At 31.0% G+C, this 72,089-nt stretch overlaps 4 protein-coding genes and 1 long non-coding RNA gene across 5 annotated transcripts; 3 read left to right on the top strand and 2 right to left on the bottom strand.

Annotated features, from left to right (window-relative positions):
- Positions 1-14,073: 14,073 nt before the first annotated feature.
- LOC112789713 (uncharacterized) lies at positions 14,074-17,128 on the top strand. The gene is made up of 4 exons (XM_025831739.3): positions 14,074-14,503; positions 15,088-15,296; positions 15,655-15,762; positions 16,115-17,128. Exons 1-4 carry the CDS (start codon positions 14,212-14,214, stop codon positions 16,841-16,843), a joined length of 1,338 nt encoding a protein of 445 aa, XP_025687524.1. The 5' UTR covers positions 14,074-14,211; the 3' UTR covers positions 16,844-17,128.
- Positions 17,129-18,262: 1,134 nt separating this feature from the next.
- Positions 18,263-21,020, top strand: LOC112789714 (G-type lectin S-receptor-like serine/threonine-protein kinase At2g19130). The gene has a single exon (XM_025831740.3). The coding sequence runs from the start codon at positions 18,429-18,431 to the stop codon at positions 20,904-20,906; it is 2,478 nt and encodes an 825-aa protein (XP_025687525.1). The 5' UTR covers positions 18,263-18,428; the 3' UTR covers positions 20,907-21,020.
- Positions 21,021-24,354: 3,334 nt separating this feature from the next.
- LOC112789715 (G-type lectin S-receptor-like serine/threonine-protein kinase At2g19130) lies at positions 24,355-27,704 on the top strand. The gene has a single exon (XM_072232484.1). The coding sequence runs from the start codon at positions 24,622-24,624 to the stop codon at positions 27,097-27,099; it is 2,478 nt and encodes an 825-aa protein (XP_072088585.1). The 5' UTR covers positions 24,355-24,621; the 3' UTR covers positions 27,100-27,704.
- A 15,253-nt stretch (positions 27,705-42,957) lies between these two features.
- Positions 42,958-44,001, bottom strand: LOC140183299 (ATP-dependent DNA helicase RRM3-like). The gene has a single exon (XM_072231353.1). It carries the CDS (start codon positions 43,999-44,001, stop codon positions 42,958-42,960), a length of 1,044 nt encoding a protein of 347 aa, XP_072087454.1.
- Positions 44,002-47,582: 3,581 nt separating this feature from the next.
- LOC112789716 (uncharacterized) lies at positions 47,583-48,841 on the bottom strand. Its single transcript, XR_011878298.1, has 2 exons — positions 48,476-48,841; positions 47,583-48,387 (listed from the first exon to the last, which is right to left on the bottom strand). It is a non-coding gene; the product is annotated as an uncharacterized lncRNA (long non-coding RNA).
- Positions 48,842-72,089: the final 23,248 nt, after the last annotated feature.

The following is a 72,089-nucleotide window of genomic DNA, read 5'->3' on the forward strand; positions in this document are numbered from 1 at the left end:
AAGGCCATATGGGTATGTAAGCTAAGTGAAACAAGGCCTCAATCATAAGTATATTCATACATTAAACCATGGAAATATAGAATCAAGCAAGATATAGATCACAATTTTAGAGAGAGCAACACACATAAAAAAATAAAATATTGGTTGATAAAATGCAACCAATCAAATAGACTCAAAATCTCACAGGTTTTGTGTGTTCGAGCTCTAAACCATGTTCCAAAATAATATTTCTTCAAACAAGGTTTTCAAAAAGTTTATAATTTAAATTAGTGAAATTTTCAAAAATAGGGTCCTAGAAAGAAACTCATGATTTTTCAACCAAGTCGTACTTAAATGCAAACAACCAACTACACATGCAGTATATTATGCAATGCAACAATGAACTAATAAAGAAAATAAGACATTGGTGTTGAGAAGAGAATAACTAACCCATGGAGATCGATATCGACCTTTTCACACTTAAAGATTACACCGTCCTCGGTGCATGCTAAGATGTACAAGTGGATGGGTGGCTCCAACTGACGCTTTTCTCCGAGGACTGTGCAGATGGACTTGTTTGTCTCTCTATTTAGACGTCTTCCGTTTCTCTTTCCGGTGGCCATCCTGAAAGAAGAGAAAAGGAAAGAAAAGTAACCCAAAAACAAAGATAGGAAACAAATAAAATATGGTTGGATTAATGCCAAATAATGAGGATCTCAAATACATGGTAGCTACAACATGCAATTGAGAAAACAATAGAAGCAAACGGCATATCAGTAGTGCAAACATTGCAACAAAGAGGAAGAGTGTGGGTAATGAAAGATAGTGTAAGTTCATGTAAATGCAAAAGGAATACAGGTGTTGTAAAAGATTGACATTGACAGAAAAATAATATCACCCAATATTGGAAAATAAGTCACTAAGCACCAAAATAATACCAGAAAAGATATAACAGTTGAATATGAACAAGTAACACCAATAGAAAAATAATAAATTTAGAAAAGAAAATATAAACATGCATAAAGTTAAAATGCAATGAATAAAAATATGCAAATAAATTAAGTAAAATAGAATGAAAGATAATAAGTAAGTAAGAAAAGAGGAAGGAAAATTAGGATTGGGGAAGAAAAGATAGGAATTCTGGCGTTGATATGGATAAACTGTGCGTCGCATGCGACGCAGACGCGTGGGTCACGCGTTCGCGTGAGTTGCGACATTTTCAAGTGACGCGGAGGCGTTAGTCATGCGGACGCGTGACTTGATTTGCACTAGTAGCGCGAGAGCAGCCTCGCGTTCGTGCAACTTTCTGTTTTGTTGGCACATTGCCAAAATTTAGGGTGGCGTGCGCGTGGGTGACGCGGATGTGTGAGGTACGCGTTCACGCGATGGGGCTTTGTGCTTCTAGCATCATTCCAGCCCCACTCCATCCTAACTATCTGCCATGCACCAATTTACATCGATTTCGTGGGCTCACGTGTGCGCGTGGGTGACGCGCATGCGTGGTGGGCTGGATTTGCAAACGACGCGGACGCGTCAGGGACGCGTTCGCGTGCATGTGTTGGTGCCAAAGGCACGCTTCCAGACACGCTCCCACGTGACTTTCTGTTCAAATCCCCTTTTTCGCTAATTCTCATACCAATACTTGGACTTCCAATAAGCTCTGTCCATTCCAAGTTCTCAAGATTTGATGGAGTTCTTCACAAGCTTTGAGCTCCCAAATTTGATCTTCTTGTATACCGGGATCCCAAATCTTGATTCCACATTGATCATCATGGTTCCATCTGGGTGGCAAGCACTCTGAATTCTCTACGGAGTACCAAACTCTTCTTTTAGATCTAACCAAATTATCACCAGTTGAGCCCTTACATCTAGCCCTTGAAATATCAACTTTGATGAGCCTTGATTTGCAACTCCAACCACTAAACAGTCTCCTCTTACGCTTTATGCCACAAAGCTTTTTGAGTTGGCCGTCCGTTTCAAGAATACCATATTCAAGTGGGATAGGAAGACGAACAGAGATAGGTTTTACCCACTCAAGTGAAGGAGTAGACGACAACCTAGGTGGAGAAGTCTCCAACGTTCTTGACAAAGCGTACTCAACTCCCGTCTGCCCTTTTCTAAGGATTTCCGCTTCCACATTATTCTCAGACTCAATCAGAGAAGAGTTTTCATATTCAAGGAGTTCATTTGCCGATGTAGATTTATCACTAGGAAGACTTGATGCATGATCTTTATCACCAAGGGAACTTACTTCTTGATCTATCACATCCAAGTCTTCATAAGGAATATGCCATGGAGGTTGTGCACTGGCCTTCTTGACATCAATTTCAATCTTATTGGAGGAGTACTCTACAATTCTAGATTCCCATGGAGGTTCAGCATCTCCTAAATCTTCAACTACTTCTTCCTCTGCAACTATTATGGCTTCCTCCACTTGTTCCAATACAAAGCCATATTCCTCATTATCCATTGGAGTTTCTAGTGTCTCCTTCATGCTACGCTCTTCTTTTGATTCTCCATATGTAGCTATGGGAGTACTTTGAGTGCTCAGATGTTGGGAAGCTAATTGATTTACTACCTCGGTCAAGGCAGTCGCGAATTCTAATACTCCCCATTTCATCTCTCTTTGCCCTTGAAGAAGAACACCAAGAGTGTCATGCATTGAAGGTTGAGGTGGATATGAGGGCTCATTAATTGAGAGGAAAGATTCATGATAAGAGGGTGGTTCATCATAATAAGAATGTAGTGATTCATCACTCTCCATCTTTTCCACTTGTTGCACAGCAGGCTTTAATTCCTTGTTCTCAATTTGAGATTCTTTATCCATGAAAGCTTCGGATGCTATTCGGTTTACCGCTCGGTCCAATTGACGCAGGGTTGCTTGAAATTGATCCATTGTTTCCTTGAGACGATCCCTTGACTCTTGTTCTGCTTGGATATCATAAGTAGGATCATAAGGCTCTTGGATTGATGGATATGGATGTGGTGTATATGGAGGTGGTGGTCCTTGGGAGTAACTGGGTTGGAATTGGAGTGGATCTATGTATGTCTCATATGGCTCATAGGGTGATTGATATGGTGGATAAGGGTTAGGATTATATGAGGTTTTTTGGTAGTAGGGGACTTGTGAGTATAGTGGTTCAAAGGTGTGTTGGGAAGGTGATTCATAAACATATGGTGGGGCTTGCTGGTAATTACAAGGGGGTCCACCATATTCATCATCTTGGTACGCTCCCTGGAATAGCTCTTGACCATAGTAATTTGGTGGAGGTTGGTTGTCACGAAGAGTTCCACCATAACTATTGTCTTGGCATGCATTGTAGAATGGTCGTTGTCCATGGTATCTTGGAAGGTGTTGTTTCCGAAAGGGTTGATCAGATCCTCGTGGCTTCGTCCATCTCTGATTGTTTTGACCTTGATGCATGTTCCTGTTATAGCTTCCATTCCTTTCAACAACATTAGAACCAAACTCAAAGCGACAGGGGTGAGAACTCATAGTAGCTAATAAAAATTAAAAACAAAAATGAAAACAAATAAACAAGCAAAATAAAATATTTACAATAACCAATAATAAGGCACACGTTTGCAATTTTCCGTCAACGGCGCCATTTTTTACGAGCGGATTTCTGCTAGTAAAGAATTTCACAAAGATATAATCGCGTTGTAAGTATAGTTTCTAAACCAACAGAGAATCCTTTCGTACAAAAGTTTGGTTGTCACAAGTAACAAAACCAATAAAATTTATAAACCGAAATATTCAAACCTCGGGTCGTCTTCTCAAGGAATTGCAGGGAGGTGTGTTATTATTGGTTATGGAAAACATTATTTTTGGGTTTTTGAAAGGTTTGAACAAGAGAAATAAATTGCAGGAATTAATAAATCAATAGCTAAGAAAACTCTTGGCAAGGTATGAAAATTAGAAGTCCTATCCTAGTTATCCTTATCAATTGTGATGAGAACTGCTCGTTGCTCCCACTTAGTCAACCTCTAACTATGAAGGTAAGTCAAGTGGATAAATCAATATGAATCCTCAAGTCCTAGTCAATTTCCAAAGAAAGACTAGAGTTAGTGGAATTCAAGTCAATTAGCAACTTCCAATTATCAATCAACAAAAGAGTTTGATAACTCAAGAGTCTCTAATTACTCAACCAAAGCCAAGAGTATAGAAAGCTAAATAAAAATCATATATCTGAAATACCTCAAATTGCATTAATAAAAGAAATCAAATCTAACATGGAAAAGTTCATAAATTAAATTGAAAAAATAAATAAAAGGGACATTGAATCTGGAAATTGAGAAGTAGAAATCCTAATCCTAAAAGAAATCCTAAATCCTAAAACCTAAGAGAGAGGAGAGAGGCTTTCTCTCTAAAAACTACATCTCAACCTAAAATTATGTATTGTGAATGTTGTGTCCTGTATGTCTTGAGTCTCTGTATGTTTCCTGGCTTTATTCTGTGTTTCTGGGCCGAAAACTGGGTCAAAACGCAGCCCAAAATCGCCCCCAGCGATTTTTGTTAATTCTGCAGATCGCGCTTGTCATGCGTACGCGTCGGTCACGCGTACGCATCGTTTGACGATTTTCCTCTCCACGCGTGCGCGTCAGGCACGCGCTCGCGTCATTTGCGCGAACTTCAATCCACGCGTACGCGTCAAGCACGCGCACGCGTTGCTGTGATTTTGTCCAAATCGCGCGCACGCGTCAGCCATTCGTTCGCGTCGCTGTTCGCTGGTTGTCTCTTTTATTTCTTGTGCTCCTTCCCTTTTTGCAAGCTTCCTCTCCATTCTCTAAGTCATTCCTGCCCTATAAAGCCTGAAACACTTAACACACGGATCACGGTATCGAATAGTATAAAGGAGAATTAAAATACACAATAAAAAGATCTCTAGTAAGCAAGTTTTTAACCATAGAACAACTTTGGGAAGGAATTGTAATATCATGCTAATCATATGAATAAGTGGGTGAAAAGTTAATAAAAACCACTCAAATTAGCACAATATAAACCATAAAATAGTAGTTTATCAACCGTCCTTGGATATAGACTGTAGACTACCCTCTTTTAGAATTTAAAATTAATTTTCAAAAGTTGGTGATTATTAATAAATATAAGAAAGTGAATTGGGTCAATCTTGTAATTATCTTTTGTAGTTCCATCAAATGGAACTCTCATATGCTACTCCATCGAATACTTTGCCTTAAAAGAAAATAACGCACGTAAAAGGAAGAATTATTTGTCTTATATATATATATATATATATATATATATATATATATATATATAAAAGAACAAAGAGACAGAGATAAAAGATGAATTTTCCCCAAATCTTTAATGCTTTCTAAATTATTGATGCAGAGTTGTGGACACATTTCAAACATAATACGATACTCGTTCGACATGTGTATTTATTATATTTAATCGCGTATCTTAATAAAGAAAATAAAAAAATTTTCTTCACACACTCTAAATATTATCACGTGTCATCGTGTTTAATTTTAATTTTAATATATATTATTAAAATAAATTTAGAAATAGTATATATTATTATTTATTAAAATAAAAAATAATTTAAATACTTTATATAATTAAAATAAGATATTAAAATAATTAAAAAATTAATTTATATTTTAATATTAATAAAATATCAACATATCATTATAATTTATATAAAAAAATAATTTATATTTTATATATATGCATATCCTTCTGTCTTATCAAAATTTTAAAATTTGTCCGTCTAACATCCCATGTCATATCATTTCTATATAATATCCATGCATCATAATATATAAGAAACCAATAAACTCTAGATAAAATACAGAATTGACGAAACGGAACAAAGAGTTGCAAAAAATATATTTTATTTTATTCTTATTTAATGTAATTTTTATTTCATCAATTTCTTTCTTTGTTTTTAGGTATACTAATGCAAAAAGTCACTAAAAAGCAGCAGCATTAATAACAACACATTCCACCATTATGCTCTATCTACCAGCTCATTTTATTATAGTCTATTCTCCACTAAAAAATTTATTATTTTTTCAATCGGCTTATTTTTAAAATACCTTTTTATTAAAAATAGAAAGAATGACAATCAAGTAAGAATAGAATTTCATAATCATATTTTACTCATTTTGGTATAAAAGAGTCACAAAAAGAAAAAGAAAAAGAAGAAAGGGAGAGAAGTGAGGAACCAAAGAAAAACACAGAATGTTAGAAAATTGATTTAGAATCTTTAAAAGCAATGAAGTATCAGAATAGCAACTTAAAACCTAATTCTTATTAACTACAGTCATGTATTTTTTTTTCTCAATTTTAATTATAATTTTTATTTCACTTTATTTTGTTATGAACTAAAATTATTGACTAAAATATTGATATAACTTATTATATGAATTGATATGTGATGAAATGATGTTATTTAATTATTTATGTTATGATTTATATGTATTTATAATTGATTTTAATACTTTCAGATGTATGTTGATTTACAGTTTACTTGAAAAAGAAATTGTAGACGAAACTACTAATAATAAATACCATAAAATGGACGAAAACTAGACATAAACAAATGGGATTTATATGGTTAATTATACAAGTTCTAAAAAAATATAGTCCTTTATTCACATAAGTTGTATCTAAGAGATTAGTACATTTATATGAGTTTAAGGAAGTTTTAATCTTGAGAAAAACTAGAAGCTACATTAGAAAGAAAACTTGATCAATTTGAATTTACACACAAATAAACTACTGAAAGCATTAAATCCAACATATTTAAGTCTATAATGTAGTGAAATCAAACGTTCTAGCAATTATGATTTATTACATGCAAAAAGTTTTTCAAATGCTCTTGTTATTGTTTTATATTTTGTATTTTATTGTATTTTACAACTACTAAAATTTATCAATCAAAATAATAATGAAAAAAACAATTTTAATATTTGATAATGGGAAAGTTTAGGGGACCAGCAATTCTATTGAATTTTGGCCAACATGTAACCAGCAGAAAAATGTGAGTTATTGGATGAAATCTTATACCAATCTCACACCATCAAATCATCATTGATGGTTAGTTGATGGCTAACAATTACAAAAGTTGCTGTCCCCTAGCATTGCTCTTTGATAATTTCTCGTGAGAATAATATTTTACTCATCATTTTTATAATTTAAAACCGCTAATACACTTATTATTTAGTATTATATTTACAACACGTCATCTAATTAACAAGCTAAACCCTTTCAATGTAGTTGTTCTCTCACCTAATACAAGTGTAATACAAAAACTACCTTAAAAGAAAATAAATAATACAATTATAAGCAAAAGTCATTTGTCTTTTATATTCATTTTTAGGAATAAAGAGATGGAGAGAAAAGATTATTTTTCAATAGATCTTCAATGCTCTCTCGCTATAGAAAAACGAATAAACCTTAAAAGTAATACAAAGAATTAACGAATTGAAATAAGGTGCTGCAAATTTTTTTTAAGCTTTCTTCTAACTCCTTATTATTCTCTTCTATAACTTTTCTATCTTAACAGAGATTTTAAGATTGTAATCTATATATGAAATTTTATCATTATATCTTAGTTCAAAATACATTTTTATAAATCTAAGAATAATTCGTATCCATTAGATGATATTTTTAAACTACTTTTAAAATAAAGATAGGTTTTAAACTGAAGTTTTTAAGTTTTTAAACTTCTTCATGTTCGTATGTATATATTGTGTGTCTTTATACATTATAGATTTTTCTGCAGACTGATCTAATAGTAATATTTAACATTAAAAATAGCTATAAAAAAATATCTAAAGTTTTTAAATTAAGGAGTATCTAATATGAATTTGCACAAAAGGATCGGTAAAATATAAAAAAAAATTATATTGGTGAAATATTCGATATGAATTATTATTTTATTTTGAAAAGACTTGAGAAAAAAATATATAAAGTTCTTAAGTTAATAAAGAATCAATTTAAAAGTTAATTTTTTTTAAATAAAAATAATTATGGTGTAATGCAATGTAATAAACGTGTATCAAGTATTTGCACTGCTACAGGTGTAAGCCAAAATGTAGGCTACGTTTTGTTTTTATCACATTTTCAATTTTTTGCCATTATGAAACCCAACCAATACGCATGTTGCATTTTTTACCTGTTGTCATTTTAAAAATTTTTTGTCTTTGTTTTTAGCTCAAAACACAGGTTGCGTTTATGAAAATAGGCTTTATTATTTTTTTGTTTGAAACAATAAAATGCAAGTTGCGTTTTAAGTGGGTTAGAAAATATTTTCAAAAGCTGCAAAACGCACTTTGCGTTTTGTATAAAAAAGAATATTTTAATCAAGAGCCTTACCTATAAATACGAAGCACAATTCAATTGAAGTTGTACCTCACTTAGAGTCGCTTCTATTCTCATTCCTTTTTCTTTCATATATCACATACTTATGAGTTTTTTTGGCAATTAGTTATGTCAAAAAAGTCGGGTTAGGTGAGGTTGAGGTTATGGAAGGTATTGCAAATTTGTGAGTGTATTATAACGGTGAGATTATAGCAAATACACACAAAGGAATTTTGTTTGTGAATGTCCGTTTTCATTTTTTATTCCATACACCATGAGTTTTGTAGAGTTGCAAAATGGTCTTTGTGAGAACATACAAAGTCACATTTCGAAAAATGTAAGCAATATTTTGTACAGAAACCCTGTACAAATATTTGGTGGGTTGATACAGTTTCAAATAATGTTCATCACTGACGATGCAAGTATGCAGCATATGTTCTATATTTATCAACAAACCCAGTCTCACGTGCCCCTGATAGAATTGTATGTTGAGTTCAAACAGCTACGGGGATGGATGCGGTTGGCGAGGAGGTCAATGTTGATGAGCTCAGGGATATAGATTGGGAAGAAGATAACAACGACAGTGAAGAGGAGTTTGAAGCCAACTATGAAGTCGATGACACAAACGAGGACAGAGACCTGACAGAAAATCCGGCAGTGCAAAATAAAGCGGATGCGATTGTAAGCCAGCAAGCCTTTGGTGTTCCGTCTTTTATGCAGACTCTGGATCTCGAAGCCATGCATGTCCCGAAATTTCCCGAGTATGCGAATATGGGTATGTTATGGTTTTTAATTAAAGTTACCACTACCATTTATTTTATTTGCCTTGTCCGAATATCGGTGGTTTGCATGTCATAGGCGAAGGCAATGTTGCGGCTGAAGATGGTGAGTTTAGTGTCAGAATAGAATTTGATTCTAGAGAGTCGGTGATATCTGCAATCAAAAGTTACACTATCTCTAGAGGAGTTGATTACACTGTGTATGAGTATGAGCCGTAGACATTCTATGTGAAATGCAAGGGTTATGGTGCAGGGTGCGATTGGCTTATAAGAGCTGGCATGATTTGAAAGAAAGGTTGTTGGGAGATCAAGAGATACAATGGCAAATACACGTGCACTATGGGGATGATTTCACAAGATCATGCCAAGTTGGACTCAGATACAATTGCAGATGCTATTAGGTCGTTGGTTGAAGTTGACCCGTCGATAAAGGTGAAGTCTATTATTGTAGAAGTTCAGTCTAGGTTCAACTACACTGTAAGTTACTGCAAGGCTTGGTTGGCAAAGAAGAAATCTGTCACAAAAGTTTTTGGTGATTGGAAAGTTTCTTACCAGATTCTGCCAGTATGGTTGAAAGCAATGACTGCGAAGATGCCAAGGTCTCGTGTTCAAATAAAAACGCTCCCTGTTTTACCGTGAGAGTGAGAATACTCAAGGTGTAAGAGTTTTCCATCGCGTTTTTTGCAGTTTCTATCCGTGTATTGTAGCATTCAGACACTACAAGTCATTGGTGCCGGTTGATGGCACACACCTGTACGAAAAATATAAAGATGCACTTCTAGTTGCGTTTGCACAAGATAGGAACTAAAACATTGTGCCTATTGTATTTGCGATAGTCAAAAGTGAGACGGCAGACACGTGGGAGTTTTTCCTAACCAATTTGTGGAGATATGTTGTTACCGTTGATGGCGTGGGCATTATTTCTGACCGCCATAACTCCATCGACGCAGCAATAGCTCGCAGTAACAGTGCATGGTCACCACCAAAAGCGTGGCACATGTTCTGCATCAGGCACATTGGGTCCAACTTCTTAAGGAGGTTCAAGACTCCGTATTTGCATAAACTCGTGGTTAACATAGGTATTTGAATTTGCTGTTATGGTCTTATTCATAGTAATTTTGTGGCATCTACTTATGATTACATGGTTTGTTCAACATGCTATTCTAGGACGGAACAGGAGTACAAAAACTACCAAAGGCTTAAAGAAAGGGGTGAGACATATACTCAATGGTGCGATGAGATCGGTGTTCAGAGATGGGCGTTGGCATTTGACGGGGGTCATTGTTGGGAACATATGACGACAAACTTGATAGAGTGCATAAATTCTGTCCTGAAGGGTGCACGCAACCTTTCTGTGACTGCCATTGTTAGGCATACTTTCTATCGACTAAACAAATTGTTTACTCGTAAGAGCGTCGAGGCTCATAAGCATGTCCGCAACAGATTCACGTATTCAGAATGAGTGGAAAATAGGCGCCAGAAACGGCATACACTCCCACGCCCAAACAAAAAGTAGAATGAGTGACCCATCCATCTCTTTACAGTTGTATCGTTATGCACGACACAACAATCTGTATAGATGTGCCAGACTGGCTACCCTCAAACTGTATAGTGGAATCTGGTGAAAATCTCGAAGTAGAGGCAAAAAACTTCGAGTTCAATGAAGTAGTAGACTTATCTGGAAACACAACAGTTCCAATCATGCAGAAAATGTGAGCCCGAACGTACGGCGTAATGGACTCCTGCGTGACACAGGTTCGGTGTCTCTACACCGCCAGACCCATGCAAGATTTACTTTACTCAAGATGTGATAGTGCAGACTGGGCTCCCAACCAAAACAAGCGAAGCAGTTCTCCACCAAAAACTGGTGATTGCTGTCCATTCTACCCATGACAGGCTCCTCATTAATCGGGAGGCCGAGTATATGTGTCACGTCTTTCAGCGTCACAGTCACTTCGCCGACTAGAAGGTAAAACGTGTGGGTTTTCGATCTCCATTGTTCCACCAAGAAACTTAGAAGTGCAGAATGACCTCTTATTTCGCCTACTCACAAAACGTGTTGAAATCCAATAACTACTAGTGCCGCTACAACTATATCGTTAAACGTCTCTGGTAGATCAAATTTTTTGGACAATAAATTCCTAATCGTCTGCAAAAAAAAATAACAATTAATAATAATAATTCCTTAAAAGCTAGCAACAACAATAAATATATTTCTTAATAATAATAGTTAATAATATATTCAAAATAATAATAATAATAATAATAATAATAATAATAGTTTCTAACAAACAGTATTATAAAAAAATATTATTGTTATAAAAAACATTATTATTACACAAATTTAATAATATACTAATTATAACATTAACCACTCATATACGACGCCGACGTTACTACTATTACGAATAATAATAATAATTATTATTAAAACATAATAATAATAATAATAATAAATTATTATTGTTATTATAAACAGTATCATAAAAATTATTTATATAATACTTTTCATGTTTTTATTAATATATTAACAATAGTAAATTATTATTATTATTATTATTGTTATTATTATTATAAACAGTATTATTAAAAATTAACAATATATTAATCATAATAATAATTTTTTTGGAGACTTAATTATAATAATAATTATTCAAGTATAACGAAAACAACAACAATAATAAAGTCAACAATAAAATTATCAGTTAAAATATAAATAAATAAAGTAAAAAAATATATATTTATTCATCATATAAAAAAAACACTTTTTTATTGAGGATGATCCAGATATTTAATATTGTGTTTATCAGGTAAGGTAAAATTATGAATAATTTTTTCTTCCTCTCTCATTAAAACCCTAAACCTTCACTGTATTCTTCTTCCTCCCACACTTACCCCATTCACCCCTCAACGCACAACCTGATAGGAATAAAACACAATTCCTTACTTGCAAGAATTAGAGGAGCAACAATATCCACTCACAACAAGTATTAACACCAGCACAATAATACCCAATAGCAGCGAAAAAATCACATAAACAAGAAATTAGAAACAAGCTAACACACCAAGATTTTTAACGTGGAAAACCTCCTCAATGAGAGAAATAAAACCCACAAGTCACCATGACCAGGATATAACTTCACTATGATGAAAAATAGGGTACAAAAGAGTCACAAATTACTACACAAAATGTGCATACAACAAGCCAAACAACCCAAGTTTCAAAGCTTACAAAACAAGAACAAGAAAATGAAAATACCAGAAAAATAGAGATACTGTGAGTGACCAATATCTCCAGCTACAGACATTGAATCGAAGATCCGAACGGTGAAATTAAAGAACCAGATGTGTAAAACATACTGTTCAAATTTGAGCTTGATCCAACGGTTAACGAATCTGCAGCAACCAATTTATAGAGACAGCTTTGTATATGTGCGAAAATAACTTTCTCTCTTCTCTTTTCTCTAGTGTTTGGTTTTCTCCTTGCAATTGACACTTCTCTCACTCAACCCCCACTTCAACTATTGATGGGTTTGGATATTAGCATTTGGACTTTTTTTTTTCAGATAGGAAGGGAGCCCAAAAAACCCAACACAACCCTCATCCAATGTTTCACTGTAACACACCCTCACTGTACAAGTGAAACTGTTGTTTCTTCTTAGCTTGCGTTTTGCATTTAAAGACTGACTTCATCATTCTCCTCAACATGTGTCGTCCATGCAGCGAGGGATCCTGTCAATCACAACCTGTGTTTGGAGGAATTCTAAGCTGATTAAAATGTTAGTCATGCCTGCATGCAGGAGACAAGGGATACATTTTGAGACGTGGAGATCCCTGCTTGTCAATGCAATCTGTGTTTTGCAGCTGTTTGCATGTTTTTTTTTTGTTTCACACAATACATTATCTGTATTTTGCACGTGACTGAGCATGACAAATCCACGTATGTGGATAACACATTATGTACCAATATGCTTAAATATCACTATTTTTTATCCATTAATAAATTAGTCTTTGCAATTTAAATCACTTTGTAGATTTTAAAAATTTTAAAAAAATAATATTAAAAGTTTTTATGTTGATGAGAAGTGAATTTAAATTACTTCATAAATTAAAAAAAGAATTTAAAGGAAAAAAATTATAAAGTATTTAAATAAAAACATTAATCTTCATTAAAATTTATAACTTTTATAATAAGTGAGTTCCAAAATTTTGATTTTAAGGAGAATTAGATTCTTCAATTTTTTATTTAACCAAAATTTTCACTGCTTTAAAAAAAGTTATCCAAGAAATATATACTTAGTGGTAATACTAAAAAGAAATGTAATATAGCTTTTTGTTTTTGCTTTGGTTTTTAGACACCATTTAGATAAAGATATTAAAAATATTTTTTTTTTTGTTTAAAGATGTTTACATGTGTTATAATATTATTAGATATTTTTATTAAATTAGTTAATAATTTATTTTTTAATAAATCAGAACAAAAATTTAATTTATTATAGTAATAATAATAAACCCAATTATCCGCATTATAATTATTAGACTCGATTTAATTCGATCAATTTACACAATCTAAACCGAATTATGTTTAAATTTTTTGATAAAAAGATAAATATATCTCTGATTTTTGTTTTAAAAAAATTTATGATCCCGTAGGTTATGTAAATTGGTCAGTTCTACCGGATCTAATAACAATTGGGTTTATTGTTATTATTATTATTATAAAAAATCGGTTTTATTCTACTTTATTAAAAAATTAAAAAATAACCAATTCATTAATACGTCCAATAATGATGCGACATATAAGTGTCTTTACAAAAAAAAATTTCAACCAACAAATAAAATTAAGATAGAATATAACTATTAGATGATAGTTTAATCAAATCTATTAAAATATTTAACAATATTCAACTATTAATCTTACATGAAATTAACTCTGCATTATACTCTCCCTTAATATAATTTTGATTTCTCATTAGAAGACTAGGGCGGAAAATCAAATAGTTCCCGCCAAAAAAGCCAAGCATTAAAAAGTAGAACCAAAGGCGAAGATAAATAAAACGCAAAACTGTTGGTTTTGCATCCCCACCACCACCACCACCTTCTCCTTGGGCCATTTCTGCAATGGATGAAGCTCTGATATCGGTGGACCGTTGGGTGAAAGGAAGCCAGGCGTACTTCCTGACCCACCTCCACGCCGATCACACCAAAGGCCTCTCTTCCATGTGGTCCCACGGTCCTCTCTACTGCTCCTCTTTCACCGCTGACCTCATTCCCTTAAAGTTCTCCGACTTCGACCTCTCTCTCCTCCACGTCTTCGAAATCGGCACCTGGCAAACCCTCAACCTCATCTCCCGTTCCTCCGGCGCTCCCACCGCCGTCGAATTCATCGCAATCGATGCCTGTCACTGTCCCGGTAACCATATCTTTTCCCGTCTCGCTTCTTTCGCTGTTGCACTCTAACTGTTTGATTTATGTTCTGAGTGAGATCGAACTCTTCCGTTTCTTTTCTATTATTAGAGTAGTTAAGCTCATGTCAGACAATCTGCATTTTAGTTGTTAGCTATGAAACATTTTGTATAAATTCACAGATAAGTGAAAGAAACAACGACTTTCACATTCTTAATTTTACTTTGTAACACCTGTTTTACTGTTTGGAATTTGACACGTAAACATAATTTGTGGATCTTTAAGTTGGTGAAATTGGTTGGGTGCAAAATTTTGTCTAGGGTTATGTTTATGGGGTAGGATTAGGAACTCCTTATGGATGAGTTTGATGTGTAGATTTACACATGGAGCTCTTCCATGAAAATCCCTATTCCATTTTTACTTCTGAACCAACTATACCCTAGCTGTGAAATTTTCAACGTGGAACATGGAAGGGAACAGAAAATCAGGGCAGCGGACTAGAATTTGTATCGAATGGACCCTTTGTGAAGACTGTTTTAATTCTCGTGTTTGAGGATAATGTATGGGTTTGGTTTGGTTGTTTGTGTTAAGGTTCGGTTATGTTGCTGTTTCGTGGCGAGTTTGGGTGCATGCTGTACACGGGGGATTTTCGATGGGAGGTGGGTTGTGAGAGGGCTGCGAAGGCAAAGGAGATGCTTGCGGGTGCTATCAAGGATGATAAGGTGGATGTGGTTTACCTTGACAACACGTACTGTAATCCTATCTATGATTTTCCAAATCGCCAAGTTGCAGCTCAGCAGGTATGGCAGACTCCACTTCCATGCATAACAATTGAAAATGATAACTAAAATGATATTTGCTGAACACAAACAAAAAAATGAAGAGAACTGGAACCAATGAATGATATAAGAGATACTTGAGAAAACCGAAATGGATTAAATGGATGAACATGTTACATATTCTTGGTTATATATGTATACATTTTGGTATCGGTTATTTCAGTGGTCGGAAATAATGTGAAAATGATGTTCAGGATTAACATAGGTCAGACAAGTGTTGCTCATAATAGATTTCAGTGAAATTCATGCATAGTTGCATACTCTCAAGTTTTTATTGCTGCTCAATATATCTTGGTTGTTATTTGATTTCTTATTTCAGATTATTGATATCATTGCTTCTCATCCTGACCATGATGTTATTATTGGGATTAACACTCTGGGAAAAGAAGATCTTTTGGTTCAAATTTCAGAGGCGCTTAAGATTAAGGTCTCTTCCTCACAGTCATTCTTAGAGCAAGTTTCAATCAATGATTTTACTCGTGTTAGTGCAGTTAGTGTGGCTCTTTCATACACATGGAAGTTGCCGATTTGTGCAGCATTTTATGATTTGTTACAATATGATGTCTCTTGCACCCTTGCTCTGAATATTTATCTACATGTCTACAACCAAAGCATATATGTTAGCAACATGCTTGCTTCTGTTTTTGTTGTATCTATGCATTATCAATTTATTATGCTTATCTCATACAAAGTTTTTGCAGTTTTTGGTTGCTACAGTTTGGAGTTAGCATTCTATTTTAGTTTCCTCTTGATTGGTTTGGTTTCATTTTCAATTGCAGATTTGGGTGTGGCCAGAGCGAATGTGGACTATGGATCTTCTTGGTTTCTATGATAACTTTACAATCAACACAAGTATTACTAGAGTGAGAGCTGTTCCTCAGTATAGCTTTAATGTTGAAACTTTAGAGGAACTGAACAGAATTAAGTGCCCAACCATAGGTATTATGCCATCAGGTCTTCCATGGGTAAAGAAATCCCCTCCAAAGACCAAGTCTATTTCACGTGCACATTTGACAGCTCGTTGTAAGAAAGCAGAATGGAGTGAAGACGACGATGAGTACGAGCCAATGGGGGATATAGGACCTCCCGAGAAGCTTCACAAGTACATATTTACTGTTCCATACTCTGATCATTCAAATTTTGCAGAGATAATGGATTTTGTGAAGCTTATCAGGCCAAAAAACCTGAAGGGCATTGTGTCTTCTTCATCGTGTTATATTGAACCTATGTACTACCTCCGTCTACTTTGTCAAGGCAACCGTCCTTCAGAAGTGTTGAATAGCAAGCTTAAAAGGAAAGCTAGAGCTACAGTAGCTGGGAGCAACAAAAAACCATCAGGTTCTTATAATGCTGAGTTGGTGAGAAAGAGAAGCATGACTTTGAAGGCCAGGCTTAAGCGAATTCGTTTGAGCAAGCATAGTATACTGAGAAAAGTGCGCAAGGGTGCGAAAATTCCGGATATAAGTGCTGATCTAAAGACTGACAGTGATGGAAATCAAGTGGAATAGACGACAAAGGAAACTGGATATGCATGGTCAGTGCCACAGCTGAAGTTAACGGTGCAAGGTATGGTCAACATGCTCCTTAACACAGCTTGGTAAATTTTCGTTGTACATTTTGAAAGGTCTGTCAATAGCAAGTTTATTCATCAGTATACGGTTCTCGATAATCTGTGCACTCCTTTTGGATGTAGCCTTATTCTCTCTAGATGCACAAGAAATTGTGGTAAAAATGTTAAGATGAGGTTGTCAATTGATTTAATGGACAATGTTATATATAATTTTGAGGTGCTACTGCCTACTGCTACACAAATCTGAAATCACGCATAATTATGAATGAAATATTTGTTAAATAAAACCTGAATACTGAAAACTATTTAAGCGCAACCCTCCTATAAATCTTATCTCTGTCAAGCCGAGTCTTTAGTTTAAGAAATCTGATGAACGCAAAACTATTCTTTAGAAGAGTTGTAAATAGTTCTAAATACTAAATAGTTCTAATCCCCATGTTTTTGTTATACGTTAGCTTTTACTGTTAATTTGAACTCTTTTTGTGTTCTATTTAATCCTATTTTTTAATTAATAATAAAGTAAAAATTGTTTAAATCATGTACTTATTTTGAAGTGGAGTTTTGATTTGATCAACCTTGAAAAACAAAAATGGTATTTGTTGTGATAAGAAAAGTGGATTCCCATTCATAAATTGGATGGCTGAACTTTCGTATATTAAAGGATTCATTTTTTAAGATATTTAAAATTAATGAAAGTTGAAAACGAAGGCTTGTCACTTATATAAATAGGAGAAGTCACTTGAAATAACATAACAATGATAATAAAATTATTATTTTTTTCTTTTTTATACTGTTCCTCTTTTTTTCTTTTACAAATAAATTGATACATTATTTATAAATATATATAAATTATCTCTATTATATTAAAATAATTATATCAATAAATATTAATATTAAAGTTATCTATTTATGTTTTTTTTTATTTATATCTATTTTATTTTCCTTCTTTATTTTACAACGGTATTGACCACAAGTTGTGGTTGTCATGCTTTGTTGTAAGCAATAAATTAAACCATAATAATAATAATAATAATAATAATAATAATAATAATAATAATAATAATAATAATAATAATAATAATAAATCCAGTGTGTGCACTGTGCAGGACTCCACGGTTTCGGTGACGGTCAAAGCACGCTGCCTTATCATGATTGTTTTTATGAGAATTTTATTATATTATTTTTAATATTCAAAAAAAAAATCTTGTAATTATGTAATTTCTTCGTTTTTTTACTTTCCTTTCAACCTTAACAAAATTTTATCAGGAACTGTCTCATGTAACAGAAAAATGCATAACATCTTTTTCATCATGAACGTAATTTAAATATTTAATCAATATGTCCACTAGTCCACACATGAACTCCGCGAGAAATTGAATACCCAGCCAGAAGTGTTGACTTAATGACCAGAGAATGTTCAATTTTCCACACTCGGGACATAATACAAGTCATTGCTCTGACCCATTCAACTCTTCATAGTTCAAACCCTCTAACCATAATAATCTGAAATTAGCGTCTTCTCCATGGTAACTTGTGACATGCCATATTGTTTCAACAACATGATGGAGCCATGCTTCTTGCTTTCTCTTTTCATCATCATATGCTTCTCTTTTCACCCTTACAATTCCCATGCAGCTTTGATTTCAATCACTGCAAACCAATCTCTCAGTGGTGATCAAACACTTGTCTCCAAAGATGAAAAATTTGAATTGGGTTTCTTCAAATCAGGTAACACCTCTAACTACTACATAGGAATGTGGTACAAAAAAAGAGTCTCACAAAGAACCTATGTTTGGGTAGCAAATAGAGATAACCCAGTTTCTGATAAAAATTCTGCAAAGTTGACAATATCTAAGGGTAATTTAGTACTCTTGGATCAGTCTCAAAATCAAGTTTGGTCAACAAATTTGAATTCTCCAAACTTAGATTCTATAGTAGCTGTGCTTCTAGATAATGGGAATCTTATACTGAGTGATAGGCCTAATCCATCAGAATCAAATTCTCTATGGCAAAGTTTTGATCATCCAACAGATACATTCCTTCCTGGAGCCAAACTTAAGCTTGACAAAAAAACTGGTAAACCTCAGTACCTAACTTCTTGGAAGAACACTCAAGATCCTGGAACAGGATTGTTCTCTTTGGAACTAGACCCTAAAGAAAGCAAAGCTTACTTGATCCTTTGGAACAAAACTGAAGAATATTGGACTAGTGGACCTTGGAATGGTCAAATTTTCAGCGGGGTGCCTGAAATGAGGTTGAATTATATCTACAATTTCTCCTTCCATGATGAACCTGATGAGGCTTACTTCACTTACACGGTATATAACTCTTCGATTCTTTCGCGGTTTGTGATGGATGTCTCTGGGCAGATCAAGCAGCTTTCATGGCTGGACAGTACACAGAATTGGAACTTGTTTTGGTCTGAGCCAAGAACGCAGTGTGAGGTTTACTCGTTCTGTGGCGTGTATGGGAGTTGTACTGAGAACTCTATGCCATTCTGCAGTTGCTTGACTGGTTATGAGCCAGGTAATCCATCTGACTGGTACCTAGAGGATTACTCAAGTGGATGCAAGAGAAGAACAAAGTTCCAATGCGAGACGGCGAATCCTAATGGTGGTGCAAAGGACAGGTTTATGGCATTTCCAAACATGGCATTGCCTTCACCTGCACAACATGTAAGTGCTGGGGATGCAGAGGAATGCGCTTCAACTTGCTTAGAGGACTGTTCTTGCACAGCATATGCATATGGTAATAAAGGTTGTGTAATTTGGAATGGTGACCTCTTGAATTTGCAGCAGCTTTCTCAAGATGATAGTAATGGAGAAACCATGTTTCTCAAGCTTGCAGCATCTGAATTTGATGATCCTAAGAGCAGCAAGAGGAGAACCATTGGTGCTGTTGCAGGTGCTGTTGGTGGCATGGTGATTGTCCTAGCACTTACTCTATTTGCCTTGGTGAGGAGAAGGAGACAAGTTCAATCAGGAACGTTGGTTGAAGGCTCATTGAAGACATTTGGATACAGAGATTTGCAAATTGCTACAATGAATTTCTCGGATAAATTGGGAGGAGGAAGTTTTGGTTCTGTCTTCAAGGGGACACTGCCAGATTCAAGTGTCATAGCAGTGAAGATGCTCGAAAACATTAGCCAAAGTGAGAAACAGTTCCGGACAGAAGTGAGCACAATTGGGATAGTCCAGCATATCAATCTGGTTAGGCTCCGTGGATTCTGTTCCGAAGGTACTAGAAAACTTCTAGTCTATGATTACATGCCAAATGGCTCCTTGGATTCAAACTTGTTTCATGAGAAGGGATTCAAGTCCAAGGTGTTGGAATGGAAAGAAAGGTACCAAATTGCTCTTGGGACAGCTAGAGGACTGGCTTATCTCCATGAGAAGTGTAGAGACTGCATCATACACTGCGATGTGAAGCCGGAAAACATTCTTTTAGATGCTGATTTTTGTCCAAAAGTGGCACATTTTGGCCTTGCAAAGCTGGTCGGAAGGGAAGTTGGCCAGGTCCTAACAACCATGAGAGGAACAAGGGGATACCTCGCGCCAGAATGGAATTCTGGGGTGCCTGTAACTGCCAAAACCGATGTCTATAGCTATGGAATGATGCTGTTCGAGTTTGTGTCCGGTAAGAGGAACTCAGATCCCCCAGAAGATGGACAAGTTAGGTTCTTCCCTGCATGGGCTGCAAAAACAGCGAGCGAAGGCGGCAATGTGCTTAGCCTTTTGGATCCAAAGTTGAAGGGAAATGCTAACATCGAAGAGGTCATTCGAGTCATCAAAATCGCTTCTTGGTGTGTCCAAGACGATGAGACTCATAGGCCATCCATGAGTCAGGTAGTTCACATCCTAGATGGTGTGTTGGATGTGGCTTTTCCTCCTGTGCCAATATTCCTACAAGCCTTTCTTGAGAACCAAGAAACTACGGTTTTCTTCATTGAATCAGGCTCTAATCAGAGTTCACATATGAAAAGCTCCACAACCTCCTCTTAGGCCAAGGGAAATGCTATGAAACATGAACTTTTCAGTTGTAATATGAATATGAATGTAAACTTTGCCATTGGAATGAATGTTATATCATATATGAATGCCTGTGAATCTCTGATATTTTGCAATCTCTTTACCATGTATCAATATTTTCTCAATTTTCTTGCCGAAAAATTACTCTCTTCCCTCTCACATAACTTAACTACTATTGGTATCAAAGAACTAAAACAAACATAAGTTGCACCCTGGTCATGGAAAATAGTTTGAAAAGTTTGGTTGGATTTAGCTATTGGAATCGAAGAATTAAATGCAACAGCATTTAAAACACCATCAGACTACGAAAGAATACCAAGTCAAGAAAAAGTTAAGTCATAAGTATTTAATTTTAAATGTATATTTAGAGAAACATTCACTTGCTCATGAGTCATGTGCTAGGAAAATTTATCAGTGGAATAGAATCTAAATCAGCTGATACAATATAATTCACATATCAACTCATTAAGAATCATTTTGAACTTGATATAAGCATAAAGCTCATTTTTCACTTGCTCTAAGATTGTTTCCACTTGTCTATTTTGCAGGTACTTGCATCAAGAAAATTTCTAGCATTCTTGAAAATTTAAAATCTTAGTTATTGCACCTTTCGTGCATTCTTAACTCTATTATACTTTTAACTGTTGTTGTGTTTTATGTTAGTTGCATTAAATTAAAGTTATTATATAATAACATTTTTTTGCATGAAAAAAACCATAATTATTATAATGAAATAATGAATTCTACAAATAAAATACAAAAATATATATATTCATTTAAGTATCAATTTAACATATATTTTTTTAGTAATTTTCAAACAAAGAGTTTTTTTCAAATATTAAACTTTTATTATTATATAAATTTATATAGTTTTGTTAGATAAACAATATGGCTACGAAAGACATAAACAATGGGTTGCACTCTAGACCCACTAAAACAAAAAACATTTTACTCCATTTATCCATCACAACTTAGCCTCTCACCTTCTATCTTTCTCTCCTATTACCGCAACCGCTTTGCTCCTCTATTTCTGTCACGTCGTCATCAACACACCTCACCGCCGCCACTCCACTGTCTGATTCTTCTCCCATATGTCGCACCGTGCTCCCTACAACTGACGTCGCCGCTGCACCTTCTTCTCCTATATGTCGTGCCACCCCTATTCTCCTTGCAAGTGACGCTGCCGCTGCACGACTTCTTCTCCCCTCCGTGACGTCGCACAGTCGCCAAGTCAGAGGCCTTGTTCCGCCACTGCTCCAACGTTGCACCTCTCTCCTTACTTCCATGGCCGTTGCATCGTGTCTTCGCCATTTTCCATCGCGTGCTGCTTTGCTTCGTTAAATGGTATGACCTAAATAAACATCTACATCTTAGTAAAAAGAATCATCTCCATACATAATAAAATAAACATCTTGCGAAGTATGTGCATGTAGAATCAAAAATTAAGTAAAATACTAATGATATACCTAAATATGCATCTACTTTAGAATAAAAAGAACTATTCGCATATATAATAAATGAACATTTGACTTAGTTAATAAGAAACAAGTAACAATATAGCAGCTAGGGGCACTGGGCCGCAATGCAGCAGCAACACAGTGATATAGGATTGCGAAAGAGCGGTTGTAACAAAAATAAAAAATATTCAAAATTATAATTAAATTTAATTAATTTAAAATTTAATTTTTAAAATTAAAATTAATTTTTTAACCTATTATTTAAGTTGTTTAAAAAAAATATGATTCCTGTACTTTCTCAAATTATATTGAGTATACATCCAAATTTTTTTATAAATTAAGTTTAATTAAATTAAATAATAAAATTTAGAATAATATTACTTATAATTATTTTTTATTAATGTTAGGCAATTTAGTTGAACTTGTTAATAAAATTATTTGAATGTGCAGTATTATTCATTATATTATACAGTCTAATCTGTTTGATAGCGTGTTAGTCTAGTCTAGTTAGACTATTAAATGGGAAAGACCTTGTAGGATGCTACACCAGACACAGGATCTTGTGGGATTATTTGTTGAAATAAAACCCAATAAATATTTTATTAAGCAGACTTGCTTTGATTACCAGGTAATTAATCCAACGGAGAGCAATGACGGTGTGAACTGTGAACATAACTACATAAGTATTGTATATTACGTTGGAAGAAAAAAAATTATCAATTAAAATACTTAAATTTGTATTTGTATGACGTAATATCTAATTTGTATCGACACCAAAAGAAAAAAAAAAAAACATCTAATTTGTATTTAAAAACGAAAATGAAATAGGCTGCCATTCCATGTCTCCATCCTTTCCAATTTTTCATTTACCAAGTCTCGTCAAACATAGTTGCATAACCAGAATAAATAAATATATGAAACGTATTAATCGGAAAAAAATTTCATCACTTTTTTTCTTTAGAAATGATATATACTACATTAGTTTTAATATTCAAACAGACAGATGTATAAATTTTATTCGCCTAATTTTATATTCATGAGGAATTTTTTGTAACTCAACTTTGATATTTAATAATAAACCAAAGAACATTGTAATGCATACATATGTGTTTTGATAATTAATTCTTAAATATAATTTGAATTAATAATCATTTCTAAAATCTAGTTAAAATAATAAAGTATTTATACGTCTACCTAAGGGTTCTTTTTTATTTTAAAAAATCATCTTTTGTCTTACTTGTAAGTTATATCAACTGAATTAGTGGAAGAATCTTTTTTTTTTATATCAACAAATAAATAGTCATTTCCACATTAAAATGAACTTTCGAATAAGCTTTGTAATTCTAAGAAAGTGACGTTTTACTGACAGTATGCAAACACATTTGGATAATAAACGAATAGTTGAATAATTATTTGGTAATAAATATTAAGAGAGTCATTTAATCACGTTGTCAACATAAAGATTATTTAATATGTTCATGTTATAAAAACAACCCATGGAACTTTAATTAATATATTATTTAATCTTTAGTAATATACTTCAAGTTATGTATGATCTGATATTCTTATGTGTTATATATTTTTTTCCCCTGTTTAAAATTTTTGGATTGGTCATGGAATTTTTTTTACTTATGAATAATAGTTTGAGACAATAATTATCCTTTACTAAAAATTTAAACAATTACTAAAAAAAGATAAAGGCATCTCTATTATTCCTTTTTTCCATTTTCTCTTGCTCATTTAATAATAAAGGATATAATATAAAAAATTAATTAATATTTTTTTTAAAATTTAAAAATAACATTTACTTTATGATAAAAACAAATATAAGAAGAGACAAAATGAATATATATAATATATAAATATTATATATTATGCATAAACAAGGTTCAAAGTTCAAAATAATCACCACAACATTCACGGCATAAAGTCTGCTAGAAATAAAATGCAATATTTTCTAGGCCAGAAGTGGCAGAATGGTCAATTCCACAAGTGAAGTCTTTGTTGACTTGAAGAGAACACAAACAAAATCAAATACAGAAGCTATTCACTTTCACACACACACACACAAAACGAAGACCAAGTCCAAGTCCATTTCTCTCTCAGACCCATTCCACACAATCAATAATTCTAACCTTCTTTTCTCCTCTAAATCCTCCCAATAAAACTCTTCAATGGCAGTAGCAAATTCTCCAACAAGCTTGTGAAAAGCCATTGTTTCAAAAAACAACATGAAGAGCCCATGGCTCAGGCTTTCTCTTTTAACCACCATAACCATATGCTTCTTTTTTCACCCTCACAATTCCCATGCAGCTTTAACCTCAATCACTTCAAACCAATCTCTCTCCGGTGACCAAACTCTTGTCTCCAAAGATGAAAGCTTTGAACTGGGTTTCTTCAAACCAGGTAACACCTCTATCTACTACATAGGCATGTGGTACAAAAAAAGAGTCTCACAAAGAACCTATGTTTGGGTAGCAAATAGAGATAACCCAGTTTCTGATAAAAATTCTGCCAAATTAACAATATCTGAGGGGAATCTAGTACTCTTAGATGAATCCCAAAAACAAGTTTGGTCAACAAATTTAAGTCCTTCCAACTCAGATTCTAGAGCAGCTGTGCTCTTAGATTCTGGGAATCTTGTATTGAGTGATAAGCCTAATCCTTCAGAATCAGAATCTCTATGGCAAAGTTTTGATCATCCCACAGATACATGGCTTCCTGGTGGCAAAATTAAGCTTGACAAAAAAACTGGTAAACCTCAGTACCTAACTTCTTGGAAGAACACTCAAGATCCTGGAACAGGATTGTTCTCTTTGGAACTAGACCCTAAAGGAAGCAAAGCTTACTTGATCCTTTGGAACAAAACTAAAGAATATTGGACTAGTGGAGCTTGGAATGGTCAAATTTTCAGCGGGGTGCCTGAAATGAGGTTGAATTATATCTACAATTTCTCCTTCCATGATGATGAACCTGATGAGGCTTACTTCACTTACACGGTGTATAACTCTTCGATTCTTTCGCGGTTCGTGATGGATGTCTCCGGGCAGATCAAGCAGCTTTCATGGCTGGACAATACACAGAATTGGAACTTGTTTTGGTCTCAACCAAGGCAGCAGTGTGAGGTTTACACCTTCTGCGGCGCGTTTGGGAGCTGTACTGAGAATTCTATGCCTTACTGTAGTTGTTTGACAGGCTATGAGCCAAGTAATTCATCTAACTGGAACTTAGAGGATTACTCAAGTGGATGCAAGAGAAGAGCAAAGTTCCAATGCGAGACGGCGAATCCTAATGGTGGGGCAAAGGACAGGTTTATGGCGTTTCCAAACATGGCAGTGCCTAATAATTCTAAATCTTTGAGTGCAGGGAATGCAGAGGAATGTGCTTCATCCTGCTTGAACCAATGTTCTTGCACTGCTTATGCCTTTAACACTAAAGGTTGTTCGGTTTTCAAGGGTGATCTCTTGAATCTTCAGCAGCTTACTCAAGGAGATAGCAGTGGACAAACCTTGTTTTTAAGGCTTGCTGCTTCTGAATTTCATGATAGTAAGAGCAACAAGGGGACAATAATCGGCGCGGTCGCGGGTGGTGTTGGCGCCATTGTCGTACTCCTTGCAGCTCTTATCTGTTTCTTGGTGAGGAGAAGGAGGCGAATTCAAACCGGGACAACCATGGAGGGTTCTTTGGTGGCTTTTGCATACAGAGATTTGCAAAATGCGACAAAGAACTTCTCTGAGAAACTTGGAGGAGGAGGATTTGGTTCTGTTTTCAAAGGAACACTGTCTGATTCCAGTGTCATAGCAGTGAAGAAGCTTGAGAGCATCAGCCAAGGCGAGAAGCAGTTCCGGACGGAAGTTAGCACAATTGGGACAGTCCAGCATGTGAATCTTGTTAGGCTCCGTGGCTTCTGCTCCGAAGGCACAAGGAAGCTTCTAGTCTATGATTTCATGCCTAATGGCTCTTTAGATTCAAGTTTGTTTCATGAGAAGGACTCCAATGGGTTGGATTGGAAAACAAGGTACCAAATCGCACTTGGGACAGCCAGGGGACTAACTTATCTCCACGAGAAGTGCAGAGATTGCATCATACACTGCGATGTGAAGCCGGAAAACATACTCTTAGACGCCGAATTTTGTCCGAAAGTGGCAGATTTCGGCCTAGCAAAGCTTGTGGGAAGGGACTTCAGCAGAGTCCTTACAACAATGAGAGGAACAAGGGGATACCTTGCGCCGGAGTGGATTTCCGGAGTGCCTATAACGGCGAAAGCAGATGTATACAGCTATGGAATGATGCTATTTGAATTGGTGTCAGGTAGGAGGAACTCCGAGCCGTCCGAAGACGGACAAGTCCGATTCTTCCCTACAACGGCGGCCTACACGGTGAACCAAGGTGGCAATGTTCTTGACCTATTGGACCCAAAGTTGGAGGGAAATGCTGAGATTGATGAGGTGGTTAGAGTGATCAAAGTTGCTTCTTGGTGCGTACAAGATGATGAGGCTCAAAGGCCTTCCATGGGTCAAGTTGTTCAAATTCTTGAAGGGCTTTTGGATGCTTCTTTTCCTCCAGTTCCAAGGTCACTACAGGCATTTGTTGAGAACCAAGAACACATTGTTTTCTTCACTGATTCAAGCTCTACACAGAGTTCACAAGCCAAAAGCAATGTCTCCACAACTTCTTCTCAAGCCAAAAGCAATGTGTCGCAAGATTAGGAGTACTAAGTTTATTGGTTACAATAGCTATGCTTTGATTTTGTGGTGTCAATGTATTTAACTATTAAGTGGTTCGGTTAGTAGTTTGTACACTGAGGAACTTTTACCCAACATTATGCTTGTATATGAAAAAATAATGTCACCTTAAAAGTATTCCTGGTTATATATGTTTTGGTATGAAAAAATAATGTCTTGGTATGGTTTATTTCAGTGGCTAGGAATAATGTGAAAGTGATCTTCAGGATTAACATAGATCAGCAAAAGTTTTGCTCATAATTGATTTCAGTGAAAATTCATGCATAGTTGCATACTCATAAACTTTTATTGCTGCTCATCGGTTGTTATTTGATTTCTCATTTCAGGTTATTGATATCATTGCTTCCCATCCTAAGCATGATATTATTATTGGGATCATTTGGTTCAAATTTCAGAGGCGCTTAAGATTAAGGTCTCATCCTCACAACCATTCTTTTTAGAGCAAAGTCCAATTAACGATTCTAGTCTCATCTTAGTGTAGCTAGTGTGTCTCGTTCATACACGAGTCTTATTGATCTTTGTCAGCATTTTATGACTTCTCATAATATGATGTGTCTTTTTTTTTTTTAGTTGCCCACGATATTCTCTAATCCGACAGGTCGACGAATAAGCTGACCGCTCAACCAACTCAAATTGGTTAATATGATGTGTCTTTTACTCTTATTTATAGATGAAAAAAGTTGGCCGGCTTTCCAAAAGCTGCAGCCAGTGGCGGAGCTCTTGAATGAAACTTTTTGGAGGGCCCAAAAAATTTTAACAAAAAAATTATTTATATTAAAATAAAATTTGTAAATATAATTATTTTTAAAATTTGTTATTAATATGTAAGATTGCATATAATTAAAGTTAATTAAAAAACTAAATTTGATTTTGATTAACAAAAAATTTAGTTTAGGTTAATAAACTAAACTAATTTTAAATAATAAAATTAACGATTAATTGATTTTAAAAATAAAAATTAATTTTAAAAAGTAACCGAATTTTGTATGAAAAAATCGATTTTTCACATAAAAGTCATTGTTTTAATCTAAAATTTTTTTTTTCTTTTTAAAAAGCAAGTTTTTTTTAAAATTATACAAAATTAATTATAATTTATAAGTTAATTTTTGACATTTTGAACAATTAATTTTATCTTTGATTGTATCTATTTCTCAAAAGTCTCAAGACTATTTAAGTATTTATCTTTATTGTTATTTTTATTATAATCAAATATAATATATTGCAACAAAATAAAATTTTAACTTTTCAGCAAATAAAATATTCAAATTCATTAATAAATGCTAATACTTCAATGACATTTAAGTAACAATGTTGATTTAAAAATAAAATAATAAATTTTATTAACAACGGATATTTTTACTAGTTATGTTATCATTGGCCTAAAATTAAAATAATACATAAAATAAAAATGTATAAAAAAATTAGAGAAAATCTTTTAATTTCAATTTTAACACACAAAAATAAGTGAATAATAAAAGTGAATATTGAATATGAATAAATAAAATGAAAAACATCAATTTAACCAAATAAATTAACTTTATTTTTTTTAGACAAAAACTACTAAATTTTTACAAAGTCTTTGGGAGCCATAACCCGCATTGTTTATGCTCTACACAAAGTTTGGCTTCTGTCTGCAACTTGATCTGTATTTAGCACACATGACCTGTCAAAAAATGAAAAATAATTTGAACTTAATTTAAAAATCTAATAAATTTATTAATAGATTAGACTCAAATTCATAAATTAATCTAATAGATTTATTAATTAGGTTTGATTGAGTCGGTTAAAATATAAATAAATATATAAATACCTATAGGGTATTTGTTAAAACACTACAATTTTATTTTTATTAGATTTTTTTAGAGTAAAATAAAATAATTTTTTTTAATTAATTTATATCATATACACTAAAATAATTTTGTTATAAATATTTATTAATAACTTGTTATTTAATTAATATATGAGGGTAAGAATTATAATTTGCATTCAAAGTATCTAATAATTTTTCTTTTATACACTATAATGAATTAATGACTGTACTACAGGTGACGAATTAATAACATTCACCTACACCATCATATATGCATCACATGCATTATGTAGAACAAGCACGTTCAGAGGCACCATTTGCAATTACCTCCAATTTGTCTTTGCATGTTTACTTGAGTTGACAATTTATTAAAATACTAAAATACACTTTTAAAATTAAAATTGTTTAATTATATTAAAAATTATAAATTGGAATATTCAAAATAACCAAAACATATCTATAGTTTATTCTTAAAAAACGAAACCATATTTTTGGATTAACTTTAAAAAGATTAAAATATTTTTATAGGACTAACTAATAGTATTTGATTGTATTAGAAAATAAAATGAGTTTGGTCCTTAAAAGAGACAAATACTTTTTAGTTCATTTTAAAATAGCTAAGTACTTTTTTAGGATTTATTTTAAAAAGACAAAAATACCTTCTTAGAATTAAAATTTTTAATTGTATTAAGTATTAGATACTTTAAAATTATTTTAAAAATTTAATTTTGATATATTACCAGTATAAAATAGTTTTACATATTTAATTACGTAACAACATATCATAAAAAATAACTACCTCTTATGATCACATGAATGATCATAAAAAAAATGGACGATTGTAAAAAATATTTTATATTGTCAGTACATTAAAATTAAACTCTTTTAAAAAGGTGAAAGCACCTTTTTAAAACTAAAATTTTTTAATTGTAATAGAAGTTAGAATTTGATTTTAAAAAACTTAAATATCCTTTTAATTAATTTTAAAATAACCGAAATATTCCTTTATAGTCAATTTTAAAAAGACTAAAATATGTTTTTAGGGTTAAAGTAATATATAACTCCTTAGAGATTAAAATATTTTTATGCAAGAATATACTATCACATGCAAATTCAATTTTAACATATTTGCACAAAATTGTAAAAAAATATTGGGAGCAAATTTATTAATAATTATTATTAATAGTTTCCATCAAATCATTCAGTTGATACGAAAAGCATATAAATAAACAGCTTTAATTCTAAAGAGATATTTTAGTTTTTTAAAATTAACTATAAGAGTATTTTAATCTCTTAAATATAAAATTAAAATTCTTATTTTATAAAACAATAAAAATATTTATTAATTAGCTAGATAAATATATTTAGTATTTTAAAGTTAACATTAAAAAGATATTTCACTATGTCTTTTAAAAGTAAAGTAGAAGGATATTTAATTAATTCTAAAAGATTAATTTTGTCGAAATATTAAAAATGATACTTTAATTTTTTTGCAATATTACTCAAAAAAGTATTTTAGTAGTTAGTTAGAAAAAAATTTAATATGAGATAATTAATATATGATATATTTTTTAAATTTAGTTAATATTTAGAGTAGAAGTATAAGAAGGTATAAATTGTTGGTTTTTAAAAAAAGTAATTTATTTATTTATTAATGATATGATATTAAATTAACACATGTTTAATCTTAAATGATACTAACTAAAAAGTGTATTTTTTACTTTTAATTAATTGTGATATGGGATAAACCACTATATATTATTCATAAATATACATAAATATATAAGAATATTTTTTGTGTGTCTTAAATATATAAAATTATTTATACGTACATGAGTATTTTTTACTTTTAATTGAGTCTTTATACTAAATTTTTTTTTTAATTGAGTCCCTAGTCTTTTTTTTTCTTTTATTTGGGTCTTTGTATCATTTTTTTTAATTAGGTCTCTATAAAATTAAGTCAATTACTATTAACAGAGACCTAATTAAAAAAAAATAGTACAAAAATCCAATTAAAAAAATATATAAGAATCTAATTAAAAATTTCGCAAAACTATAACCAACAAAATAATTAAACCTATCTTTTATTTATATACATATGTATATTTTAACAATTTACGTAATTATTGCACGTGGATTTGAGGCAGAGTACACTTAGATTTTAAACAATATGGCTCAGCTTGACCAAAGATTATTCATTTATTCCCAATGGACATCAACTAAATTCGTATATGGCAAAACTTTTCAATCTGCTTGATGTTCACATTCACCATCAATACGTCTATCTGAACCGTTAAAATAATTTAATTTATATCTCATGCTACATACGCTTGGAATACTCACAGACTTGCTAAACTCGACAACTGGACAAGTGTCCTGTGTTATTAAAAAGCATGGTTTTTCTCAAAAGAAGAATGAGACTTTGTTCATAAGTTTTTGGTCCTGTAGTGGATAAGACGGCTCCCTTGTTTGTATAGCTAAGAGAAGTACTTTTAAAGAATAAAGGTAATTTTTTAACAAATCTAATTAAATTATATGTTTAGATACCCCTCAGGATTTTTAATAGGAGAAAATTCTCTCTCAATAGGAGAGCTTTTTTAGAACACCAGATTCTTCTCTCATAGAGAATTATCATCAATTTTTATTTACACCAATATTCTAATTAATTTAATAATCATCTATCTTTAGTATTATTAATAATTTAATTAGTCTTATAATCTAAAAAAAAAACAACAGTAAGTAAAGATGTTAAATATGGATTAGAATAAAAAGAAAAGTTATCAGTATCAACAAATCAAAGAAATTAAAATTTAAAATCGATTGTCTCAACATAATAAAAAAAGTTATTTATGATAAAGTGATAAGTTATAAGATATACAAAAATATTATATTGGGAATGTAAGACAATTTACTAGATATAGCTGTTATTGAGATAAAATAAAAGAAGATACTTTTCAACTTTAAAGACAGAAAAAAAGATATGCAAATACTTTAAAATGGACTGTGAAATGTGAGAGACAATCTGATTAATCTTCGACTTTAGACAGAAGATGAATCTGTGTTTGAAGTTGATCGTGATTTTATAAAATTCTGGGTTCAAGTTCATGGTATTCCTGTTTACTACATAACCAAAGAAACATCCATTCACATTGGGAACACGTTAGGAGTTGTTGTTGAAGTAGAAAATCCACCAAAGGTGAATGAAATTCTTAGGAGATCTTTCTTAAGAATCAGAGTAGGCATCAATATAACAAAGACTCTTCCAACAGACTTTTAGTTAGCAAGAGAAAAATTGTCAAATCTATGGGTATATTTTTAATATAAAAGATTACCAGAGTGTTATTGACAATTGTGGCATCATTAGACATGAAAAGAAAAACTGCAAAAACACAATAGCAATGACGAGTTTAGGATCCAACAAAGCCTAGATACTCAGCAAGTATGGGAGTTAGTCAGATTCGATCTACTACATCCATGGTGCTAGTAGCTAAGACAAGGTGGATGGAAAGAATAAGGACAGTCTATATAATGGAAAAAACACAAAATATCCCAGATTTTCAGGAAATGAATAATGACTTAGAGAAATTAAGGACAGTCTATATAATGGATAGTTCATCAAGAGAGATTAAAAAAATAATAAGAAGGGAATAGAAAGACCAGCTCAACAAAAAAAAAAAGCTAAAGGAGAGTTTTAAGAGAGGGCAAAGTTTGGGTTAAATATTGATATAAGGCTCAATAGAAAAATAACTCATGTTCAACATTGAAGTTCCAACTAATTGGATAAGGAAAGAGTTAACTCAAAGAAAAAGAAAGAGTCTAAATCAAAAGAAAAATCATATATTTAAATCAAGTTATGAAGCCCACATTCCAAGGATAACAAAATATGAAGTATTGATTCACAACAACCAAACAAATGGCAGCAATGAAAAAGTGCAGGCTCAAAAACAACTCCAGCGTTATATAATAATTCTGAGCTGATACACACACGCTGGAGTTATAGAAAAAACAAGGAGAAACTGAGTGAGAACAAGAAAGGAAGCAAAGAAGAGAAGTACAAACAAGAGTACAAAGCAAAAAGTGGAGACATGTACTATGTTGAATTAACAAGTGACGGTGAAGAGGAAAGAGAGAAGATAGTAGAGAATAACATAAGGTCATCAGAGTGAGAAATTGAGCTAGCTAATTGTATGCAACAAAATTTGAAACTTAAAAGAAAGAGAAAGAATAGACGCATATTGCAGATAATTGGAGTAGCTTAGGAGGATGATAATGAGAAAGATCCAGCGAAAATCAGCAAGAAAATCAAGAATTATGAGAAAGGAGTAGTAGAATGGGATGGAATTGAAGAAAGAACAGTGGACTGGAATATAAGTAACAACAACAAGGCTGAGGAGGCAGGTCTAAGCATGCCTCAAATTCGGCCATGAATCTTTTAAGTTGAAATTATTGAAGAGTTGTAGCATCTTTGACAATAGCTGAATTAAGAAATATTTATAAATTTAACAAGTCGTCACTATTTTTTTTGTGGAAACTAGAGATAAGGAAGGTAGAATGAATACTATTAGAAGAAAGTTATGTTTTGATAAATTTTTTGTGTAGAACTCTGAGACTTGTTTGGAGGTCTATGTATTTTATAGAAATTAAATGTGAACATTAATATTTTGTCGTGGTATGATAACTTTATTAATACTAAGATGTGAATAAACAATGGTGAATCTTAAAAATGTGTATTTGTGTATGGTAATCCAATTTTCAGGAACAGAAAGAAGTTATGAAAAAATTTAACAACTAATAACTGAGATCAAGAAAAAGTACAAATATACATTATAGACTTTAATGATGTTCTAACATAAAAGAAAAAAGTTGGTTTACACCCAAAGCTTAGAGAGCAACTTAAAGAATTTAGGAAGTTCGTGAATGAAAATAGGCTCATGAATTTGGAACTTAAAGGAAACAAATTTACTTGGTTTAATAACCCAAGAAATAGTTTCATAACTAGAAAAATGAATAAAACAAATACACATTTTAAGTATGAGGCATTTTGAAAAGATCACGAGGAATGCCGCAATGTTATTAATAGGGGATAGAACAAAGAGATCACAAGAAAAATTGCATGGACTAACATTATTCAAAAGATGAAGAATTACAAAGAGAAATTGAGGAAATGACGCAAGATCACTTTTAAAAGGGCTGACAAACAAATTTTGAAGGATGAAAGAGGAGCTTAGAAAACTACATAATTCAAGTTTAAAAGAAAATAAATAGCAACAGATTAATCAAAACAAAAGAAGAATTTTAAAAATGTAAAGATAAGAGAAAAATATTGGAGACAACAGTCAAGATTAAAATGATTTAAATGGAGAAATAAGAATTACGTTATTACCATTTAGAGGAGAGATATCATTAGAATATAAAAGTTAAAGAATTCAATAGGACAATTGGTCAAGGGGGTGATAGAATATTAAAACTGGCTGAAGAATATTTTTTTAAGTTATTTACAATTTTAAAAAGAGAAAATTTATAGAAGTGTATTAAAAAAATACTAAAAATAGTAATCAATGAGATGAATGAAGAGATCCTAAGAAACATAAGAGATGATGAAATAAAAATTGTAGTCTTTAATTTGCAAAGTTTAAAGGTCCTAGAACTAGATAGACTCAATGGAATGTTTTACCAAAAGTATTAAAAGATTATAAAAGAAGAAGTATATGCAGTAAAAAAAATTTTTGAGGAAGCCATTATGTCTAAGGAAATTAATGAAACTATTCTTGTTCTTTTTTCAAAAATAAATAATCTAAAAAATCTTAATCAACTAAGTCCTATAAATTATTATAATTTTATATACAAGATAATATTCTGATTAATTGTGATAAAATTGCAGGACAAAATATTATCTCTAATACAAAATGTTTTTGTTGGTGGAAAGTTTATTCACGATAATATAATCATTGTATAAGAAACTTTTTTCATAGGTTAAAAAAAATAGAACTAATAAACTAACAATCAAGTTAGATATGAATAAGATTTATACCAAACTTAAATGAGATGTTTTTAAAGAAGTGTTCAAAGCCTTTAGTTTTAATGAAAAATTAATGAAATTGATAATGAAACGTCTAAAAAGGAAAAAATATAAAATAAAAATAAATGTCAACATATCCAATAAAACTAAACCTCAGAAGTTTGCGATAGGAGGATCCGTTATCACTTACTATAATAAACTAATTCTAATGATTACTATAAAAGTAAAATTTTTTATAGAGACAAAATAAAAAAGAGATAATTTATAGAAAAAAAAAGGTTTATAAATCAAATCAAAAGAAAGGATAGCCATAAGATGGAAGATATATATATAAATAACAAATAAAATTTTATGTTGACCATAATAAAAAAAGTGGATACTTTATAGAGAAAAGAAAAAAGTTATTTATAAATCAAATCATAAAAGAAAAGAATTCCACAAGATAGAAGATATATACAAAAATAAGAGATATGGATGGATAATCTTAGGAAGACCGCTAAAACTCAATCACTTGGGTTGGCGACCTCCAAGACAAAATTTTTATGGATTTTTTCCTTTTATAAAAAAGTATAATCTATGATAAAATGAATAAATTAAATAATTTGACTATAGAATACGTTGTGTTTGTTTCCTAAAGTTTTTCTGGTACATACGAATATAAATATTAATGTAATAAAGATACACAAACAAATTAAAGGATCTTTATGCTGAAGAACTGAAATTGATCAATCAAAATATATAAGAACGAGCAATGCTAGGGGCAGTAATTTTTGTGATTGTTAGCCACCAATGATGATTTGATGATGTAAAATTGGTGTGAAATTTCATCTAATGGCTCACTTTTCTCTGCTGGTTACATGCTGGCCAAAATTCAATAAAATTGCTGGCTCCTAGACTTTTTCTATAAAAACAGAAAAGGACATTAATTTCAACATCAAAGCAAATATATTTTAATTGGATGTATATTTTAGCACATATAATTTAACCCACCAAAAGATAACCTGTATATATTCCACTCACACACACGAGCACATATATATAGAATTGACAGATAAAATGCAAAATTTAGTAAATTCAATACGTTGGCAGTACAGAGAAATACAGAAGATGCATAAAATATTATTAACTACTTGATACATTATTAAGTATAAGGATTTAAAATATTTACAAGATGTATTATGGTAATAAACAAAATTAATTTGTTTCACTTAGTCTTTGATTCAATTTCAACACGTTGTATTGACCAAATTTATATCAATAATTTTAATTCGATGAGTAGATATGATTTTTTTTTATTGTTTTTAGGATTTACAGAATATTCATAATAGTAATGTAGAAAATAATAATTATAAAAAGTAACAAGATAAATTTTAAATAATCTTAAATCTTAAATATATTTAGACATTAAGTATAACCTAACTTAATCACCAAACCTAACTACTCATTTTTATTTTTTCTACTATGATATGCTTTATTCGCATATTATTTGTAACTTTAACTGTTGAATTTTTTTTAAAGTCACGACTATTTTGGCACAACAATTTAAATTCAATTTAACATGTTAGTCATATTATTATTTGAATGTGCAACTATGACTCCAATAATAGGTAGTACAATAACAATCACAAGATATAATTCAGTTGATCTAGTTACGAAAAGTCGAAAACTATTCCATGAAGGAGCTAGGATTATCCAAATACTTATAAAAATTATATTGTCCTAAAGAAAATTGGCCTCAACTGCTGTTCCTCTCTGTTTATATTTACTTTTTATTGTTATTTTTTTGGGGGGTCTGATTAAGTGTTAACGTGTTTGATTTTTTGGTCAACAAGTGTAAACGTGTTGATGTTGCCACAAGTAATAACGCACTATCTTATCTTATTTAAATAAATCAACAAAGTGGTAGTGCAAAAGAGAAAAGTAAATTCCACTAAAGGATGATATTTTTTTCTCCATCTTCTTTCTATAGTTTATATATGAAGCATGCTCTTCATTGCTTTTCCTCTTTTGTTTTTATTATATAGTAGAAGCTTAAGTGATTGCATTATTATATATATCAATTTATAAGTCATAAATAAAAGCAAAAAACAAGTTATGTTGTACAAAAATCAAACAGCCGAAATTATCCAAACTGTGGGAACTTGTTTAACAAATAAAAACACATACATAAAGACACTTTACAGCGTTTTTCTAACTTATACAATTCAAAATTAATAATTTAACTTACCACTCCAAGCAATGATAGTCTCTACTTTTTACAGTTTAATTTGCCCAAGGTTTTATGCCTTAAATAATGGCAAGCTATCTGTCATTCTATAAAAAAAAAAAAAAATCACTTTATTCGGCTGCTTGTTTATTTTCTTTTTCTTTGAAGTAATGCATTTTTTTTAATAAATACTTAACCATTTATTTTATAACATCTTAAAATGTAACTAAACAAATTTAATCACGTTTTTTCAGGTCTATAAATTAAACATTTTTATTATTGTACCCAAAGGAAAAAAATTATGATTAATATAAAAGGAAAATTGGGCAATGATACATTACTAATAAAATTATTATTTTTTCTTAATATTTAACTAACTCTAAATACTAAAGACTAAATTTTAAACCATAAACTTTATACTATGTAACCAACAAAAAATTTATTATTTTAAGCCAACTGTAAATATTAAAGACTAAATTTTAAATTTTAATAATATAAAAATGAAATACTAATCTAAAATATTTACTAATATTTATAAAAAATAGTATTAGCCTCTAACATTCTTCTTGAAAATAATGCACCAAAAATAGATAGGGTCATGTTTAAAAAGGTCTCTACTATTAGTCTTTTAACAAATTAACTTGATAAAGTGTAATCCATTGGTTAGTTAGTCAGTACTGATATGATTGTTGGATTATTAGAAGATGGCCCAAATTGTTTTGTATGATCTAATGTGTGTTAAGGGTAATAATAAGTATAGCCTAAGTCCATAATTTACATTGAAGTCGTTGGACAAATACATGCTGATGATGAAAATATGATGTGATCATATATATCAAAGGTTTGGATTAAAGATAGACAACTGGATACCAACGCAAGTTGGTACAGATGGATGAGGGTCTGTGTCTCTTAACTATCTCTCCTGGATTCGATATTCACTGGAGAATGGGAATGAAACTTGCTTGTTTGAGAGAGTCGTCCACTTTGTGTGCCTCTGCAGTACTCGAGAAATTAGTCATTGGACACAACTGGATTGATTCCACCATTAATGTGATACATGCATTATATTGTTAATTCATGATGTATCATTATAATTATTCTCTTCATTTTGAAATATTTTTCGGAAACAAAAAAAAATTAAAGGTGACATTTCAAAATAATTGTCTATCTTTAAAATTAAGATGGCACAAATTAATTTTTAACAATAAAATTAATTTAAGTTTGGTAATTATTGAATACATATGAATTATATGTATTTATTAATTTTTAAATATTTTTTATTTTGGGCTTTTATTTTTAATAAAATGGAAGGAGAAGGAGAACCTAACTTTTATTATTACTCCCAATCAATAATTTATTAACAACTACGCCTAACTAAAGTGCAATAGATTCATACAAATTACTTTGTAGAGGACCCAATCATTTGTAGAAAAGTCGGTAATAATTATTTCCTTTTGTTTCGTTGTCCCTCTCACATATTTTGTGGTCTAGTTTCTGTGTCTGGCTTTAATTTATAGTTAAGCAAGCCTTCGTCTTCGGTGTTTCTATTTTCCTTCCTTGCTTTTTAAAATCCATGTATTCATGTGGCTTTCTATTTCTGCACATGTATAGCTATTTCCTAATATTATATATATTACTTTTTAGTAACTCACTTTTATCTTAATTATTATTAGTATTGAGATTCCATCAATTTTTTTTGTTCAAATTAATTTGTGTGTAAATTTTCTGTAAATATTAATATAAATTATTGCTGATCAAGTATTAGTAAAAGATAATAATATTTTTTGGCTATGTGATATTGCTTATATATTATAGAGAAATTTTTCACATACAAGTGTTTTTTGTTTTCTTTTTCTTTTTCTTTTTTTCTTTCGTTTCTTGCCTTCTCTTTCTCCTTTTTTATTTACCTGCTTTTCTCTCTATTTTCTTTTTTCGTTATTCTCGATTTCTATTGTTTTTTGATATCAAACTCTTAAATCATTTTTTAAGAAGAAGAAGCAGCAAAAGATGAGGAGGAAAAAGAGAAAGAGTTCTAAATTATGCATAAGGTGTACTTCAACAAATTTTGGGTGTATTTCTTAAATCCTTTGGGTGTAGTTTTTGTAATCCTTTGGGTGTATTTCTATAATCGTTTGGGTGAATTCCTGTAACCGTTTGGGTGTATTTCTGTAATTCTTTGGGTGTATTTTTGTAATCATTTGAGTGTATTTTTATAATCGTTTGGGTGTATTTCTGAAGTTCCATTATCTTCAAATTTGGCAAGAAACTCGTTTTCATAGAGGAAGAAGAAGAAGCTTCGTTTATAATGCATGGTGAGTAGCGCGTTTTGGAAACAGGAAGTGGTTGAATAACGTGCGTTTATTTACTCTTAAATGTGGGAGTGTAATGCGTGTTTTATGTTGAGCTTGTACCAACTTGTAAGACTTGTATGTGTAGTAGCCCTCTATATTATATTTACATAATAATGAGATTATTTTAAATAAAACTAGTGTTTCAAATTCATAAGCTCGGATTTTTTTTTTCAATTACCCTCTTAAAAAACAAAAGATATTTTTTTCCTTAAGAGAGAAGTATCTAATCATTGAGTTCACTAAAACATGTATCTTTAACTAATTAATTAATTAAACGAGTTTTGTAGATTGACCCAACATCCTTCAAATGTTGAGTTTTATAGTGACGGAAAACGTGGATTAGTAGAATTCAGTCACATGATCCAGGATGCCAAATGTTTCAAATTAGGTACTAGGAAGGAACATATGTAGCTAAAGGCTTAAAGGCAATATTCCATAATTTCATAGGACTATTATTGGTACATATATGTCTAAACTCAAACAGAGAATTTAAGGCTAAATCTTATATCATAGCATAAACATGTTCATGTGCATGTATGTCAAGTGCAAAGTGAGGACGGTAGTAGTACATATTCAGTACTGAAACTACTTTAATTTAATTATTGTTTCTCACTTTATGGCTATAAATTTAATCCTTCCAAAGAATTATTGTAATACTTGAAATTTATATAAGTTGGATATTTATATTATACCTCGCCTTCAATAATAATATTTCCCTTCTAGCTAGAAAGATACTCCTTTTTAAATAAAATAATATATTATATATAAAATTTTGATAAAAGTATCCTAATAAATATTAAAAATATAACTATTTATATTATTTTCTCTTGTTAGTTTAAATTTTTAGGATAAGTGACTTTATGACAATAAAAAACACTCTTATAAGAATATGAAATGTTTTCAAAATTTTCATACATTTAATTATGTTAAAATAAAAACTTAAAAATATTATCATCTAATAAATAACAGAAGTTATACTTTTGTATCTTTCAACAGTACTTATTAGGACCAGGGACGGATCCAGAAATATTACTTTGGAGGGGCCAATATATAACATATATAATATTAAAAAATTATAAAAAAATTATATAATGTTAAATGTATTACAAAAATATATCGATAGAGAATATATTTTAAAGTACAAAAAATATGTATGTACTTTTTATTAACGAAGTGGTCGGTTTTTTGTATCATAAAATTTATTGATAATAGAATTTGTATCAAATTTTTCAGCAATTTTCTTTTCAATATAATTAAAAGACAATTAGCAAAAAAAAGATCTCTCACTTATAATAGTTAAAACAGGACGCTCACAAGAAGAAAAAAAAATCCACTTTATAGGTTTTGAAAAATTTTATTTAATTAAAAAATCTTAGTAATAATATCTTTTCAGATTTTTTTTATATTGTTACTTATTTTTTTAGATATTAGAAATCATTAAAATTTAAGTTAGGCTAAACTTTTATTAATATTAGACTAAATACTAAATAAATTTTTAAAAAAATTCAATCATACTTAATAACTTATTACTATTAATTTTTTTTAAAAAAGTGGGGGGTCCGTCCCTGATTAGGACACATTCTTATTGACTAATTAGTTAAAGTCTTTCAACCATGTAAAAATTACTTTTATACAATAAACTAGTAAAAAAAAGTATGATGTCATATTGTATAATACTGATAGTTAGTATTGATTTCATAAGAAATATCATAACTTCAAATTAAAAGAATTAACTTCTAATCTTCCATCATCAAAGTTTCCAACAAAAAAATGATAATATAATATAATATAATAACAGTATCATTCAAGTAAGTTTTTGTTCCTTTAGATATAGTTGTAAAAAATTTTAGTAATTTAAAAATAATATATGTTGTATGTTTGTATAACTATATATATGGTGAATTCCAATACACTTATATTTATGATGGTTATAATAGTTATGCAAGTATGGTTAAAATTAAATTATATTCTTTTATATTTTAATAATAATTTTTTTAATAACACTTTTTAAAATGTGTTGCTAAATAATAAAAAAAGTTACTTAATTTTAATTTTAGCAACATTTTTTAAAATACTATAACCAACCCAAAATATAGGCATATTAGAGAATGACCCGTATATAATTCTTAATAATATAAATAAAGAAAACTAAAGAATATATTGTCTTCATCTATGGTTACCAATCATATAAAATTAGATTGAAAATAGCTTCTCATGTAGGAACTATTTTTTGTAGGATAATGCCAAATATGCACTCATAATTGAAGCCGGCGTTTGGAATGAGAGATGAGATGAACAAAAAATAAAAAATATAGATATTAAATATAGAAATATAAGTTTTTTTCTTTGAAATAAATAAAGACAGTTTATTTCAATTTTACTGTGTGTTTGTTTTTTTATATATATTTCACTACAACTAATTAAATATGTTTCTATCTTACAATACTTCTGAGACATTAATGAAAAGTAGCCTAATAAATTGTGGTTCATCAAGAAGAATCTATATGAGTATGAAGTGAACTAGTCTAATAAGAAGTATTAGGTAATTAATTAAGAAGAAATAAGTGAGTGAGGGTTGAGGAATTGAAGATGATCAATAATGGCCAACAAGAAGGAGGTAAACGCAATGTGCAAGATATGATTATTACACATACATCACACCCAACTTGTTAGTAGTTTCAATTCTCATTGGTTTCTAACTTTGTACAAGTTTAATCACCCGTGCCATGCACGTGATAAGATTGAAATTATAATTTTAAGTTGTTATGTTAAATTTCATTTTAATTATAATAATTTAATTAATAAAAAAATAACTTGTATGCGTTGTTTTTCTTTTCTTAATATAGTGTTAATTGTATTAACTATAAAATAGTTATTTAATCTACTTTTTTTAATAAATCAAGTATATATACTCAATATGACAATAAATAATCTAGTAATACTTAAATCTACCAACAAAGTTTTATATGTTGGTTTACTGTGAAGTAAGAAAATATCAAAATCAGCTCAAAATGAAGAACAAATTAATAGAGAATCCTAATACAGAAAGTTTTGTAATAAACAATAAATAATTTAAACCTACTGAATAACAATTCAATACTATCCTTTGATACCTGCAAAATATATACATGAAACAACATTGTATCAATGTTTGTATACAAAATTATATGATTAACGTAATTATAAAATTGTTTGTCAAGAGAATAAAATTATATGAATTTTAATGATAATTTTAATATTCTCAAACTATTAATGTACAATAAGAATTCATCTATTAGCTCCTATAATTTCTAAATTTTTTTAAGTGATAGTAATAAATTTTAATAAATAAATAGATTTAGTAAGACATTTTGTTATTACCTTTTTATTATAGGCTCTCAAAAACTTCTCTATAAACCACATTCATCGTGCAGTTATCTTCCAAGTGTCCATGATCTTACAACAGCACTCGCAGACTATCTTTACTCGTTACCCTTGATAACGCAACATACAATTGACTATGGGTGAAAACTGGCCTTGGAAGGTAAATTCCAACTTTCGATAGAGTTTGTCCCTGGGACTTATTTATTGTCATTGTAAATGACATGATAATTGGAAATTGTCTTCTTTGAAACCTGACCGGCAGTGTTTCATTATTTGGAATTAGATTCAGTTTTGGGATAAGAACAATACTTCCAGCTTTGTTACCAGTTAAAGTCTTGCATTTTATCACATGATTTCCCATTCTTCTAACTTCCATCCTCGTTCCATTGCACAAACCATTAGTTTGGTCTATATTTCGCAGCAACATAACAGGAGCGCCAACCTTCAGAACCAACTTGTGTGGTTGTAGACCTGAACAATTTATTCCATTTAGAATCTCCGGCGAGAAAGCATCTAACTCAAATTCCATATTTTCCTCTTCAGCACACACAGAGTCTGAACTTAAGTAGACTTTTTCTTGTCCAGGTAACCCTGCAGTCATCTTGTTGTTGACATCAGTGACACAATCCAAAGTTGGTGCAAGAATTGCTCTATCCTTGAAATAATTTTCAACAGATAAATTGGATAACATATCTGGATACACGAAATCAATGAGGTCATTCAAAACTGTCTCAGAATTCTTAATCAAAATGTGAGATGGTATATGAACGATCGATTCACCATCTGTTGTATCACCAGCCAAACCATCACCAATTTTGAGTAGCCATTCTGCAAAATTTCTGAATTCTTGTATGTTGTTGTTTTCACCTGGTGACAATCTCATGTTTTTTGTAAGCTTCAAAACCTTACAATTATGCCACAAATATGAAGAATTAATAGAAAACTGAATTATATCTTGCCTTGAGCCTCTGGGAATCACAGATAAAATTTGTCTAAAATCTTCTCCGAGAACAACAACTTTACCTCCAAATGGCAAATGAGCATTATACGAATCTGAGCACTTTAAGATGTCTCTGAGGCATTTGTCTAAAGCTTCGTAACAATACTTACTTATCATTGGAGTTTCATCCCATATGATTAATTTGGCCTTGGATATTAACCTTGCAAGAGGACTTCCCTATTTAATGCTACACAAAGAATCCTCATTTATGGCCAAAAGAATTTTAAACCTTGAATGTGCAGTTCTTCCATTAGGCAACAAAAGTGCAGCAATCCCATTTGAAGTAACATTTAAAACTATACCTCCTTTAGACCTAATTGAGCATGATATAGTTGACCATAAGAATGTTTTTTCACAACCACCTTGATCGTATAAGAAGAAAAGTCCACCCATATTACCGCTAACAGCACCAATTATTTGATCGTATGCAAATTTCTGCTCATTAGTTAGCCTTTCTAAATACCCACTTAGTTCATTCGCAAGAGTATTAACATCAAAATAATTGAAACAATTGACTATTACGACTTATATATATATATATATATATATATATATATATATATATATATATATATATATACACACACTAATTACAGACGATATTATATAAATAGAAATTATTTAATTTCAATTTCAATTTCATATAACAAAACAGTGGTTTTCAAAAATTATGGAATCTGTTTTTGACATATGTATTATGCCATACATATAAATTATACGGGTTATAAATTTAAATATATGCATAACAAAACAGTTAATATTATATATTTTCTACATTAATTATATGCCAATATTTAAAAAAAATAGATAAAAAAAGAGATATATAAATATGTATAATATTATTGCTATATATAAAAAAGTTTTATATTATTTTAATTATAGAGACTTACTATAATTATATAAAATTTAATTTAAAAAATAATTTTCCTTGCCATAAATAATATACTAAAACGGTTAGTATATTATCTTCTTTATGGTTAATTGAATTTATCAATGATTTTCCCGTGTAAATCGTTATTACCCAGTTTTTAATAATTACTTAATATACAAAATTTGAAATTTGAAATTATTATTACTAATTCAATTAACCGGTTAATTGAGTAATAATTGTCAAATTATTAAAGTGCAAAATCATTGATTTACTCAATAAATTTTCATATATTATTTATATTTCAAGTAATAATTTGAAATTATATTATTTACCCAGTTAATAATACTATTATTAATAATTTTTTTTGCATTTATTTTTAAATCAATTATTAAATAATTATTTTTGTTAAGATAATTGTTTATAAATTATTTCAAATTATATTTTGTTAAGATATAATTATTTAGATTATTACTCATGGCACCGGTATAATTTCATTTTATACCAATTAATCAATTATAATTATATGACATAGGTGTAATTTTAATTTTATCCATTGATTATTGGCAAATAAATTTTATTCCAATTATAAATAAAATCTGTTTTTATTGGTAAATAAATTGTCTTTAAGTCAACGATTTAATATATGTGTAGATTTATTTTTTGTCAAATATAATGAAAATACAAATAAAAAAATAAATGATAAAAATAAACTTAATAATATCTGACACAACTTCATTTTATTAAATTATTTAAAAATAGCACATCCACAAAAAAAAATCTAATATATAAATTGAGACAATAATTTAAAAATCTATAATTATAATTTAATCAAATACTAATAGTAAAGCCAAATTACCTAAACAATATTGAACATATTCTAGTCCTTAGTCACGTATAGTATAGAATCATTCTTGTAACGACAACCAACTGAAATAACATCGTAAGTTTCAATATTTAGAATTCGTACAAAATCAGACCATCCTCTTGTTAGATAAGTTTCATCATCCGCTATCCATGCAATGCGGCAAGGTATAGAATTGCCACATCGAGAAACCAAACAAACTCTTATTCCCCTCAATGGCATCGCATGCATGCAAAAGAAAGCTGGTAATTTTTGAAAAAAATCAAAATATGTTAAAAAATTATTCTAATAATGAACAGCTTAAACTAAGAAAATTTAAATATATTACCAATCGTTGAAATTGCATATCTAAATTTGTCATGAATTTAGCAAAACTGAACGCTTACATCCTTCGGTAAAGTAGAGACTATTGCCTCTTCTTTGAACGCTTACATCCATGTAGTTGGAACCCGAATCAGTGAAGACAACTCGATGAGATATTTCATGGATGTGATGCATTGTAAATGATTGTGGCAAAATACAATCGAACTGGAACATTAGACGATAAGAATAACTTAGAGTAATAACAAATAAAAAATTATCAAAAGAATAATATAATAGAATGAGTATATAAAAAAATATTATAAAAAATTATAAATTGTACCTTAAAAGGATCAACTTTAATAAAAAACGAAAAATACATTCTTATTCTATGAAGTAGTAAAAAAAAAAACTAAATATAAAATTATGAATTGACTCTCAAATTTAGATTCATGTACCACAGGAAAACACTATATATAGACTTTAGTAAAACAAAAATAAATATGTAAATTACCTATTATTAAGGTAATTTTTTAATAATGCATTAAATTTTGATTTGATACAATTATAATGAAGATATGTTTCTAAATTAGTATAATTATATATTATTCATTAAATATTAATTACAATATAATTATAATTAAAGATATTTTTTATAAAATAATTTAGAAAAATTATTTGATATACGTGAATCGGGTAACAAAGATTTTTTATTTTTATTATTACTATTATTGATATTATTATTATCATTAAAATTATTAAAAGTATTTTTAATTGATAATTGATAAGTAGTTTAATAGTGTATTAAATATTGATTTGATATAATTATAATGAAGATATGTTGCTAAATTAGTATTATTATATATTATTCATTTAGTATTAATTATAATATAATTACAATAAAATAATTTAGAATTAGAAAAAAAAATTATTCGTTTTGGAGGGAAAACAGAGGTATGAGAGATCGACACGTCATCTTTAGTAGCTGGGAGAAAACCCAATTTTAGTATATTAAGTAGATGTGTTGGTTCGACAAGGAATAAAGACTCTCTGTTCGGATTGTGTTTTTATTTAATTTTTTTAACACATAAATAATTAAATATACAACAGATACAGAAATTTATTTGATTATTAAATTACTCTTTCCAAAAACTTAAACATAAAAAGAGGCACATATCTTTATTGCGTTCCTTCAACAAAAATTTCTTTTGAGTTTGTTTAAATATCTGCATAGGCTTTCTTCTATCTTTGTATTTAGTTTATGTGATTTTTTTTTCTTCTAAAGAATAAATGATGGAATAATTCTAAATCTTTTAATCATAAAAACTTTGATACTATGTTATAAAACCACTTTTTAAAATAAATAATATAAATAAATAGTTATATCTTTAACAATTATTTCTTTAAAATAAAAACAGAAAATATCTGATTTTATTTTTTTATTTTTATATCTCCATCTTTGTATTTTACTATTTTTAACAAAACTAAAAGATTTCTCATTACTATTGGATTCATTACCGATAACCTAGCGAATTCAATTTCAGATTTTCAGTCATACATGTACATGTTAGCTATGACCGATAATTTCGATGAGTTAAAAAAATAGTACTGTCTTGTTAAAATTGAATTTATGCAAATTTAAATAAATAAATAAAATTGTAAGTATTGTTGGAGTGCTTTGTAAATGGAAAATTTCTTCAATAAACACACTGGATTTAATGCTTGTTGGATCCTTCGATCTAGTAATGCCAAAAACATAGTCTAAGAATTAATTGCGAAAGATTTTTAGTTGAAAGAACATTGACATTAATATACTCCGGTCCAGCATTCTTTACAACCAACCAAATTCCTATCGAATCGAATTCCATTAACTACATCTATCTCCTTACACATGTTAGATATCTACAATGTCAGAATTCAGAACCCTAATTAAATGAACAACTGCTGCTACTTCTATGCATCCCTCTCACAAGTCAAATCAAATCCTTCCCTAAAACTGTAACAAGTTAAACAAAACACTCAATTATTATGAAGAAGAAGAGTTCCCACATTAATTATGATGCTTGGAGTAGCACTTTCCGTAATTGCCCCTGTGATCTATCCCTGTTGGATATGAACATCTTTGGAGCCTCTTTTGGGAGCAATAGTAGCTTGGTGAGTTGCAAAGTGTGATGATAAGGTATAGCCACATTGATGTTAGAATAATGCCAACAAGCTTGCCCCAAATTACGGTGAATAACAGACTCATGAGAATCAAGTATATTCCATACGATTCAAACTTGGTTTGCTTTTTCACTTGTGTTGTTCTTTTTTGTTCTTGTTTTGATTCTAAGGGTGATGATGATCTTGTTGCCTGTGGAGTCGAAGGACGAGACGACAAAGGTGATTTGAGAAAAGATTTCGTTTCTAAAGCGCCAAAAGAATCAGTGATGCGATTGTAACGGTTCTTCTTCTGGCTTGCTCTTCGATTCTGTAAATTAAAAAAATATTTAGTTAATAATATATTGTTTAATTATATATACTAGTGAATTAATAGAGACCGAGTGGAAAAGACTTACCAATATGGTTTGGAAGACTCGAATAATGGTTTTCTTGGGAGGTTGTTGCATGATCCTCAATCCCTGAGAGAACTTGGAGGACCCTTTCGGAAATAACAATGTTTTGTTTTCCGGCTTGATGCTGCCATCTTTATCGACCATGTCATCGATGTCCAAGACGGGGCGAAAACAGAGGAACATCTTGTTCAACTTTGAGAGGTTCCTCATGATGTTGCTTTAGGTGAAGATATTTTTCTTCTTTATTGCTTTTGGTGTTCAAAGCAAAGAGTGTGTCACAAAATGAAACAGGGAACTCTGTTTTTTTTCCAAGTGAGAAGATTTTAGAGGCAATGATTTTTTTGGTTTTGAATTGAGAGTTAAGAAATGAAGGCACATAGTGGACATTTATATATATAAGCTTGGCTTGGACTTGTGTATGGTTCTCTACTATACACCTGAGGTGACCCCCTTTTTTTTTTTTTAGAAAAATAAAAGTGTGAGTGAAAGTGTTGGAAGTGGGCGAAGGTAAAAGGAGAAACCACTTTGGAGCTCTCTTTGTGGGACAAATTCAAGGATGTTAACTCCTCTTTGCTTTTCTTGAAAACGACGTTTATATATTGAAAAAAGAAAAAAAAATGGAACCAATTAACAATGTTTAACATTTTTCTTTTTGTTTAAGTTTCTTTTTTTTATATTTTTTATTTTTGATCGTACCCTATTTTATTGGTTGAAAAAATATATATATACTATTCTTTTATGAAAAAAATTATTTATATCACATCAGACACTTATCTCCATACATTATTTAAATTTGTTATTTCTTCTTTTCCTTTTTTTTTTGAGAAAAAGGAAGTAAATTGGATATCTTATTTAGTGTCAAATATAGTTTTCATATAAAAGTTCTCGTTCTTTTATATATTTGTTTGTTTCATGCAAGCTAATTTTTTATCATTTGTAAAATTTTAATGAGTTTTTAATGTATTTATTAAAAGAAATACAAAACTTTAAAAAAATTTATGATACTTTTAAAAAGTGCTCTCAGCAAAATCCTTATTTTATTACTAATTAGCAAATTAAAAAAAGATGGTGACAACTAACAATAAAATAATACATAAATGTTAAATGATATACGAATATGTGTATGAAAAACAATGATATATGAATATTATAGCATATTTACTTTTGAGAAAGAGAGGCTTTTTCTTTCACTTAAATTTTGTAATGCCATAAAGGTGTTTGTGAGAGCCAGAGACTTTATGGATCTTTATTAGTAGGTGTGGGTGGGATTGAGATTTCAGAAGGATTTTGCTTTGCAGTTTATTCAATTTTATGGTTGTGTGTACAACAATAAATAAATAAAGAAAAATTTATGGTTCTGGAAAATTTAAGTATACAATTCGGATTAAGATCTTGATAGAAAACCAGTTTATTAAGGCATGTTTTGCTGGTGGTGGACATATTTTTTTATTTTATTTTGTATATATTTATTTATTTTAAAATTTTGTAAATAGAAAACAAAAAATCATAATTCAAATTTTTTGTTATTACTTTATTTTTCACAAAATATTAAAATAAAAATACTAAAACAAATAGAAAATATTTTCACAAATCCAAATATAATTAATTTTTAATTTCTCTTGTGTTTACCATAACAAATCAACAAAGGCTCAATATAAAAATATTTTAGTATATAATATTTTATGTGGCCATTAATTGTCAAAACAAGTATTTAATATTCTCGACAGTAAAAAGTTGTAAACAAGAATAGAGTGTTCATAAATATTGTTTATAATAATCATTAATTGTGAAATATATTTTTATAATATTTTACTACTACTATACTTTTTTTTACGGATCATGCATCAATGATAATCAAATATCAGTTAAAAAATATTATCAAAAAACATGTTTTTGAGAATTGTTACTGTAAAATTAAAATACTTTTAGGATAAATATATCAATCATATTTGGTATATACCAAAATTAACTATTAAAATCAATGATTAATATAAAATATATATTAAAATACAAAATATATATTAAAAATAAATTATACTATATATATTTATATATAAATATATAATAATTAATTTAGTGGTTGATATTCAGCATGCACATAGTATTTTTTAAATAGGTTTTTGATAATTTAGTAGCCGTTAAAAATAATGAGAAAGTCTAAGAGACCAATAATTTTATAAAATCTAGCCCATACTTAACCAACAAAAGAAAAATGAAGTATTTTATACCGTTAGATATAATCTCACATTATTAAAAATACTAATGATGGCTAATTAATTGTTACCAATCACAAAATTTACTGTCTCTAACACTTTTCAAAAATAATATATGAAAATTGTCATTTTCTTTTGAATAAAAGTTAAAATTACTTATTTTTCTTGTAGTATACACATACGCAATGTGTCTTGACATATTTTTAGCTACTACTTAATTTACTGTTAATTAATTTATATATATAGTATAACACTGATAAATTTATGTAATTATGTTATATATTTCAATTATAAAGTTAACTAGCACGTGATACAAATTAATTGGACAGATTCATGCTACAAGGAAAAAAACAATGGCAATCGATATATCAACCTAAAAAAAACAAAAGGATATAAGATTCAAAACGATATCGATCTTGCTCCAAACGTTATTAACCAACAAAATCCTAGTATCATTGCCATTAATTTATTATCAATCAGTCAGCCGCAAAAGAATCTTTATTTTGTCTGAATAATAATATCATGTACAAGTTCTATCAGTCCAAAACTTTGCACGAATATTGATTCAAGTTTGTGAACAAGAAAAAGAAAATTAGCGACCTTAATTAATCACAATCCAATAGAAAACGTTCACATTAGAATGGTAAGGTTGTGTATATATATATTCATGAAGCACGTAGTATTACCTGTAAGTAGTATTACAAACATAATTTTTTTTATTTTAAATAAATACTCAAATTCGTCTTAAAAAATTTTAAATTAAACATTTTAATATTGAACAAATTTTTATTATTTTAAAATATCTTTGAGAGTAATTGATTCCTTTTTAAGAAGACTAATTTATCTTATGATGATATATTTTTTTAAATTTAATTATCTTATAATAAAATTTGTTAAAAATTTATTTTTTATTCATATATTAAAAAAATTATACTAAAAACAATGAAGGATCCATTTTATTTGACAAAAAATAATTTTTGTAAATTTTTAGAATAACAAAAATTTATTGAAAATAAAAAAAGAGTTTGATCTGAAATTCGTTCAATACTTTAGTATTTATACTTTTTCTTCTCCTTTCATAATCCCACTCCATATTTCAATGATAATTGCCTGCTATATATTTATAATAAGAAAAAAATCTAAGAAATCAACTCTATATACAGTCTAGTAGCCAATTTTTTAAAAAATTATAATTTTATACTAAAAAACATGTGCTTTCCTACTCTCTTTCACCTCTTTTTTTTTTTCTTTCTCGTCGCCTCTTTTTCCACAATTTTCGAAATCATTTTTAAAAATTTTTGTCCAATAATTTTAGATATTTTTTATTAGATTTTGAATATTCTTTTCAACGAGTTTGGATATTTTTTTAATTAGATTTTCGAATTCTCTATTTTAATAATTTTAAATATTTTTTATTAAGTTTTAGATGTTATTTTTTAAAACATAAGAAAAAAAATAAAAAAACTAAGAAAAAAAATCTAAAATTATTAAAAAAATAACCCAAAACCTAAAAGAAATTCAAAACAAAAATTCAAAAATAATAATAATAATAATAATAATAATAATAATAATAATAATAATAATAATAATAATAACGGAGGAGGATCTGCGGCTGCTGGTGATGGGAGGTGATGCGTCGTTGTCGGTGGAGGACGCGCTACTACTCGTGGTGGAAGACGACGCATGGTTTTGTGGTTATTTTTTTTTACTGTTAATGGGATTAAACGTGGAATTAGGATTATTCTTCATTATTTAGGAATTTTTTTTTTGTTGAACTTCTTTTGCAGTTAATATATTAGTTGGTTATAGTTGGCTGGTATTCTAATCGATTACTTAACGAGATTATTACAATAAATTCTCATCATCTTGATGAAACATTAATTGATCTATAAGTGTTTTGAGATAAAAACAGTTGGGAAATTTGGTAAAGTCTTATTTAATTAAAGCCCTAAAATACAGTTTAGTTAATGTTAATCTGCTTTAATATTTTGGGTATTGATGCCAAAATTTCGTTCCCTTCCCATTAGAAACGGCATAAAAGCACAAATAAAAGTTTGGCTTATTATTCCTTTAATTTCTTTATGGCTTCTTTTTCACCGCGTGATTCATGAGTCAAAGAATCACACTGGCTGACCCTGTATGTAGTAGTGATTATTATTTATTGGCAGATAACTTAGTCGGACAGATTTCTTAAGGAATGATGGCTGCTTAATATATAATAATTTCACACACTAGTATTCTAAACCAATAATGTGTTTGTTCTTTATTCTAGGTTCTGAATGCTTCTTGCTTTTTGAGCTTCAACACAATATATTTGAAATTTCATGCACGTTTAATTAATGACTTGCATGCTCAAAGTGAGAAAAGAAACTTGCTCCTAATTCGTAGGCATTTTTTTTTTTTTTACAGTATTTCTATTTATTTTTAATCCTGCTTAACTAATTACCAGTTCAATAATTATGTCCCTGTCTTAGTTAAACGTGGGGACCGTAAGACGAAACTTTTTGTTATATTAATACAGCGAAGTTTATTTTCAGCTTATGCTATAGTACTAGAGTAGATAGGCACGAGTATTTAATTTGTAACCTGAATAAATAATTAAGTATGCTAATGACTTCATATTAAAAATCAACTAGTAAAATGACTATTTTTTTTATAAAGAATTTAGCTAACTTGACTCTAACGGTGCACATGTTAAGATTGTTAGTAATAAAAATTTTAAATAATTTACTTTAATAAATATACAATAAATACATTAAAAATTTAAATTTTACACCGGTTTTTATAAAAAAAATTTAATTAGTAATTTTATTATATGTTCTAAAGGTACATGTTAACTAATTTTTTTATAAAATACATAAAATAATTAATATAAAAATATAAATAAATATATAATGATTGATTTATTTTTAAGGTATGTATAACATTTTTGATAAATAATAATAATAAAAGAGTCCAAAGAGATTATATAAGAGAAATTTTGAGTGATTACTAATTTTCCTTTTTTTTTATCAGTACATAAACAATGTTTTTTCTTCATTCACAAATACGAGAGATATCAGTCACAAAAAAAAAAAAAAAAAAAAAACCGAGAGATATACTTGATTCGTTAGTTGTTTTCTTTTTTAAAATTTTCTTGTTATTGATTACAAATAATTCATGATAGAAACTAAACATGAAGATATCCGAAGTTGGTTACCCATCTTTAAATATCTAGTTTAATTTTATAAGCGGTTACCAACTGTTCTTTTTTCTTCTTTGGATTAAACAAATTGAATATTTTTCGAATAAATTGGTTATATAATATATTTTTATATTTTTATATTTAAGCTTTATCTTTACATAAACATATTTTTATATAGTACATGTTTATATTTGAAACTTTTAATTCATAAGTTTTTTCAAAGTTTCTAAGACAGCTCATAATAGAGTGTTTAGAAATAACTAATGATATTATATTGGTTTAAGTAGTATTGTTGTTGAAGTTCAAGGAAGGCTTTTCTAAATTGAAAATGACTTTAGTAAATAAAGATGTATGAATAATTATAGATTTGGTAAAAAAACATTTGGAATCAACATTGGCACACAAACTTATTCATGATTGGATCAATGGAATAGAGATCTTACAACTACAGTTTATAGTTTTCTTTTTTTTTTTTTTAACTTTTTTTTGTGTCATTTTTGTTTGAGTATTTTGTGTGTCATATATTTACCCCAAAAGATATGGAAACTTTGTGGGCTGGCTCCCTTTTTCTTTTTGCCTCCTTTCCTGAAAGGATTAGAGAAGGAAGGAACCTGCAGCCGAGGCCTTGGATCAGTGGCAGCATCATCTGCCTCGCTGGGAGCTGCACCCGGGTTCGAATCCTCAGTGAGGAATATAGAACCCATGTTAGTAATACCCATGTAGTGTGTGTGAGTGTGTTGTGTGAGTGTGTAATACATGGGTGTAATGCCTAGGATTGGGGGTTGTCCAATCCACTTGACCAAAAAAAAAAAAGAGAAGGAAGGAACCTCAAAAATGTTAGTCCATCGCCTCTTCGCTCTTCGAACATTCCATTCTTTCAATTATTGTAGATGTTGTATTTATTTCTGTTAGGGGCAGGGAGTTAGGAATTGGAGCATCCCAGAAACGTTGTAACTCCTCCACATGGTTTGATGTTCATTTGGTGTGGGTTGGGCTTCGTTCTAGCCCACAACCAAATCCAAAAATGAAAAACTTTCATTCCCTTTCTTTTCTTTTCTTTTTCTCTTCATTATTTACTATATTTATGGGCATGATTTTATATTTATGGCGCGAGCTAGACACACTGATTAGTAAATGCACTCATAGTTCCAAGTAATAAAATAATAAATGAAGTGACTAATTTGGGTTGACCAAATCTATCTCAGAGGACACTTGTTAATTTAAACAAGTATCTGAGATAAATTAGTCTTTTGCCTCTTAGACTGAGAAATACCGTAAATAACGAAAAAAAAATTAATAGAGTATTATTTTTATAAAAAATTATTAATTATTATATAATGTGAGTCCTTGATTTGCACTTTTAAACCAGACTTTTAAGATTGTTTTAGGATTACAAATGGTCAAAATGAGGTTTAATATTCTTGATTACAAATAGTCCTTGTTTATCATTATTTATTTTTCTTTTATTTTAGTATATAGAAAGATGTTTAAGAGAAATTATTTAGGAATTTATGTAGTTACCATTTTAGTTACTGCTGTGCTGCAGAGAGAACCTCGATTTATCCTTTGTTGGTTCAAAATTTAAAATTTTTAAAGATATTAATTTTTTTTACATAAATATTTGTTGATTCCCCAAATCATATCAAACCTCCTTGAAAGGTGTGAAAATATATGAGAAGAGTGTTGGAATAAATTAATTTCCATAATTCAGATCATTCATATTAAATCACCAAAAATATAATATAATGCGGAAGCATACTTTTACTCATAAGAGTCAGAAATTGATGGAAGAATTTGAATCTTGTGGTTCTTTCGATCTTCCTCAATCAAAGCGTTCTGTATTCCTAGGTGACTAAACTGCAACTCTTTTAATGGGGAAAGAGCAACAAAGGCGGCTTTGGTATATTGGGGACCGAAACCTGAAGGTCTATTTATATTTGAGCATGGCACCCATTACACCCTAAAGCCCAAATAAAATAGTATCTAAACCCCAAAAGATAATATATCTAAAATCTAAAAGATAATTATCTAAGGAACAAAAGATAATATCCGGTTTTATTCTCATTTAATTCCAAATCAAAAGTAACAATGACTTATTCAATTAGCATTTATAACAATAAATGAGATCATCATTATATAAGTCATTTAATTTGAAATAGCATCATTTGTGATTATAATTAATATATGTATTGCCCACAAATAAGTTAGGAAATTAAATAATTTCCTAACAATCTCTCACTTGGGCTGTACATATATTATTTCTTGACATAATCACATCTTATAAACTTTATGTACGCATCTGAATGCTATTTCTCTCATTACTTTAACAATCTAGTCCGTCTCATACATTAGATATGGAACTACCGCAGCTTTTATCACATTTAAATGCCGTGACTAAACCACGCCAATCACCATCCTAATGTACTTAACGACATAGATCAAATTTGGATAAGTAATATGGAAATTACATGCCAAGTGATCTCATGCATGTCTATTCCCAGCTGGTCCAACTTTATTGAGATCAAACACAATATAAATATTGCAAAATGAACATTTCACATACCATGAAATAAACCATCAACTTAATTCTGCAGAAAAATAATTCAATATCTGTCATAGAACATATAGCATAAAAAAAACTCCCACTAAACTAAGGCATCACAAATATTAACACCCATCCGAGCAGTATGCTCATGAAAGACTTTAGGGATCAATCCCTTGGTAATGGGTCTGCTAGCATATACTCTATTTCTATATGTTCTATGGAAATCTGTTTTTCTTAAACTTTCTCCTTGACAACTAAGAACTTGATGTCTGTATGCTTCGATTTTGTCAAGCTCTTATTGTTATTGGAGTATAGTACTGCTGACTTATTGTCACAAAATATCTTTAGTGGCCTTTCAATGTCATCTACTATATGAAGCTCAGTGACAAAGTTTCGCAACCATATGCCATTAAATCGGAATCAGAGTACCTAATGATCTCCAAATTTTCTGATCTCCGATAAATAAGCATGTAACCATTTGTTCTCTTTAAACAACGCATTACGCATTTTAACAGCTATCCAATGATCCATATCTGGATTGCTCAAGTATCCACCTAACACTCCCACTATAAATGATATATCGGGACGTATGTAGACTTGAGCATACATTAAGCTCCCTAGTGCTAATGCATAAGGTTTATCATGCATTGATGTCCTCTCAAGATCATTTTTAGGGCATTACTTGAGATTGAACTTGTCTCCTTTAATTACGGGTGTGTCTGTTGGTCTACATCTTTCCATGACTTATCTACTTAAAATCTTTTGATATAGTTCTTTTGTGATAATCCAAGAATACCTTGAGAGTGATCTCTTAGTATCTCGATTCCTAATACAAAAGAGGCATCACCAAGATCTTTCATTTCGAATTTGTTCGATAGAAATTTATTAGTTTCATGCAACGAGCCTATATCGTTACTAGCAAGTAGAATGTCATCAACATATGAGACCAAAATATGCATTTACTCCCACTGAACTTAAGGTATACACACTCATCTATGATATTTACCTCAAAACCATGAGGTAATTACTTAATGCACTTGTGATACCATTAATGAGAAACTTGTTTGAGACCATAGATGGATTTTCTCTTTTCTCTATTGGATCTCCTTAATGACACTTCTTGAGGTTGTTGAGCTTGCTATATGGGTTGGAATTAAGGAGGATTCTCATTATTTTTCTGTACTGTAGCAGCATCTTGAGCAACAACAATATTCTCATTGTTCTCTTGTACTGTAACTGGATCTACAGTAGGATTCTCATTGTGCTCTTGTACTATAAATGTATCTTGAACAATAATAGGCACAAATACCTGATCATTGCCAGTTATAGAATCCTCATCAAAAGCTACATTCCTAATATTTCCTTCCCCCCAAACTCAACATCCTCAAGAAATCTCGCATTTCCCGTTTCAAAAAATAGACCTTGATGCAGGATTGTAAAACTTGTACCCTCGTGAGCGTTCAGCGTAACCAACAAATTAGCAACTAATTGTCCTTGAGTCCAATTTTCTTTCATGTGGCCTATAAGGTCGCGCCTCAGCTAGACATCCCTAAATATGCAAATGCTTTATACTGGGCCTTTTTCCAGTCCAAATTTCATATGGGTTTTGTTAACTGCTTTGCTTGGCACCCTATTAAGGATGTATATTGTGGTCTTTAAGGCTTCTCCTCAGAGTGATTCAGGCAAGAAAGAATAACTAATCATACTTCTCACCATGTCCTTAAGAGTTCGGTTCCTTCGCTCTGCAATACCATTCATGCTAGGTTTGCCTGGCACGGTGTATTGCGGAACAATACCACACTCCTCTAGAAAAAGAGCAAAAGGCCAGGGACGTTGTTTACCTGAACTGTCATATCTTCCGTAGTATTCACCACCACGATCAGATTTGACAACTTTAATTTTGTTTCCAAGTTGAAGTTCAACTTCAGCTTTGAAAGACTTGAAAACATCCAAGGCTTGGGACTTTTCATGAATTAAATATAGATACCCGTAACGAGAGTAATCATCTATGAATGTAATAAATTACCATTGTCCATTCCAAGAGACAGTAGGGAATGTGCCACATATATCGATATGTATAAGTTCTAAGATATCTTTAGCTCTCTCGGCACCTAATTTCTTTTCGTTTGTCCTTTTTCCCCTTTATGCACTCAATGCAGACTTCAAAGTCTGCCAAATTTAGGGGTCCAAGAATTCCATCCGACACAAGCCTCTGAATTCTCTATTTAGAGATGTGGCCTAGGCGTCTATGCCATAATGATGCCGAATTCTCATTTAGTTTTCGTTTTGTACCTGTTTGCAGTATTTCATTATTATAGGAATTTAAGTCAAGCCTATATAGATTATCAACCAAATGACCAGAGCAAATATTATTCGAATTATAGAAGAGACTGACTTTATTGTCTCCGAACGAACAAAAAATAACCTAATTTGTCCAAGCGAGAAACAGAAACCAAATTTCGTCTAAATGACGGTACATAAAATGTCTCTAATAAATCCAAGTAAAATCCACTCGTGGAACATAATCTAAAGGTTCCTATAGCTTCGACTGCAACTATATTGCCGTCTGCCACGTAGATATATCTTTTAGCATCACTTGGCGGTCGGCTCCACAGGCAACCCTGCATAGTGACACTTACATGAGTAGTAGCAACAGAATCTACCCACCAAGTATCAACAGCTGCATAACTTAAACTAGCCTCAGAACAAACGAAAGTAAGAATTATACCCTTCTTCACACGCCAAGTGGCATATTTGGTACAATCCTTCTTCATGTGTCCCACCTTCTTACAGAAGAAACAGGTTGAAACTTGATCCTGTTTCTTAGCCTTTTTCTGCTGAGAAGGCGCATCCGCAGTAGTATCACGCTTTCTTTTATACTGAGAAGATAAAGCCATGTGAGCACTGAATTTCTTAGTAAAGAATTTCTCAACATCCTTTAGGAACTGTTTGGCATTTTTATCCTCAGTAATTGAGCCTCGAAATGCCTCAGGAATTGAGTGTTTCATGATCATAATGCTCATTCGATTAGATCTCTCCCACTTTTCTATTTTAACCTCATTGAGATTTTCCAGAGTAAAAGTGGGTTTCTCCTCTCGAAGAGCTATATCTAGATCCATACAACTGAGGACAATCTCCACGGTATCCTTCCAAACTTTAAAGTTTGAACCATTCAGCATAGGGATACTGCTAATTTGTGCAGAAACATTAGTAGCTAAAGCCATAGTTTCTAGATTAGAACAAAAAGAACATATAGTAAATATTAGTTAATTAATGGGAAAAAATCCATATTGAGATATCTAGCACAACATTAATTTTCAATCTTTGGATAGAAAAATTAACTGTAAGTGATACTCTCATTGCAGTAATCAAATATTGTCAAAATTCCTGTCACACATTAAGCCTTTCTTTGGACCGACTTAATGCGCACATGGAAACTTAAACTTCGCAACCTATTTATTACCGCATATATTTTCTATTAATTGGCCAAACAATAACCTTCCTTTGGACCGATTATTGACCGCATAATTAATAGAAAATAAACAAAAGTGTGCATTGCTTATTATTTGGCCAAACAATAAACTTCCTTTGGGCCGATTATTGTTCGCATAAATAATAAGTATTACTTCATTCTTAATCAGTTACCCAAATATTTATTTACCATCAATATGTGTATGTAATTCGGCCAAATACAGATCTTCCTTTGGGCCGACCAATATTCGCATGAATTACATATCACCATATTCCTAATGTTTTAAATAAATCAATTTTCACAATACTTTGGCAGCATAATATTCAATCAATTTATTCTAAAACCAAATCTTTATAAAATAGATGGGTATAAAAAAATCCAAATTGTTACTAGTTTCTTTATGTAACAATTTTTTTTATTATTATTATTATATACATATAACTTGACCAAATTTAAATCTCCTTTTGGATCAATTAATATTTGCATAAGTGATATATACATATTAATCTTTATATCCCAAGAAGATAATCCATTAATTTTATACCAAATTAATGGCACACACAATATATACATATTAATCTTTATATCCCAAGAAGATAATCCATTAATTTTATACCAAATTAATGGCACACACAATTAAATCTGAGACAATTATAATTTAATAAATATAAAATACACATATTCGATTAATATATCAATTGTCATGCTTGACGTAACAGGATCAAAATTTATAAAATTTTCTTGAGAACCTCGTGATATATATAAGTTCACAGTGTTGCGTCAATTTCAGAAGGACAACAAGAAGGACAACAAGAATCAAAGATTTCATATAATTGAATGATAGTTATAATAATAATAATATGATCGAATGATTCTTCTCATATATATATATTCACTGTATATATTATCATTCCATTAATAAATATTAAAATCCGCTCACCTCATGGATTTAAATTTGATTCCACAAATCTAAATCGATAAATCGAATACAAACAAAATACATTAGAACATGCTTTACACTTTCTGTACGTAAGAATGCATATATACAATCAAAGAATAATAAATATTATACATGTATATATGAATGGCCGAAAACGCAATCGGGTTCAACGCAAATAATATATATTATATATATGTATATATAAATGGCAGAAACGCAATCTGAATTTAACGCAAACAAAAACAATGCATATATATGGGAGTGTTTCATATACGAACCAATTTATATGTATTGACACACAACGCAGACAAGTTTGTATGCGTGTAACAATTTCATAACGTGAACAGGATGGCTCTGATATCATTTATTGGAATAAATTAATTTCCATAACCCAGATCATCCATATTAAATCACCAAAAATATAATATAATGCGAAAGCATACTTTTACTCATAAGAGTCAGAAATTGATGGAAGAATTTGAATCTTGTTCTTTCGATCTTCCTCAACCAAAGCCTTCTGTATTTTTAGGTGGCTAAACTGCAACTCTTTTGATGGGGAAAGAACAACAAAGGCGGCTTTGGTATATTGGGGACCGAACCCTGAAAGTCTATTTATATTTGAGCATGGCACCCATTACACCCTAAAGCCCAAATAAAATAGTATCTAAAGCCCAAAAGATAATATATCTAAAATTCAAAAGATAATTATCTAAGGAACAAAAGATAATATCCGATTTTATTCTCATTTAATTCCAAATCAAAAGTAACAATGACTTATTCAATTAGCATTTATAACAATAAATGAGATCATCATTATATAAGTCATTTAATTTGAAATAGCATCATTTGTAATTATAATTAATATATGTATTGCCTACAAATAAGTTCCTAACAAAGAGATGTTGAATTGTACTCAATTTTTCGTTCAATTTATAATGAGAATTAAAGACTTTTTAAGTTTTTAGAATTGTACGTAGGGAAATGTATGTTAACGTTATAAGTTCGCAAGCTTATATAAGTTCTTTAAAAGCATATTCTGAAATATCCCTTTAAAGATGTTATCTTCTAAGGTCTTTGGGAGACTTCATGTCTTCTAAAAGAATTTTTAGGTATTTTCATTTCTAAAAGAATTTTTAGGTATTTTCATTTGAGAAAGTTTAGAGGTCCGTACTTTTATTAAAATTTGATTAGTACTTAATTAGCAAAAAAAAAAGTGAGTAATCTCACATCATTAGATAAAATCTCACACCATTAAAAACATTAATGATGACTAATTAATGGTTATAAATCACAAAACTTGTTGACCCTAATATTTCTCTTTCCATTTTTCAAAATGATTATTGAACTTAAGGTAAATAAATAAATAATAAATGTACGAGATAAGACTTCGAAAAAATACACAAACGATGTATACTAGTTCTACTTAAAATGTCTACATCTAGCGATCAAGAAATTTGAGAGTTTTAAATAGTAGAATGAAAGCATAAAGATAAAATTTGCACAATGTCTTTTTAGTCTATAGTTCTAACTGATATTGAACGACAATTCTACTAAGGATCTTTGATATTCTACTCATCTTCTTAGGTAAAACTTGATTAAATATCCCACCAACCAAGAACAACAGGTATTTTACTGATTTTCTTAAGCAACACTCAGATTGTTATTCTATCAACTAAATATCTTAGATATAATTTTCTCTAACCTTTTCAAGATTATGAAGTGGCTTAGATTAACTCCTCACCAACTTAAAAATCTGAGACATTCTTGTCTCAAACCTTCTCAAGCTAATAATGACTCGATTGAATGCCCTACCAACAAAAATCTTGGATATTCTTCTGACATTTCAAGTAAGATAACTAAGATCAAATTGTAACTTAACCTAGATCTTTAGATATTCTTTCCTTAAACCTTTTCAGGACTAGATATAACTGTTAGCAACGAGAAACTGTAAAATTTAAAAACTCACAGTATGAACCATAAAGAAAGACATTCTTAACTTCTACAACAATGTTGACGAATTTTCTTCTAATTCTTCGAGACTATTTAGAGTATTATACAAAAACAATAATAACAAAGTCTTATCCCACTAAGTGGGGTCGGCTATATGAATCAAACGACGTTATTGTACTCTGTCATGTATTATGTCTATAGAGAGACCGTTTACTTGTAGAATATTCGTTTACATTTAGAGTATAATACAAATAAACATAAACTAGCCTTAAATTTACAAAAATGTAATCTGGTATAAAATATAAAACTATGATATTCCTAAACTACTAATTGAAGAAATTAAATTTCTTCTAAGATAGAGGAAAGAAAGAAGAAAAAAAAAAACATAACTTTGAAAATATGAAAGTATAGCTCTTGATATATTCCATGAGTATTATATATCTCCACATTCGTTATCAACGCCTTTTGCCAGAAAAGAAGTTTTGTACTATACTTTGTTATAGATGAGGGAAAAAGTCACCCGAATGATTTGTCTTGCGAGGCACAATCATTTTCAAATGTTAGAAACCATGGCAGTTTTTTGAGGTAATGGATTTTCTGGCTTTCATAGTTTTGTAACTAGATGTAAAATAATTTAATTTCTGAGGTGTACAATCTTACTTCTAAAGTAGCTACATGGCTTTTGAGGTAATTAGTTCACTCATCTTAACTTCTGAGGTTGTATACCTTAATATGTTGACTTTTTAGGTTTAGAAATTACCTAGTTTGCTTTTATTAGTTAAAAAAAAAATTCCTTAGTACGTTGACACACTTGAGCAAACATTAGATATATATGACACATTAATAAAATTATTGAATTATATTTGAATTTGTTAATCATTAAAATATAATCTGGAATATTATAGAACTAATATTCCCTACTTATTATTGTACAATTACATAATAGTTTAGTCTTTTGTTAAGGAGGACATCTTGCATTCCTTTTGTTTTGGTTAGGGATGGAAAAAGGCCAGGTGGCCTGCCAGAGACCTGCAGCCTGGCCTGTGTTTGGCCTGGCCTGGCCTGACCTATTATAAAATAGGCACAAGCTCAAACTCTTTTAAAAACCTTAATATGTTAATAGGCCAGGTCCAGGCTTACTAATTAGTCTTATTGGCCTGTCAGGTCTGCTTGGGTCTGTTAAAATATTATTAAATATATAAATAATTATTTATTATTAACAAAATTATGAGATATTTTAAATTTATTATATTTTATTATAAATATTTTTATATATTTTAAATACGTTAAAAGTTTAAATTTTTTTATAAATATTAAATATATGACATATTACATATAAATACTTTTATTAAAAAATAGTTTTTTTTAAATAATATTTTTATTTTTGTAAAAAAAATTATCAGGCCTTTTAATAGGCTTCGAGCCAAGCCAGGCTGAATAGCAGGTCAAGCCTAGTACTTTATACAGAGCCTATAACAGGCTGCAGGCCAGACTCAGGCCAATTAACTATATGATAGGCCAAGTTTGTTAAGAGCAAAGCCTGTCCTGACCTGACCTGTTTCCACCCTAGTTCCGGTGTATAATACGTTTTTATTTGAGACTTTTATTGATTTCAAGTGTATGGAATGTGAAATTGTAAGAAGTGCACGAGAAGTTGGGATAAATCGTTCTTTGATTATTTCTAATTCAAATAAAAAATGAAAAAAATTAAAGTCTTTGGACTTGTATATAGAGAATATATGTTAGTGTGTAAGATTGGAAGGCTTGTTTTAAGTTCATTAAAATAGATTTTGAGATATTAGATCATAAGACAACTTCTAAGATCTTTGAGAGATCTTAAATAACGCTAAAAATGATTTTTTAGATATTTCATACTGTTAAAAATGTGCTTAATACCATTAAAATTACTATTGAATTGTGTGACAAATATTATCGTTGGATTTACATTTTTTTTTACGGCGAGAACGAAAAATTCATTTCTGGCAAACATTATTATTGGATTTAGCTTTTTGTCAGAAAATATGACGGTAACAACTGGTGCGAAAAAGAATTGAATTGGCACATATTTTTCCGTCATATTTTTTTGTTTGAAAAATTCGAAATGCTAGGCAACTGTAATGAAACACAGTGTCTCAATTAGGAACCTTACCTTATTGTTGGATTTTTTTGACGAAAATTCAATGATAATTCGAAATACTAATAATCTACATTACCCCCTTCCCCTTATTTCAAACAGAGCCTCCATCACTCCATCATCCTTTTTCTCTCGACCTCTCTGCCATTAGCTGTCCTCTACCATCGTACTCTCTCTCTCTCTCTCTCTCTCTCTCTCTCTCTCTCTCTCTCTCTCTCTCTCTCTCTCTCTCTCTCTCTCTCTCTCTCTCTCTCTCTCTCTCTCTCTCTCTCTCTCTCACACCAATTATATCATCATTCTTCTTCCCCTTCTTTCTTTTCTTTTGTCATATGAAAATTCTAACCCTTCTTTTCTTTCTTTTAATTTTTTTTGTAATAAATTAAATTTTATAATTTTTTCATCATAATGTAGATTGGGTAATTTTTATGTTTTAAAATTTTTCTGTTTAAATTGGAGATTTTTTTAAGGGATTTGATGAAATAATTATAGTTAATTATGCTAATTAATTAGTTGAATTAGTTTAATTTAGGTGGTTAAGTAGTTAGTTAGGTTAATTTAATTAGTAGGTTCAATTAGTGTGAAATTTGATTAATTTAATTTTGAAATTACATGATAACTCAAAGATTGTTAGATTAGGTCATTTAATTTACTTTTAAAATTATGTTAATTTAGTTATCATATTAGGATTATTTTTCTCTTTAATTTATCTCGATTAGTTAGTTAGGATTTAATTATGTTTGAGATTGTGCTACTTTAGTGTTGAATATAAGATTATTTTAGGGATAATTTTAATTAATTTATTAATTATAAGTTAATTTAATTAATTTAGTAAATTTACTAATTTATTTTTATATGTGGGTTGTTCATGCAATATATTGGTTTGTCGACCTAAACTGCTATATTCAATTCTCAAATAGCTTGACAGTTCTACTAATAGAATGATGAGTGTATAAAAGATATTATTTGCACAGAATCTTCTTAAACTACAATTTTGAACTACAACACAATCTAAATACTTTAGATATTTTACTGATCTTTTTAAACAAAACTAATATTAAATATGCTATATCAATCCAAAGAACGTTAGAAATTATTTTTCTTATTACTAGATCAAATTACAATAAAAATTGTAGAGTTTAAAGATTCACAATGATAACTAAATGTTGAGAAAATTCACAAATTAATTTAACAATTCAATTTGAGAAGAACTTCTCCTAATTTTCTAAGATTGTCCAAAGATGTTATTTGATGAAGACATACTAATATCAGATTTATAGGAGTGTATGTAATCTAAGCTAGTATAATATACGAAAATATCACTTATATTATAATTTGAAGAAAAACTTATTGAGGATAGAGGAATAAAAAAGAAAGTAACACAAAACTTTAAGAATAAAATATTTCAACACTTCGTTCTTTCTAGTAGTACTTCTCTATTTTTCTAGGATTTTTTATCATGTATATAGACACAGACTATGATAAGCATATAACGACGGCATAATTTTCAAAGAAAGCTGCATGCATGCATTCGAGAATGTATGTGTTCTTGCGATGGTATCAAGGATTAGGATAAGTAAAACAACAGAGGAATAGAGAGAGTAGGATCAGAAAAGTCTTTTTTTGGTTATTTTTTATTTGGTTACAATAGCTCTCTTAATATAGAGTAATTAGGAAACTAAATATAGAAATAATCCTAATTGATTACATTTGATTTTCCTTGATTTTCTCTTATACCCACTGATTTGTTCTTTAATTAGAATATTCTAACAGATATTCTAACACTCCCCCTCAAGTTGAGCAGTGGGATCACCAATGCTGAGCTTGCTAAGAACACGAGTAAAAGCTTTGGCTGTGACAGCTTTGGTAAGAATGTCTGCCCATTGATCGTCTGACCTTACAAATGGAAGCTCAATACTACCATCCTCAATCTTTTCCTTGATGAAGTGTCTGTCCACCTCAACATGCTTGGTTCTGTCATGTTGTACAGGATTCTCCGAGATACTGATTGCTGCCTTATTATCACACCTTAATTGACTTGGTAGTATTGGAAGAAAACCAATTTCAGTTATCAATTTTTTGATCCACAAAATTTCAGTTATCCCTTTGGCAATTCCCCGGAATTCAGCTTCTGCGCTTGAAAGGGCAACCACCTTCTGTTTCTTACTCCTCCATGTCACTAGGTTACCTCCCACAAGAGTAAAATAGCCTGATGTGGATCTCCTATCATTTGGATTACCAGCCCAGTCAGCATCAGTGTATGCTTCAATGTTTAAGTGCCCATTCTTTTGGAACATGATCCCACTACCTGGTGTCCCTTTCAGGTATCGGATAACCCTCATGGCAGCTTCCATATGATTTTCTTGAGGTTGATGCATAAATTGGCTTATTACTCCCACTGCATATGCTATATCTGGCCGAGTGTGTGACAGATAAATCAATTTCCCAACTAGTCGTTGGTACCTTTCTTTATCTGCCAGATTGGCACCCTCCTCAAACTTTAGCCCATGGTTAACCTGCATAGGAGTATCTGCAGGCTTACAATCGACCATTCCTGTTTCTGCAAGAAGATCCATAATATACTTTCTTTGGGAAATAAAGATTCCTTTGTTGGACCGTAGAACCTCTATTCCCAAGAAGTACTTTAATCCTCCTAAATCCTTCATTTCAAATTCTTTGAATAGATTACTTCTCAATCTTGCAATTTCTTCTATATCGCTCCCAGTTATGATCATGTCATCCACATATATGATTAAGCATGTGATCATATTTTCCCTTCTTTTCAAAAATAAAGTATGGTCAGAGTTACTTTGTTTGTACCCGTACCTTTTCATAGCCACTGTAAATCTTCCGAACCAGGCACGTGGGGATTGTTTGAGTCCATAGAGAGCCTTTTTTAATTTGCAAACTTCATTTTTCTGGAATTTTTCAGAGAATCCTGGAGGAGCTTCCATGTACACTTCTTCTTTCAATTCCCCATGGAGAAAGGCATTCTTGACGTCAAACTGATGGAGAGGCCAATCTTCATTTGCTGCTATTGAAAAAAGGACTCTAATGGTGTCAATCTTTGCAACTGGTGAGAAGGTTTCTGAGTAGTCAATGCCATACGTTTGTGTATAGCCTTTGGCTACTAACCTTGCTTTATACCTCTCAATGGTACCATCTGCTTTGTGTTTAATAGTGAAAACCCACCGACACCCAACCGGCTTCTTTTCTGCTGGCAAGATGCACTTTTCCCAAGTTCCATTTTTCTCTAGAGCCTCCATTTCTGCTTTCATAGCTTCTCGCCACTCGCCCTCCTTACTAGCTTCGTGAACTATTCTGGGAATATCTTCAGCTAGAAGGGAGGTAAAAAAAGCTTTTGCAACGTCTGCCACTCCTTCTCTGGTTGTCCTAATAGGATACTTTGAACTGCGAGAGACAAGTCCTGGGGAATATCTGTCAGGAGGTACTCCTCTGTTCCTTCTTGGAGGAAGTGTGAATGGCTCTGATTCTGGTTCCTCAAGTCTTGAAGCTAATCTGTCATTGTTAATGACTTCATTCATAACAGGAGATAACTCAATAGATTGAAGGTCACTTACCTTTTGTTGAACATTCTCAGAAGGAGGCTCATTGGTTGTGTTAGTTTCTTCCACATTGTCAAAGGCATGCTCGGTGGCGCCATCTACTTGCTCTTTTGGAACAGTTTCGTGGCAACTAAGATTAACTAACCAACTTGGTGGTTCACTGGTTTTCTCCCCCTGAACAACAAGTTGGTCGCTGAAGAAATATTCTGATTCAAGAAAATCACAATCCATAGTCACATGTACACGACGAGTGATAGGATTGTAACAACGATACCCCTTTTGGTATGTAGCATACCCCATGAAGACACATTTCTCAGCACATGGATCAAACTTGGTTCTGGTAGCTTTAGGGATATGGACAAACACAGAGCACCCAAAAACTCTTGGAGGTAATGTTTGGACAGGAGGAAGTACTGTCTGAGTGGCCAAAACCTGCAAGGGTGTTCTGTGGTGGAGGATCTGGGAGGGCAACCTGTTCAGAAGATACGTCGAGGTAGCAACAGCTTCAGGCCAGAAACGTGTTGGAACCTGTGCATCAAACATCATGGCCCGAGTCATCTCTAGTAGCTTACGATTTTTTCGTTCTGCCACACCATTCTGTTGGGGTGTATTTGGGCACGATGTTTGATGAATTAAACCATTTTCCCTAAAGAAATCTTGCATGGATCTGTTCACAAACTCCCCTCCATTATCTGATCGAAGCACTTGAATTTTTTTATCAAATTGAGTGTGAATCATTTGATAGAAAGCATAGAATTTATCAGGCACTTCAGATTTGTTTTTTAGAAAATATACCCACGTCATTCGAGAGAAATCATCCACAAATAATACAAAATACTGAAGTTGATTGTTATGGGAATTAGGTGCTGGGCCCCATACATCAGAATGTACTAATGAAAAAGCAGAACTAACTCTAGTGTTACTCGGGGAGTAAGTAGCTCTATGATTCTTTGTCCGAATACAAGTCTCACATTTAATGGGTTCAGTGTTACTCGAAAAAAGACTAGGAAATAAAATCTTAAGGTACCCAAATGAGGGGTGTCCCAGGCGTCTATGCCATAACCAGAGTTGCCTTGTAACCGTTCCGTGAGCAAGCATGGCATGTCCCTTGTGAGCAACCTCATCAACGTAGTAAAGACCTCCACGTTCAGTACCACGCCCAATGATCTCCTTCGTATGAATGTCCTGCAAAAGGCAAAAGGTAGAGAACATGAGAACCACACAATTTAGTTCCTTTGTAACTTGACTAACAGAGAGTAATTTTGAGGATAGTGCAGGGACATAAAGACAATTTTTTAATTTTAATTTTTTTGAAAACATAATTGATCCTCCTCCTTGAACTGCAATTAATTCCCCACTGGCTGTCTCAATATGGGCCTTAACAGGAGTAGAAAGACTGTCAAAATCATGAGGATCATGAGTCATAGTATCAGTGGCTCCACAATCAAAAATCCATTCATCAGCCTTTTTTGGGCCAGAATTTTTTTCTGACTGGGCTGCCTTCACAGAACTAAGCCCTGTAATTTTTGAAGAGATTTGGGCCATGAAAGGGGTTTGGGCTACGGACTCATCGCCCCTTTTATTTGGACCAACCCACTTACTAGGGTCATCTGGCCCAAACAGCCCATTAGGATTCTCATTCTCTTCAGAGCTCTCTTCTTCTCCATACGCGGTTTCCCCTCTGCTCTTACCTCCATGAGCGACTGCAGCTCTCCCATGGATTGCTTGTGACTCTGTCTCTTTATCTCTTCCAGCGTCACCACCGCTGTTGCTGGCGGCCTGTGGATTGCCCACGACAGTGGCGGCCTTGTGGTTTTTTGGCTTGGGATCTTCCCACCACTCGGGGTAGCCTACGATTTTGAAACAGGTCTCCTTGGTGTGCTTCCTCATCCCGCAATGAGTACAAAGGAGGTGACTTTTATCTTCCTTCTCTCGTTGTGATGAACGCCGGCCGGCGGTTTCTGAGCGATTCCATCTCGGTCCCTGTCCTTGTTTGTTTCTCGCGACTAAACCGATTCCAACCTCCCCTAATGATGTGCTCCCTTCGCTGCTGGTGGTAGGCTTCAGGATCTGAAGTCGGGCCGCCTCCCTCCGGACGGCAGCGTAGGCAGACTCTACTGAAGGGGTCTTTTCTTGCATCAAAAGGTCCCTTCTAATAGCTTCAAATTTCTCATCAATCCCTGTTAGGAACTGATATAGTCTCTGCTCTTATTTAATTTTGTTGAAAATTGCAATATCTGTAGTGCACTGCATAGGGTTAGGTTGCCTCCTGTCAATGGCCATCCAAATGGCTTGTAATTTGTTCCAGAAATCCTCTAGGGTGTCTTGTCCCTGCTTCTGTGTGTTTGCTTTTCGATGTAAATCATAGATTTGCACCGGATCTGTCCCGCTTCCATAGGTGGTAGCCAATCCTTCCCATAGAGCCTTTGCGGTAGGAAACTGAGAGACATTGTTCATTAAATTTGTCTCGATATTCTGAATAATCCAAGTAAAGACTGCTTGGTCTGCCTGTTCCCATTGTTCATATGCGGGTTCTGTCTCCTCTGGTGCCGGAGGAACACCTGTCAAGTGACTTTTTTTTCCTCTACCACCAATAGCTTTCTTCATAAGGGTTGCCCATAATGGATAATTGTCTCCATTTAATTTGAAACCAATTGACAGATTGTCAAGATTGGCCTGTGTTTGCTGAATTCCTAGACCATTACGAAGCATATTTGCAATTTGCAAGGTTAGCTCATCAGTGATGGTCGAGGAATTATTCTGATTTCTGTTGTTGCTAGTTTCGTCATCTGTGGATGACATTTTTGGGTGTTTGAAGGGATATTGGAACAATGTTATTGTTTTTGCTGAGTGCCCAGGATCTAACACCGCTCTGATACCATCTTGCGATGGTATCGAGGATTAGGATAAGTAAAACAACAGAGGAATAGAGAGAGTAGGATCAGAAAAGTCTTTTTTTGGTTATTTTTTATTTGGTTACAATAGCTCTCTTAATATAGAGTAATTAGGAAACTAAATATAAAAATAATCCTAATTGATTACATTTGATTTTCCTTGATTTTTTTATACCCACTGATTTGTTCTTTAATTAGAATATTCTAACAGATATTCTAACATGTGTGAATTCATAGCATTAGTTAGATGTTTTCCAAGTTAGCGGGCTGTATTATTTTAGTATAATATTTTAATTAGTAGTATCGGGACAATGGCATAATATTGGATTAAATTTTAGAACCATATTTAATTTTTACTCGTCATCGATCGGTTGGTGGTGATCGACGTTCTGATGAATGAACTCATCAATCGTTGAACAAAGTGGACTTCCTAAGCAAATTAGAACGAGATAATGAGAAGTGGTTAATGAGAATATATAAAGATCATAATTCTTAGCCAATCAAATGGGTGTTAAACGAAATTCAAGTGGGAGGGATCGGACAAAAGAAGTGTGTTTCCTTGGAGAAGACAAAAACGGGCCATATATATTTTGATCATTAGTACTTTTTGTATAAATAAATATGGGTATATCTTTAGTAAGTTTAAGTCTTTTGAGTTTCTTTTTATATGTACAATAAGTAATTTATATGGAATTTAATAATAATAATTATTTTTTATATTT

This window comes from Arachis hypogaea, chromosome 3 (genome assembly GCF_003086295.3).
Source record: "Arachis hypogaea cultivar Tifrunner chromosome 3, arahy.Tifrunner.gnm2.J5K5, whole genome shotgun sequence".
In the NCBI taxonomy this organism is placed as follows: domain Eukaryota; kingdom Viridiplantae; phylum Streptophyta; class Magnoliopsida; order Fabales; family Fabaceae; genus Arachis; species Arachis hypogaea.

What these genes read in the sequence shown, in the direction of transcription:
- LOC112789714 (XM_025831740.3), top strand. Translation starts at nt 18,429, where the DNA reads ATGGTAACTTGTGACATGCCATATTGTTTCAACAACATGATGGAGCCA.
- LOC140183299 (XM_072231353.1), bottom strand. Translation starts at nt 44,001, where the DNA reads ATGATAAGTAAGTATTGTTACGAAGCTTTAGACAAATGCCTCAGAGAC.
- LOC112789715 (XM_072232484.1), top strand. Translation starts at nt 24,622, where the DNA reads ATGAAGAGCCCATGGCTCAGGCTTTCTCTTTTAACCACCATAACCATA.
- LOC112789713 (XM_025831739.3), top strand. Translation starts at nt 14,212, where the DNA reads ATGGATGAAGCTCTGATATCGGTGGACCGTTGGGTGAAAGGAAGCCAG. An exon ending in GCCAAGTTGCAGCTCAGCAG is followed by an intron (nt 15,297 to 15,654) that starts GTATGGCAGACT and finishes TTCTTATTTCAG; the next exon opens with ATTATTGATATCATTGCTTC. An exon ending in CAGAGGCGCTTAAGATTAAG is followed by an intron (nt 15,763 to 16,114) that starts GTCTCTTCCTCA and finishes TTTCAATTGCAG; the next exon opens with ATTTGGGTGTGGCCAGAGCG.